General features: G+C 30.9%; 4 protein-coding genes across 5 annotated transcripts; 3 read left to right on the plus strand and 1 right to left on the minus strand.

Moving 5' to 3' along the window:
• The first annotated feature begins 10626 nt into the window (after positions 1-10626).
• LOC130806721 (MADS-box protein JOINTLESS-like) lies at positions 10627-20108 on the plus strand. Its single transcript, XM_057671915.1, has 7 exons — positions 10627-11135; positions 11985-12069; positions 13572-13627; positions 13724-13823; positions 15083-15124; positions 17975-18016; positions 19358-20108. Exons 1-7 carry the CDS (start codon positions 10954-10956, stop codon positions 19481-19483), a joined length of 633 nt encoding a protein of 210 aa, XP_057527898.1. The 5' UTR covers positions 10627-10953; the 3' UTR covers positions 19484-20108.
• Positions 20109-26581: 6473 nt separating this feature from the next.
• On the plus strand, positions 26582-32680 carry LOC130806238 (guanosine nucleotide diphosphate dissociation inhibitor At5g09550-like). Its single transcript, XM_057671245.1, has 13 exons — positions 26582-26706; positions 27028-27090; positions 27363-27446; positions 28045-28152; positions 28816-28988; positions 29605-29716; positions 30241-30321; positions 30409-30471; positions 30906-31007; positions 31129-31253; positions 31759-31969; positions 32054-32128; positions 32520-32680. The coding sequence occupies exons 1-13, from the start codon at positions 26620-26622 to the stop codon at positions 32571-32573; spliced, it is 1338 nt and encodes a 445-aa protein (XP_057527228.1). The 5' UTR covers positions 26582-26619; the 3' UTR covers positions 32574-32680.
• Positions 32681-32918: 238 nt separating this feature from the next.
• Positions 32919-38132, minus strand: LOC130806847 (uncharacterized protein At4g38062-like). 2 transcript variants are annotated; one of them, XM_057672066.1, is made up of 2 exons: positions 38042-38132; positions 32919-35941 (listed from the first exon to the last, which is right to left on the minus strand). In XM_057672066.1, exon 2 carries the CDS (start codon positions 35872-35874, stop codon positions 33136-33138), a length of 2739 nt encoding a protein of 912 aa, XP_057528049.1. In that variant the 5' UTR covers positions 35875-35941; positions 38042-38132; the 3' UTR covers positions 32919-33135. The 2 variants fall into 2 exon arrangements, with proteins under 2 accessions (XP_057528049.1, XP_057528048.1); XM_057672065.1 differs by having other exon boundaries at positions 32925-35941; positions 37124-38113.
• Positions 38133-55102: 16970 nt separating this feature from the next.
• On the plus strand, positions 55103-60273 carry LOC130806533 (ADP-glucose phosphorylase). The gene is made up of 3 exons (XM_057671659.1): positions 55103-55762; positions 57559-57849; positions 59416-60273. Exons 1-3 carry the CDS (start codon positions 55265-55267, stop codon positions 59713-59715), a joined length of 1089 nt encoding a protein of 362 aa, XP_057527642.1. The 5' UTR covers positions 55103-55264; the 3' UTR covers positions 59716-60273.
• The last annotated feature ends 675 nt before the right edge of the window (positions 60274-60948 follow it).

Here is a 60948-nt window from a genome sequence, read left to right on the forward strand (position 1 = left end):
TAGTATTTAGGATTGGGTTTGAAAATACCATGTTTACTACGCGTAACCATGTCGGGCGGTGAGCATGGAGTGGTAGTGGAGGAGGAAGAGGAGGAAGGAAGGGGGGATGGACTGGGCTGCGTGAGGCAGGCCCAGTAGAGGAGGGGGAGAGATGAGGGGTTTGGTTGGTGACTGGGCCAGAAACAAGGAGGGGCCCAGTAGAAGTAGTCAGTGGGCAGAGGGAGGCAAGAGCTGGGCTCAACGCAGGCCCAGTTGACAGAAAAGGTTGAGGAGCAGAAGTATGTGGGCTGGACTGTGGGAGCTAGGTAGGGGTTAAGAGGAACTGTTGGGCTAAGAGTAGGATCAAGCCCAGTAGGAGGGGGATTAGTATGGGCTATTTTGAGCAAATGAAGGGGGATATTATCATCTAAGAATTGGTAGTTTTGGGGAGATGGGGAAGGAGATTGAGAAAAAGGAAAGGTGGTCTCGTCAAATAAAACATGTCGAGATATAATGATTTTACGGGATGTGAGATCATAACACTTGTAACCCCTATGAGAAGAGGGATATCCTAAAAAGACACATGGAGCGGAGCGTGGTTGGAGTTTGTGGATAGTACTAGAGGGAAAAAGAGGAAAACATAAACACCCAAAAACCCGTAGATGAGTATATGTAGGAGACTTACGATATAGAAAATGAGTGGGAGTGAGATTACCAAGAAGTTTAGAAGGAAGAATATTGAGGAGATAAGTAGCCGTGTTTAAGGCATGAGGCCAAAAAGACGGGGGAAGTGAAGCATGACACAAAAGAGTGCGAATGATGTTATTGATGGAGCGAATTTTGCGTTCGGATTTACCATTTTGAGAGGATGTGTAAGGACAAGAAAAAAGAAGTGAAACGCCTCGACTAGTACAAAATTGATGAAACATATTATTGTCAAATTCACCCCCGTTATCACATTGGAAAGATTTTATATTAAGCTCAAATTGGGTTTTAACAAAAATATTGAAATTCACAAACACATCATAAACTTGAGATTTGCGAAATAAAGGAAAAGTTCACAAAAAATTAGTATAATTATAAGAAAAAGAACATAATATTTGTAACCTGATGGACTAGAAATAGGAGATGTCCATAAATCACTATGAATAATATCAAAGGGTTTAGAACTCATAGACATAGAATTAACAAAAGGGAATTGAATGTGTTTCCCAAAAGGACAAGAATGACAAACAAAATGAGGATCTTTATTACAATGAATTAAACGAGAAGAATACAAGGAATTTAAAACCGTATTGCCCGGATGTCCTAAACGGGAATGCCAAATACTAGAAGAAAAAACGGAAAAAGCCAATGATGTGGAAGACGAAGGAGTAGCTCCATGTGCGGATGGAAAAGGATAAAGATCACCCGTGCTATTAGATCTCAGAACAATGTTCCCCGTGGCCAAATCCTTCACAAAAAACCCAAAAGGATCAAATTCAACGAAAACCATATTATCCTGAGTGAATTTACGAGCGAAAATAAGGTTTTTAATAAGTTTAGGTGCATGCAAGACATTTTTGAGGGTAAGGGATTTTTGGGAAGAAGGGAAAGAAATATACCCGTGACCAAGAACTGGAATTAAATTACCATTACCAAAAACAATAGCATTATTAAATTGATGCTTTAAAGGAAAATAAGGATCTAAAGTACCTTGAGAGCGAGTCATGTGAGATGTGGCACCGGTATCCATATAAAATTGCTCATCCGGAGTAGATAAAGAGAGAGTGTTCATAGCATGATCGATGTCCGTAGAAATATAATTCATAGAAGCATTAGTTCCGGTGTGAAAACTTTGTGCCGGACGTGGACCAAGAAGACCATCAGAATATCCATTGTGTGAAGAAGGAGGAGCCCAAGATGTAGTGGGAAAGGAGGCAGCAGGCTGGACCCAAGTGTTGCTGGCCCAAGAAGACCATCCAGACGAATAAGGAGAAGGAGAAGAAGGTGGGCCAGACCAGATTCCGTTGGGCTGAAATTGAGGAAAGGAATTCGGCATGGAAGAATGCAGCTGCCAGGGGCCATGAATACTGGTGGAGCCATGGTGGCTGCCACGGTGGGTCCGGCCATCACGACGAGAGTGGCGGTGACCACCACGGTGGTGGGAAGAGCCATGATTGTTAAAATGAGCGGAAATTTTCAGAAAACGAACCTTTGGTTGTGATAGGAGAGGCCATGGAAGAGAAAGAATAAAGAAAAGGAGGAGGAAGAATGATGGTGGCAGCCGTGAGAGGAGCTGGCCGGCGGCAAGGGAAAGTAAAGAAAGAGTCGGGATCAAAAACCAAAGCTTCTGATACCATGTAAGAATGACTCGGGTTGTGTTCTCATTAGGAATAATATTAATATATACAAGATTACAACTATACTTTAGGAAACTAAATATTTTCCTAATATTCTATACAATCATAAAGATTTTACAAAATGGGCAAGTAATCAAAAATATATTATTCTATTATATTCCAAGAATTAAAAGCAAAATTTTGACAAATTATGCTTGTTCAAGCATAATTATTACTCGTCCGAGTACCAGATTGAATTAAGCGTGGAGACGTGAATTTGAGAATAAAAAAATTGGAGAATAATAAAGATGCCTAAAATATTGATATACTAAATTTGTTTTTCAAACAATTTTATAAAACAAGTTCCACGCTTTCAAATCTTAAGACTTTCCAACTAACTACCAAACTTAAAGGACAGTGGAAGTTCATCATTTATTGATCCAAGGAAGAAAATAATTAAGCCAAAAAAAAAAAAAAAAAAAAAAAAAAACACTTATCCTACTCTCTTATAAGTTAATGGTTACTCTTAATTCACAATCCTTTTGTGCTTTAAGATGCCGTTTGTCTGCATATATGTTCCATGAAAATTTTATTAGGAGTAGAAGTTTATTATTAGTCATATTATAGCGTAATATCAGTGATTAGATTATTAATTGTATTACTCTAATATTGATAAATTATAAGTATATTTATTAGTTGTATAAGTATTATATTAGTATTTTATTTTCTTTATTAGTATCCTTTTAGCATATTAATAGCTCTATTTGTGTCGTATTAGTCCAATATATTTGTCTATTAGTGTAGAAGTAGATTATTAAGAAAAATTGTCGAAAATAATTCATCTTTCACTCATATGTTGTGAGTAATCTCACATTTAGTTTATCATCTAATAATCCAATGATTATTATGTATTTTCACCCATCATACCCAGTGATTTTAACCACCATAACTCTACACTTCAACCACCACAAACCCACCCCTCCCATCCCACGTCGGATATGATGGGAGTAAATACATATAAAAGATAAGATTATTAGAAAATAATCAATAAATGAGATTATTCATAGAGGATGAGTAAAAAGTTGGATTATTTTTGACAATTTTTCCTATTATTAGCTCTATTAGTTTAGTATTAGTTGTATTAGTGTAAATATTAGTAAACTATTAGTCGTATTAGTGTAGTATTGGTATATTATTAGTACATTATTAATCACATTAATGTAGTTTTAGTATTATTATTTGTCGTTTTAGTATTGGTATATTACATTAGTTGTTTTAGTATCGTATTAGTCTTGTATCAGTCGTATTAGTGTATTATTAGTATATTATTAGTCTTATTAATTTAGTGTTAGTAACTTAATATATTATATATTTGTCGTAATAGTATAGTATGTTAATATTTATCATATTAGTATATCATTAGTCTTTAGTTTAATTTTAGTCCTATGACTACATTGTTAGTCACATTAGATTTATCAAGGTCATTAAAGTAAAAAAAAAAATTAATTCATCATGAAGTTATTATTGAAGTCACAATAATATTGAAGTCACAAAAAAATTTCTTTTTTCGACCAAGTATGGTTGGTAATCAGTCGGAAAAGTAGTAGGAAGTTTTTATTTCTGAAAAAATTTTGGTTGGAAATTAGTAAGAATATAGTCGAAAATGAAGGGCGGGTAATCTTTCTCCCTTTTCCATTTTAAAATTGTCAAAACTTCGATTATCATTGTGTTAGTCTAAATTTATTTGAAAATTTTCAACTATTGGATTGTGCACTAGGAAAAATAGTTGGAATTTTTAACTAACATAATTTTTGTTGGAAATTTTAGAGTAACACAAAGTAGTAGGAAATTCAGTCGAAAATTTCCAACTGCTTAATGATAGTCGAAAATTCTGTACATGTACCACTTTTTTGTAGTGATCAATTCTCATACGTAAAGGGAATAACTTCCTGTGAATTATGAATTGCAACAAAATTTAATTTCAATTGTATTGAAATGACACTTAATTTTATGATTTTCCTTAACTAATGATGCAAGTTAGTTGGTTTATTGTATGATTCTCAACTCAAATGACCGTAACTCTTTTAAATTAATCCGGCAAGAAGAAGACAAATGGGATATATGAAGAGTTTGAGAAATTGGTTAACATGCCTTGTGAATTAATGGGATATTGGGATTCTTTATTTTTGTGGTTTCTTTTGGATTAGTCCATGATCATTAGTATTTTAGATATATTTCATTTTAGTTATTGTGAGCGCAATTTTATAGATAATTTCATTAAGTTGAAAAAATTGTTGATACTTTTTGTAATTTGATTATTAGTATTTACATATATAAATTATACAAATGTTAAAAAATTAAAATAATTTATAATATTTACATGAATTACTATTTTAATCTCGCCTCTATGCCACCTTAAAGTCAAAAACTGGTGCTCATTGATCGCCTGAGTAGTCACTAGGCATTCATGCATTGTAAATTCCAATAGATCACACAAGCTATAAGCTTGCTTGGCTTGTCCAAGTAAATGGTCGCCTCAATATTCTGCTCAATTTTTAACTTAAATTTGTTCAGGCTCAAAAGTTTGACTAGAGTCAAATTACAAAAATTTTTAATTAATCACCGTGATTTGTAAATCACCACAAAAATACAAATTAAATATCAATAAATTAAACAAAACAAAAAAAAGATAAATTAAAATCCTAAAAGCCACACCCTGTTAAATTCTTCTACATAAAAATAATTACCAATATTATAAATCTTCGTTATTTACTTAAAATACCTCCTTTATAAATTATACACCAATCATATATATATATATATATATATATATATATATATATATATATATATATATATATATATATATATATATATATATGTATATATAATGTTGTATCTTGTTTAGACATCCTTAAAGTCATCACATGACTTGTGTGGATGTTATACATAATATAATACTAGGAAGCACAATTTGACCATTTGCATTTGACTCCATTAGCTTGTTTAAGGGCCAATCCCATCATATATTACTTCTAATACAAATTCTCATCATAAAAGATTGATTTGCCTTAATTTGTAGACATTTTACCCAATCATATCATGCTCTTGCTTTGTCACCTTATAAATTTACTTGGCCCCACTAACACTTCATTCTTAAGAAGAAAATCATGCTAATTAAATATCTTTTCATCTAGGTTACCTAACTAATTAGATCAATCGTCCCTTTGCATTTTAATATGGCAATACTCGGGTTTTACAAGTAATATTCTAGTTGATACATCTAACAATCTATATGCACCTAATAATAAGAATTTATCTTTGTTAAAATAAGTATAATTTTTATCTAATGGGGCTAAATTTTCACTTAATATGCTTCTTCTCTCGAGGGCCAATTCTAAGGGTATCCGGTAGGAAAATAAGAAGTAAAATAAAATAAAGAGATTATTCTAAAATATTATGTTTTAGAAAATTAAGATCTTTTTAATTTAAAATATTAAGGTTATTTTATTTTCTTATTATATAGGTTCAGGTTAATATCTTGTTTCCTTATTTTAGTCTTTATTACTTGTATAAATAGAGGTAGTACCTCTCATTATTGTTCAATACAAATTAAGTATCTAAACTTCAAATCAGACTTGTTTTTGTATTATGATTTTCTACATGGTATCAGAGTCATAAAGTTTTCCTGGATGAAAAAACTCTATCGATATTTTATCATTAATCATAATCGACCAAAATCGATCCAAACAAAAAACAAATTAAAACAAAACCAATCAAACCAAACCAATCAAAAAAATCAGATGGAAAACATGATGTTTTCATTAGCAGAGGCTGAGCATATTATCCTCCTTTTCCAACAAATAAACCAAAATATTGATATAAACCAAAAAATCAATAAAAAAAAAAAACCAAAGGTATCCGAAAATTTTAATGGAAAAAAAATTAATCCAAATGGTGTAAAGAAATAGAAATTGAACTTGGCGATCGGGGGATGCTCAATCATACACCGTCATTCTCCCGACGACCATAACTCCACAATGGAAACAATATGATAGCAGGGTTATGTCATGGATTCTCGCATGTATTAACTCTGACATCATCGACCTCGGTATTTCATTCACTACTACTGCAAATGAATTATGGACTGGGATTCATACTCTATATGGGCCAATTTTGCTACCACCCGTGAATGGCACCATCAAGCGTGAGGTCGCGAGGGGGAGTAATATAGAAGAGGTGAGTACGCAAGTCAATGGTGAAAGGGGGAGTAAAGAGATAGACAAAAATCAAATTCCAAAAGAAGAAGGGACAAACAAACTAGAAGAAAAAACACCCGAACCCCAACCCGAAAAAATGCCCCGAGAAAGGTTCTCCAAAGGTAGAAGTAAGCAAGGATAACCAAATCCCTGAACCCACAAACTCAGGATCTCAAAAATCAGTAGAGAAAGAAAGACGAAATATGGAAATTAAGAGTATATTTCCAAAAACTGAGTTTTATGTGGAGGTTACTCATTTGTTACCCTTGTTTAATCTAAAACAACCCAGGTTGCGAACCCCCGACCCACTAACCCGCGAATTAACCCACCAACCAATATCTTCTACCTATCTACCCTTTAAAAAAAATCAATCCAATTTTATCTTTGAATCCCAATTAATCCAAAAAACAAAATCCAAATTGTTGACCCAAAACAAAAATTAAATCAACCCTACTTATTTTATGACCTTTTATTCAAACTCAAAAAATTAAAAAACAACTATGATAAATTTACCGAACAGATCATCAAAATGTCCTTTGTTAAATCAAAATATCAACTAGCGGACTTTCGGTTAAAGGCGATTGGATTCGAAGAGTTAAACATTATTGTGCAAGTTTGATTTCGTTGATCCCGAGACCTAACTTGAGGGGGAGTGTAGGAAAATAGGAAGTAAAATAAAATAAAGAGACTATTCTAAAATATTATATTTTAGGAAATTAAGATCTTTTTAATATTTAGAATATTAAGGTTATTTTATTTGCTTATTATATAGGTTTAGGTTAATATCTTGTTTTCTTATTTTAGTCTTTATTACTTGTATAAATAGAGGTAATACCTCTCATTATTGTTCAATACAAATCCAGTATTCAAACTTCAAACCAGTCTTATTTCCGCATTATGATTTTCTACATATCGGGGTAGCCGACCGCCTAGGGCCCCTCGAAATAAAGGGTCTCGAATATTAAATGGTGTTATTAAGGCCCGACTCCGAGCAACACTTTTTAAATGATTTGTTTGTAAACGTTTTTTTTTCCTATATTTGAAGTAATATAATGTTGCAATACATTTTGTGTTGAAATTTTTTTAAGTGAATTTTTTTTTTATCCTTAAGGGCCTCATTTAAAAGGCATTACAAAAATAGATAGGCCGTCCAAAATTCTTGCCCCTTTTATGTTTCTCTCAGTCGAATATATTTTATATATGAACTTCGTAAAAAAAAATAATGTGGACCAAATTAAATTTATTGGTGTGTAAAATTTATTTCGACCTAATAATTTTGTATTTATTTAATATATAATTTATACTTTATGTATTTTTACCACAAACCCCTAAAATATCAGGGCCGTCGCTGTGAACACTCAAATATTGACCTTTATTTTTATTCATTATCATATCTGATCTGATATCTCTATAACAACCAAAGCCACTCATTGTCACCTTTACAAAAAATAAACCTGTTTTTTGGACGTATATATGTTGGGATGTTTCTTTTCGTCACCCTTCATTCTCTGGGTTATAAGGCTATTGTGCATCACGTTAACACAATTTTATTTCATTGGGGGAAATTATTAATGGTACTCTTTAGTTTTGACACTTTATTAATGGTATTCATAAGTTTTTTTTTATATCACACTACAGTAACTTTAACTTTTTGCGACATTAGGTTTAGTGGTATTAAATAAATACCACTGATTTATATTTTTAGTGTAATAATTATTGGTTTTATTTTAAGTTCCATAATAAAGTAATTTAGTGACACTTAGTTTGGTCTTTAGTGGCATATGTAATTGTTACTATAGTCTATTGTGGCATTTGTGAGAAATGTCACTAGATCTTATATCCTATACGCAAACACTTTATTGTTGGCATGCTCAAATTATATACTTCTATAATTTTCTTTATCGTAATTATCATTGTAAAATTATTCTAGATAAGATTTTGTAAATATTAAATTTAGCTAAATAATTAAGTTTTTAATTATAAGGTTATTCATAGTCAACAATTATTTCATATTCTAATTATTTTTGTATCGTAAATAAGATATAATTAATAGTTTAGATATCTAATTTACTAAAATCAAAGTTACGCAAAATATTCTTTTCTTAAAAGGTGTATTTAAAAAATTAAAGGTTCTAGAATTGACTTTTTTCTTACTATTATTTTTCATTAAGAAATAAAGTTTAATTAAAACTCAAAATTTTCATATTTAATTACATAAAATTTAGGAGGGAAAACGTTATATATAAAAGTAACATGTGTCACATTCTTTTATTGTTTTAATAGAATGTATGATAGGATGAGCAAAGGAGAGAGTTAGGTAAGAATCGGACTCAGAACTTTTCTTAAGGAAAGTAATACTTTATTTCAATTGAGATAAAACTCGATACTCAGCAAACTAATGAAAATATATGAATACTTACTACTATAATATTCTCTCATATTCTAACCAAATATCTTTTTTTGACATTATCCACTAATTACTCTGTTTGTATTTTATTCTCAATCTATTTATAATATAAAATATAGTGAAATGTGATTTTTTTAATACATCTCAATGTGAATTTTATCAATATCATTTATTTATAATTTTTGACCAAGTACAATTAGAGATACTATATTCAAATTGGTATATTGACAAGTATGCAAAACCAAATACTTCCTCTGTTCTAAAATACTTGTAATCAGAAGTATTGCACTATTCATTCATTATCTTTTATTTTGTAATTAATTTTTAATTCATAAGCTAAAACACAGTTAAATAGGATCTTGTTTAATTCGTCTTAGTTTAAAGATTATCAGTATCTAATTTTTATAATTTTTATTGTACATAATTAGGAATAATACTCGTGAAAGATTGAATTAGTGTATTGAATTACATGAAAAGTCAACTATTGCAAATATTTTAATACTGAGGAAGTAAAGCATATGATTAGATTCAAAGGGAGTATTCCCTCCGTCTCACTCATTTTGCATCAATTGTCACTTTGGTCCGTCTCGCTTATTTATAGAGTTGTTCAAAAGTGACCTGACCCGAAAACTTGAACCGAAATCGAAAGTAAATCGACTCGAAAATGTGTTTCTTTTTTAGGTTTATCGAACCGACATTACCCGATCCGAGGTTATACCCGAACTGATTGACAACCGAAAATGGGAAAACTGAACCCGAGCAGTAACCGATTTTTATAACCGACACAACCGTTAACCAAGATTACCCGAACCTAATAATGATCGACCCAAGTCATATCCGACCCGAATCATGTTCGAAACCGTACTCAATCGGCTCAAACCGACTCAACCCGAACGAATTTTAGATTGAACTGCAGTAAACCAGTTAATTAGGATCATTTTTATTTTTGGACAATTACACACCAATTTCTTTTAATCTCATCCATATATTTTAATTCTCTTTTAATTTTGTTCACACAATTCATTTGCTCTCATTATTTATTATTAATATCCACTATTTTCTTAAAAACACTCCCCTTTCTCTTTTATTTATTATTAATATCCACTATTTTCTTAAAAACACTCCACTTTCTCTTTATTTCAATAGTAACTGGACAGAAAGAGTATATATCACTTCTTTCATTCAAAAATATCTACAACGTTTGCTTTTTTACGCGGTCCAATGCACTAATTAAATTCTTAATATATAATAATATTTGCAAAATTTGATATTAATAATGTTTACATCGAGACGAGTCAAACAAGATCCTACTTAATTATGTTTTAACTTATAGATTAAAAATTAATCATAAAATAAAAAATGTAAGTAAATAATACAAATATTTATAATATTACAAGTAGATTAAAACCCATCAAGTATATTATCATGATAAAATTGTTAGATTTGTTTAATAATGGAGAAAAATATAGAGAACATTTTTTGAAAAGAAAGAATATTGTCTCTTTGTTGAATCCTGAAGGTCCCAAGAACCAATCTCATCATTTCTCTACCAATTTTCTCTAACTTTACCCAATAATATTATGCCCTTGTCACCTTCATTGGCCCCATCTATCTTTTCATGCTTTTTAAATAGTACTAATTCAACAATGTCCTTTCTATCTAGCTAGGGTTACCTCCTCCTTAATTTTTTATTTAAATACTAGTATGGCAATTCCTATGTTTTTGCACAAAGCTTCCTACCTCACATACCTAAATATTTAAATTGTACCTACATTTATCAAACTACCCAATTTGGTTCCTTTCCAACAAAATATATTTTACTTAATTTATATTGTCGGTGATGCTAATTAACTTATCTTTAGACTCAATTAATTCAAAATATAGATATATTTATTAATTTCTTTGGCTAGCTATTAATTTTCCCAATTAACCTTTTTTTATAAGCTATCTGTATGAATTAAAATAATATTTGTAGCAGAAAATATATATGGTGAGGTCAAGAATTCAGATTAAGAAAATAGAAAATATTTCAGCAAGACAGGTAACATTTGCTAAGAGAAGAAAAGGGCTTATTAAGAAAGCTCAAGAACTTTCAACTCTTTGTGATGCTCAAATTGGTCTTATTGTCTTCTCTTCTTCTGGAAGGCTCTATGAATACTCTACCTCAAGGTTTATCTCTCTATCTTTCTCTCTCTTAAATTTATTTTTTATTTATTTATCACTTTGCAACTTATAACCCATATTTATTTTCATGTCAAGGTTTATTTTCTCTAATTTAATTCCTTGGTAAAGTTCTAAAATACTTGCAATTTATTGTGATATATTAAATAAATGGAAAATAATATTATAAGTTGTAAGTACAGTGGAACAAGGAATTCATAGAGTAAATTCTGGAAAAATAAAAGTAGGGTTATGGTTGATGACTTGACCTAATACTGCTACAGGAATGAAGGTATAGAAATTCAATTAATTTTTTATACTGTATTTTACTGTATAAGTTGAAATTTCTTGAATATGAGGTCAAAGTGTTGGATATGATGATGAATCTTCATTGTATGGACAAGAATGGAGAGGTGATTTTTTCTTTTTTTTATTTTATTTATTTCGGGGAAATAATAAATAACCCGTGCAAACGAGATCTAGGAGGCTGTATTGATCTTCTTGTAGGTGGTGAAATTTGAAACTCGATCACCAGTGATGAAAAGTAAAGTTTTCAACAGTGAAAAAAAATTATAGCCCTATATATAATAATTTTTTTCCACTCTTCTTAAATGGTTAATTAATATAATAAGTTTACTCATTACTAAATTGGAAATTACTAAATTTTATTAATTTAGGGTATAGATCTCATTATATGTTGTGAAATTAGGTTAGAATCGAACCCATTATCTGTCGTGAGAAAGTGATACTTCTAGCTGAGAGAAGACGTGATTCTCGTGTAAATGCATACTAGTTACTCCTTGTGTACCTCCTGGATCTATGGAATGTAAATGTGCTGTGTTATGATCTGTTTTGTAGTAAAAGGGTGACTCAAGTAATTCAGAAGTATATGAGACACACCGAAAACTCTGAGGTTGATTCATCTATTGTACAACCTTATCTGGTAATTGCAATTTTTTTGGTTAATTACTATAATTATGTTACTTATTTTGGTGTGTTTTCTTGAATTAGTAAGGGTTATATGTTGTTCTATTTGACTTATGTAAATCGTTATTAAAAGAAAACGGAATAAAATATAATATATTAATTTATTTATTCATCAAAGATCACGTATGTGAATTTGTTTTGATTAGTGTAATCGATTCTATATTGTTGTGATTGAGGTTTTTGCGAAGAAGTTTATGAAGTATAGATAATGCCTTCACAATATTGTGTTTACATTGCTATATTTGTCTTTTTTAATATAAATGTTTTTTGTACTTATAATGTAGAAAAATACTTCATTTAGTTCTCTTTTGTTTTTAAATAAAAATTTTCAGTTAGTATAAAATTTTGACTATGAATTATCATTAATTTATAAAAAAATAAATTTATTTGGGATCTTGATAGATTCGTCTTCATATAGATTTTTAAAGTATCAACATTTCTTATTTGTAAAAACATGAAGTGCTTTGATTTTGTGCATTTGAATTTATGAAAATATTAAAAGTAAAGAACAAAAGGAAACATAGCAAGTAAAAACTATGAGTTTGGAAGGAGGTGTTGGAAATCAAACCTGAGACCAAAAAATGCAAATATTTGTATTTTCACTGAATCAGTTGTGTATTTGATAATTAATATTCTCTATTAAAAGTTGATCATATATATATACAAGCATATTTAAGAAATAATTATTTAGAAACAACTTAAGATTTAGCTCTGGCGGTTAATTAATTAATATCCTAGCCTCTCTTTTATCTCTTTTTTTCTCAAAAAAAACCTAGTCTCCATTGTTAATTTAGAGCTACTATCAATCTTAGAGTTATTCTATCCATTTTTGGATTCAATCTGTCCATATATTGGGTTTTAAAGTCTCTCACGGTGTAAGTTTGGAGTCTTGTTATCAATTCGATGGTAAAAAAGGTATATGACATCATCATGGGTGTCAATTCTGCTAGTACAATCAATGATATCAAACTTATCACTGTTTCAAAGTCACACCCGATCTAAAGACCTTCTTGGAGGAGGCTATATCAAACAGTAATGTAATAGAGGGAAGGCTTGAGTATTAGATCTCTTTTATAATGATTGTGACTTTTTCTATATAGAAATTTGTTTCATTTAAATTGTTGTATATTTGATCAATTGTTACTTTGTTTTAGATGTCGGATGGCATTTTTATCAATGAATTATTAGGTTTCTTTCAAAAAAAATTAGTTCTCGCACTTGACTGGTTAGTAAAGTTGGGTATGTTTTAATTCACATGATTTCTCAGATAGCACTCTTATAGAAATTAAATAGCTTAAAATTTACATTGCTGGTATGCAAAATGATGATCATTTTGGTAATTAGAAAGGATAATATGATAGTTCTAAATGTTCATGAAGACAAAAAAAATGTAGTATATTCCTTAGTTTATTTGCTTTTGAAACTGTGTTTGAGTCCTGGATTTGCTACTGATCGTAGGACGAAGATTGTGTTGTTTTGCGCAAGGAGGTTGATGAGAAGAACCTAGAATTAAGGTGATTTTCATAAGCATCTCAAATTCTATAACATCTTGTTTACAAATTGGCCTTATTTTAGAACATTGAGATTTAATGATCTATTCTATGTGACAGCCAATTGGAAGGAGATAATCTAGAAAGGCTAGAACTTGATGAATTAACTAAACTTGAAAGGCAAATTGAGAAAAGTTATGCTCGTGTTCGTAGAACAAAGGTTAGTAAGCTACTGTATTATTATGATCATTTAGGGTTCCTAACATTTTTATTTAACATTTAATTACATGTTAATTAATAACAATAACGAGTTGCAATGATCGTAGATTAATCTAATGTTTGGGGGCTTAGCCTTTCACTTATCCTTTCACCCTCATGGCAAAAATTTAATTCTCATCGCTAAAAGATTGAATTAATTCTCTTTTCCTTTTCACCTGTAATATGTAGGAATTTCCTATATAGCTTACACCATTTTTTTAAGAACAATTTAAGTTGCAGTGATGAATTAATGGTAAGCTATGTATATGTTTTTCAAAGCTGAAAGAGATGCTCAATCTACTTATTAATTTGCTACAAATTTGTTTTGTACCATCATTACCACTCGATCTAAAGAAAGAGTGAATAGACAATAAAAACTAGTGAAAGAAATTTATACTCGATAAGATATAGAGAGCATGTTAAGTAGTTTGAGGAAAAGAGAAATAAAATAGTTTCATAACTAGTTACAAAATGTAGCAAAATAAATGTGATATTAATTATTTCAAAAAAAAGTGTGGCAAATTTACTATCATTGGGGGAATGAACTTATATGGTATCAGAAGCCAACGCGACAAGAGCTCATGAGTTCGAATTTCAACCAACTCTCATTTAAAATGGAATATTCAATGCCTATACGCATCCACACTTCTAGCTCAATAGGCTCTCGTGTGAGGGGCGTGTTAGAGTGTATAACATATATTAGGTCTCAACCATAAGCTTAAGCTTTTAGTTGAGTTGATTCCTTGACAACGATGTCATCTTGAAATCAATTGATAAACATAAAATAACTTAAATATAGTGAACAAAGCCTAATTAAGAACTAACTACACATACTTTTGTTCCTAGGGCTTGTTTATATCTGGTCATTTTTGTTTAAATGATCTTAATAATAGTTATTTTTTTAGCTCAATTGAATTTTCTTTTACTAAATAACAATTATTTTTATCAAATACTTTATTTCAATGATGAAGTTTCTTACATCTAACCTTTCAAATCTTAACATAAGTAGGACCCATTTAAAAACATTGCGGGTAACGAAATATTATTTACCAACTTTATTGTGTATGTCTATATTTATGATCTTTTGTATACTTATGGTAAGTTGTTATGGTGTGTAACTAGTCCTAACACTATGAGTCATAAGGAAAAAAACTTTTTTGTTGAGTAATGCATACTAATAATTAAGCTTGACTTTCTATATTGTTGCCTTGTGGGTTATAGGATGACATGCTCCAGAAAGTACTCACAGACTTGAAAAAGAAGGTGAGCTCCTAATTAAATTACACATTATTTCAATATTCATTTCTGATCTAGCTATCTAGCTATTTTACAATAAGATGTACTACAAAAACAACAAAAAAAAAATGTCAATGTTAAATTATCTTATGTCATGTTTGGAAACGATAATTTCATTTAGAATTTTGGAATTGGCTTAAATTTATTATTTGACAAATCAGAAATTTTCAAATTTGGATTTGGATCAAATTTTACAATTGTTTTTAAAGTAGTTAAAATTGAGAATGCTATCCAAACTTTGTCATTCTCAAATTTTTCATTTGTGATTTCATAATTGAAATCCAAAATTTAAAATGAAATACTTGTTTCCAAACATTACATTAAAATTTTTGTGTAATCGATAAAATAGCTCATACGAACGAGTATTTAAGCAGAATATGCTCTAGCCTTAGTAGATCACCCTTGAACAATTCATCATTTGGATTCCTCATAGTTGTTGGAGTACTGCATTAGTTGAAGTAGTTGAAGTTGTGGCTCAAAAATACAATTATTTGAAAATTGAGTTTTGTTTTTGTTGGAATAAGTAACATCTTTTCTAGGTAAGGTTTAGAGATTGAATCTCATGTAGTCCTTATCAAGAAACCAACTCAACCAAAAGCTTAAGCTGATGGTTGAGGCACATAAAATGTTTTATACTCTAACATGTCCTCTCACACGAGAGCCCATTGGGCTAGAAGTGTGGATGTGCATAGGCGCTGAATATTCCACATTAAATGAGGGATGGTTGAAATTCGAATCGGTGACCTCTTGTCACATTGGCTTCTGATACCATGTCAAGAAACCAACTCAACAAAAAGCTTAAGCTGATGATTGAGGCCCCCTGATATGTTATATACTCTAACAATCCTCTGATTCCCTTATTGTCTAAATGTAAATTAAAAATAAAAGTAGATTTAATTTTAGAAGGGAATAATAAGTATTAAAATTAGTTTCTTAATACACTTTCATGCATGGAACTTAAAATTTTCCTTAAAGGAGTACATTAAGCTTCCGAAAAATCCGGAAGATTTTTTTAAAGGGATTGAAGTAGGTAAGTTACCTATACTTCTAGACTCTACACATTTTAGTGTTGTAAGTTATTGTTTCTTTGTTCTAATTTGTGGATAATATTTAATTAGTTTACCTTGATAATCTCATAATGTTCCAAGAGAACATGATTCCATCTATTTACTTTGCTATATTTTTACAATATTTTTGTATGAAATCTTAGAAATTAAAGATTAGATTTCTAGAAGATAGAATGGAAACTTATAGTTAAATGGTATAAATTTAATATAAGCATAACAATTAAGTTTATATAAAACCTACTCTAAATTTTAAGAAACAGAATGAATATTTTTATAAAGTGCCCTTAGCTAAGTAGACGACCCTTAAATAAATCTTAATATCCACATCATATGAATTCCTCATAGCTAATAAAATAGAGTATTATCGTTGTTCTGAAATATTTATAACTGATTGTGAAAAATGTCGGAAACAAGGAAGTGCATTACTTCTATATAGTAGAAGTAATAAGTAACTTCCCAAAAAATCCGGAAGATTTTTCAAGGGATGTTGGAGTAGAGGTAGTTTCCCATACTTCTAGTACAATATTTTATTCTAGACTTTTTAAGGGATATTGGAGTAGGTAGTTACCCATAAAAATTCGAGGGATATTTTTTCTTTATTCCCTATATGATCATATATCCCATCTATTTATTTTGCTATTTTTTTTTTTACAATATGTCACCTTTATTAATAGTTATTAATTATTCCTTCATTTGATTCATTTATTTTGTTACATTTGTAACAAAATAAGTGGAATAAAATAATTTTAAAAACTCTAACTAACCAATGATTAGAAAACATATAAGATAAAAGTAGAAGATAGTAGGGATTTTTGAGATTCTTTTATTAGGAGTCTCATTTTCCAATTCAAATAAGTTAAATATAAATAATTTAATTCACTATAAATCTGATTAGTAATTTCAATTTAATTATAGTACAATAGGTTAATTCATGTTTAATCTATTATAATAAGTGTTGATTTGTCTTATCTCTTTTTTCTTATTAAGTTAAGTGCATAGAGAATTATAGGTTAGACTTAGTGATTAAAGATTTTTCTATAAGAATTTATTTCTTATCATCGATATTATATGAAGATTAATTTTGCCGTATCCTGGTCATATAGAGGATTATCCTAACACTAAAATAACATTTGGAGTAAAGAAAATAGAAGTATTAGATATACTTTATGAGTTATTTTGGTATATAAGAGATTGAAAAATATTTTTTGTGGCTTTACCTAAAACTTAACAAAGAGTTTTAGATTGTTTAAGGAAGAATAATTAAGATTAAAGATTGCCATTATTAGGGCCAATTTTTTTGGGATCAAACTAAATCAAAATTTTAAATATTTATATGAGATCAAATTGAAGTGAAATTATTAATACTGAATTGACGAATGAATACTAAAAATAAATTGATACGAATAAATTTCAATAAAGTCTTGTATGAATTAATATATATTATTTTAGTGTGGACTAACTTTAAAGGATATTGTACGTATAATAAGTATTTTAACTTGACAAGTACAATCAATATATCAATTACAATCATTAAAAAAAATACTATCTTATCATTATTAAATTAAATGTGTGGATCAAGTTTATACAAGATTTTTATACGAATAGTAGTAAACTTACTCCACTTACCTAGCTCATGTGTTAATTGTAAAATATATTTGTTTCCTTTGGTTTTTACAGCACTATAATATAATTTGATTCTATTGACCTTAATTCTACAACTGATTCCATGTATTTTCATACAAAACCCCAGGAAAACACAATCTTGCAGAACAACAGGAAATTGAACCAAAAGGTACTTTATCATATATATCAGTTACAAATTTACTGATTTTTATTCTATAAATTAATTAATTGGCCATGCTCTTTTGTTGATTATCAAATACTTTCTTTGTTCCTATGAAATTAAATCATATGATCAATATGGCTGTCGATTAGTAAGAATAAAGTGGGCTACCCGCCAGGGGCCCGAATTATTTGGGGCCTAAAAAACTTATTTTTATGTATATGAGTGATATTAATTTTAATGAAAGTTAAATATAACTTACACTTTTTTGCTAAATAATATGAGTAGTAGTGCTTTTTGTATAAAATAGTTTAAATATCAATAATAAAAAACAAAAGGTGTATTATATTGTATGTTACGCCTTAAGTTTATAGGGGACCTATTTATCTTTTGTTCTGAAGCCCAAAAATTAACAGATGACTCTAATTGACTAAAAAATATGAGAACTTTTTGAATTATATGGTATAAACTCTGACAGACTAAGGAGTCATTTGAATAGGCAGTAGGGCGAGCTTTTTTTAAATTAAATTATTTGTATATTGTGTTGTTTTAGATATATCTATAAATTTAGAACTCAAACAAAAGACATTGATATTGATATCATTTTCTTTCAAAGAGGCTGATATTATTATCATATTTTATATCCCTGTTAAGTAAATCTTCCATTTCTATTTGATGTTTTTATGATGAATGGTTATTAAAAATAAAAAAGTCAAAATTTTTAGATGGTAGAGATATTATTTTATTAAATAATAAAGTTAATTTAGACATACATTAAAAAAATGTTAACATAAAGTTGGTAGAAAACATGTGAGAGTCATAATCATTATAAAAATGTTAAAATAAAATTAATGAAGGATATATATATATATATATATATATATATATATATATATATATATATATATATATGATGTCGGAAAATATTTTTTAGTAGAAAGATGATGTTAGTAGAAAGATTTTTTAGTAGAATAATAAATGAGACTGCTTGAAATGTAAAATGGGATAACATCAAATAGAAATGAATGAAGTATATTATAATTATTGATTTAAGTGAGTTCACTATTATTCGACCATTTTAGTTCACTATTATGCGCTTTAGAAAAAAATTATCATTATCATATATCACACGCTTACAAGTTAGTTTTTTTTTTATAAAGTCGCGTACAAATTAGAGTTGTTTTAGACTTTGAGTGGTACAATCACTGTTTTATTATTATAATTATGAGGTTAAGAGTTTAAACTTTTGTGCCTTTATTTTTAAAATTAAATTTAGATTCAATTTTTTTATATTTTCCAATTTTTCATCCAAATTTCGGCACTAATTAAGGTTACATTTAACTCATACAGATTGTTCAAGCTACAAATGGTGAAGTACATTCAAGGCAGCAAGTAGCTGTAACGGAAGCTATTAATCATAGTCACTTACAGAATATTGTTTCATTAGACACTTCTCTAAAACTGGGAAGAGTTTAATAAGCAATTTTCAGAAAACGTACATCTCAAGTTCCACATTCGGAAAAATAAAAAAAAATTATTTAACATATAAAGAAGTGTTGGGTGGGAAATACCCCGAATTTCTAGGGTAAATAGTGGGAGATAAGATAAATTTGGAGCAATAAGGGAAAAGGGAAGTGATCCCATGCATATGTAGTTTTGGAATAAAAATTTGTAGCGTATATAATTATAAATATACTCTCTCCTATTCCTCTTAAAAGTCCCAGTTGACTTTTTACGTATTTTAAGGAGAATCAAAATAAGACCCTAAAGATAGAAAAAAAAGTGGTATTATGGATTTTTAATGTAAGGATTAAAGAGTTAATGATTCCCACCAATTTCAAGCATTTTGTAGCTAAATTTAAAAGTTGATTTTTTGGCATCAAAACTCTAAACTTTTTTTTTCAGTTTAAGACCAAAATTACATCGATCGTTTACTTAACTCTGAAAGTACATAAATAAGTCCTACAAGTATAATAATTTTTGGAAGTTACATAAATTTCTCCGAGTACTAAAGAAAATTAAATACATCAGTTACGGTATCTCAAATAGCCTTCTCAATTCTTCGACAGTAGTTGCAGTCGTTACTGATCATGTGAGTGCAGATTTTTTTTGCGATCATTGACTTTAGATTTTCCAAATTACCAAAACTGATGCATTAATAATTTCTTAAATAGCTATCGAATTGTAAACGACCAAATTTTCAATTTAAAAAAATTCATCACATTACCCAAATTCATTTTAAAACCCAAATTACAATGTCCAAAAATAAGGAAATCTGAAAATGCGGCCAATGAAAGAAAACCAAAATCATGTCTGGCGCCAATTAAAACCAAAATTATTAAAACACACAGCAACATGTAAATGGGAGTGCCTAAAACTTCCATCAATTACAATTAGGCGCCAAAAAATAAAATGTAAACCACCAAATATTATCAATCATTACATGTAAAACAGAAGTAATAAATACTCCAAACACAATTTATTAATTACACACCCTGACACCCATCTAAAAAAATGGCTCCTTCAAAAAATCTAAGTACTCAACAAAGAACCCAAATAATGCAGAAGTTGCTATCTGCATTAAATAAGAAAGGCAAACCAGTGCTAGGCACAATCAATGCACTTGTCACTGAGTTTCAAGTGTGTAGGAAAACAATCACACGTTTGTGGAATGAAGTGAAGAAGCAGATCAGGATTAACAACACAGTGATTAACCTCAAAAGCAAGAGAGTGGGCAGACAAGCACCAAACAAAATCCAATTCGATGAAGAAAAGTTTAAGGCCATCAAATATGAACTCAAGTGTACTCAACATTAAGTAGAAAAGCAGATGGAGGTGTCACAAACAACGGTGTGTAGGTGGAAGAAGAACAAAGTCATAAGAAAGCACACAAACGCAATCAAACCCACTTTGAATGAAAACAACAAGCTACACAGGTTAAGTTTTGCATTATCTAAATATGAATATGATGAACAAAATGATTTATTCAAGTTTAAGCCATATACTAACATTCACATAGATGAAAAACATTTCTATCTAACCCGGAAGACACAAACTTATTATCTAGCTCCGGGTGAAGTAGAACCACATTGAGAGTGTCAATCTAAGAGGTTCATTCCCAAAATCATGTTCATGTGTACTATTGCAAAGCCAGTATTTACAACTAATGGTGATGTCTTTTTTGATGGTAAGATAAGAATATGGCTATTTATTACACAGGAGCCAGCAAAAAAAAGCTCCAAGAACAGGAAGAGGGGGGAGTTGGAAACAAAGCCAATACAGTCAATTGCGAAAGAGCACATTAGAGCAATGCTTATAACTAATATGTTACCAACCATAAGAGCAAAATGGCCTCAAGGTTTGTCAAAGCACATTTATATTCAATAAGATAATGCTAAGCCACATATAGCACATAATGACAAAAAGTTTTTGGAGGAGGCAATGAAAGATGGGTTTTACATACAATTAGTGCAACAACCTCTAAATTTCCCTGACATGAATGTACTAGATCTAGTTTTTTTTAGATCAATTCAAGCTTTGCAATATCAAAAAGTTGCTTACAATATAACACAATTAGTTAGGGCTGTAAATAATGCATTTCAGAATCTAAGTCCACAATGATTAAGGTTTGTATTCATCTCTTTACAAGCATGCATGATAGAGGTCATGAAAAGACAAGGGGGATTTGACTATCACAAACCTCACATGAACAAAACAAAGGCACCAAGGGAAGACACTTTTACCAAATTATCTAAGTATTGAAAAACAATTGGTTGTTGATTCACTTCAACATTTATTCACAAAGCTAAGTGTAGAAAAAAAGAATCAGTCAGTGGAACTGACTGGCTATGCAGGGGGGATTGAACAAGGGACTATGCAAGTCAATGGCAATGTTGACATGGGAATGTACAATTAACAGAACACAGCAACAACCAATTTGAACATACAACATCATTATTTTAAGGAGAATCAAAGCAAAATCAACAACACAGAAATCAGCATATGAACAACAAAACAGCAACCAACACAACAGTTCATGAAGAAGTTAAGCAACAACAGAACAGAAACCAGCAGTCCATGAAGAAAACCAACACATCAACATGTTTCAAGTGTAAATCCTTTTGATTTTGGACATATTTTTAGGATTTTAAACATGGGATGTTTCAGATGTAAACAACAAATTAAAAAATTTATGTTGTTTTCAATGAAACATTTGTAATCATATATTCATAAATGAAAAAATTGGTTGTTTCAGTACTCTCAGGTACACTTGTTTATTTTTTTGAAATCATTGAGTGGAAAATCGAACATCTTTGCGCTCAAAACGTTGGAAAACAATCCAAACCCCGTTTGTTTGATTTATGGTGGCTAAAAATTGCTCTCACTTAAAGATCACAAAGCAATGGAAAAAAAATGCATCAAAAAACGTTTAAATTAAAAATCATCAACAGTCAATATCAACATGCACCAACACGAACAGAAACTCACTTGAGAAAGGACCAAGCTTATCAAGCCAATCTTCTTCTTCACAATTAGTATTCAAAAAAACAGCATCAATAGAAGAATATTCACGATCAAGATACATATGAGGCTCAAGTGTGTAAATGGGTTCACCTTCAGAGTCAAGTTCTCTTCCCCACTTAGGATCAGTCTCAACAGAAGTTGAGTCATCATAGTAATCAAAAGACTCTTCCTCAAACGACTTCAGACCAGATCTAGAGTTTTCATCATCGAACCCCTTCAACTCAATCTTAGTAGGCGATTTGTAAGGGGATTTGGGGATTCTCAAATAAACAGAAGTACGCGAGTTAGGGTTTTTCATGGGTGAGTTGAATGGCGAGTTAGGGTTTTTCAGGGGTGAGGTCAAAGGCAATTGAGGGTTCTTTGCTGGAGATTTCAAAGGCAAATTGGGATTTTCCATGAGAAGAGATAGAAGAACATGAAAGCACAAAAGAAGATGAAGAAGGCACAACCAAGATCTAGGGTTATTAGAATTACCGAGAGGGAGGCAGAGGAAGATGATGAAGAAAGAACCCAGATTTAGGGTTCAAGACAGAACACGAAAACATGGAAGGGGGATAAGGATGGGTAGGGTTTAGGGTTAAAAAGGGAGGGAGTGGTTAATGGATGGGTAAATTAATTAGGTTTAAGATGTTTTGATTGATGAAAAGGGTGATCAATTAGTATGGGTAATGGAGGGTATAATTGAAAATAACAAACCGACTAAGGGCATAAAGGTCAAAAAATCATACTAAAAATGAAAATGGGATAATTAACGTGGCTTGACCATAAAAGGAAATGGGACATATAAGAGGAATATGAGGGAGTATTTGATTATGACAATTTAGATTATTGTAATTTTGTTTCTATGGACTAAGGAGGTTGTTTTCCTATTTCGTGCAATCATGCATGTTATTGAGGCTATGATGAATAAAAAAATGTGTGTTTGTGGTCAGCTAGTTTAATCAGCAAAGTCAAGTAAAAGAATTTACAAAATAACTAGGTCGTGATATTTTTTTACACTTATATTAGTATTTAGCTTATTGTACGACATATTCCTATGGATAATCAAGCTTATGAGCTTGAGGATATGGTGTAGTATAAGTAAAAAAATAGATATAGAAAGCTCCACGAGCCATCGAGGTCAAGCTCGGCGAGCTGCCGAGCACACTATTGCTCGTGCTTTGTGATTGTTGGTTATTCTATTGCCAATAATCCCTGTCTTTGTTAGGTGGTTGACCATGAATTGAAGATCAAAAAGTTAGTTTTGTACCCTACACTATACAAGAGGGTAGTCGCAAGAACAAAACCTAAGAACTATCAACATAAAAACACACATATTCTATCGCCAAAATTTATAGTAGCAATGTAGCATTAATTGTATCTTAAAGCAGAGTTTAAAGATTTTCCAAATTACATAAAAAGAAAAGGAGTTATCCTACCTTAAATGTTGTTGCAATAATTTTTAGTTGAGATTTACATCAGTTTTACATAATATTGTTAACTTTTTTAGTTAATTCAAGTTATTTTAATCCAAAATATGTGTAATATTTCTTATATTAATATATATCATGAGATAAAAAGGATAATGAATTAATAACTACTCCAATTTGGTCTGCACTGCCCAATCTCCACCCAAATCATTCTATCAACTTCATTTCATGTTGAATATTCATTGTGGTTAAGAGGAAAAATGTGCAACCTTATTATGTTTTTGTCATTGATATTTTGATCTAAGACCGAACTTAAGATTTGAAAGGTTCAAGGTAAATCATTAATTATGAGTCTTTATACTTATAAAATGTTCTATTTTATACCTCTAATTATTAAAAATAAAAACATTAATTTTATAATTTTTTGAATAGAAGCGAGTCACAAACCATCGTACCTTTTATACGGTTGGCCTTGACGTGACCAAACCTAGCTTGTTTGATGGCAATTTTTTGCCAATCATTGTCACTCCTTTTTTCCTATTTGTTCTTTTATTTTTTTTACTTCTATATATTTCATACTAGGACTAGTTACCATTTGTGCAACTCATAGCTTAAATATAGTAGAAGTATTTGTTTTCTTGCATATTGTAAAAAATTAAAAAAATAATAACATTTTAAAAAATAAAGAAAATTTAATTTTAAAAATCCCACCTTTTGCTCATTGTCTTTTAAAAATCCCACCTTTTGATTATTTTTGAAAAATCCGATCTATATACTGCGTTTTCTTTTAAAGTACTGACCTCATTAAGTTACTTGCAAAATTCAGCAGTAAACAAATTAAGAATCAAAAGGTCGGATTTTTAAAAAAAAAACGCAGTATAAAGATCGAATTTTTAAAAAATAATCGAAAGATAGGATTTTTAAAAGTCAACGAACAAAAGGTGAAATTTTTAAAATTAAATTTTCCAAACATATATATTGTTAGTCTTAAAATTACAAGTAACGTACATATGAATTATTGTAAGTCGTTCAAAGTATTATTAACTTTTCAAATTTGTTGACGTAATAAATTTTTTGTTTTAAAAATTTTATAAATGTAATAAATATTTGGGAAATGGTAGCATTCAGTTTTCATGAAACGCCAGTGGTACACTTTTTTAAGAATTTTCTACATGGTAGCATTCAATTTATGCACCATCTAACTGTTGTAGCATTTTTCGTTAAGTTCTTGTTAAATTCCGTTTAATTCATCATTTTGTAAGTTTTTTTTCACATGGTAGCATCCAGTTTTTGTTATCAAATGTTTAATTCACCACTTTAACATTTAATTCACCATTTATTAGTGCTTGAAATGCACCTTTTGAACTTTATAATGTCAACAATTTGAATGAGAACAAAATTGTTACAATATTTATGGGCATTAATGAATTAAACGGTGAATTAAACTTTAAAATGATGAATTAAATATTTGAGAACAAAAACTGGATGCTACCATGTGGAAAAAACTTACAAAATAATGAATAAATGGAATTTAACAACTTAACAGAAAATGCTAAGACAAATAAATAATGTATAAACTTAATGCTACCATATAGAAAATTCTTACCATTAGCGTTTCATGAAAACTAAATGCTACCATGTAGAATTTTCCTAAATATTTTTACATTTTTATGATTTCCGATAAAAAGACTATATTAGGTTTTGTACTACAAAAGATCAATGACGACATCATTATATCAATTTAGGAAGAAATATTTTCATGATAAAGTGCCACATATGTAGTATTGAAGTAAATGATGCAAGTAGCTAGAATTTTCTTTTATTGTTAATTATAGTTTTAGGACTTTCTTTTGACCCTAGGTATCTTTATCTTTATAATTGTTTATATGAATATTTGAGTCCATAAACTTATTATTTTATGATATTAAATTATGTTTGATTCACTTTGTTTTTACTAATTTGAAATTATTCACTTTATTTTTATTTTCTTTATTTACTCCTCAATCTTTGCAAAACGTTGTACATAATTTAAAAGATATTATATATTTTTGTAATGTTCAGATTTAAAAAAAAAAATCATTTTGCTTTGAAATTTTACCTCTTAATATAAATACCATATAAGAGTGTTTGGCAAATAATAACATATGCTTAGTAGCATTGACTTTTTTGGATGTTTTAATTATTTTTAAAATTATAAGTAAGATAAAATAATTGTAATTGTTAATTGTTTTTCAGATAAAAACTGAAGCACAGAAACTAAAACAAAAAAAATGTCGTTTATAGCCTCATTACAACTATTTAACTTAAGCGTATAAAATTATTTTTTTAACTAAATTAAAATTTATATATCAAACATATAAAAATATTGTAGTTGTAGCTAAACATCCTACTATTTACATATTTTTGGTAATTGACAAATGTGATGTGGTGAAAATTGAAAAAAAAAAGGGTGTTAAAAAAAATAAAATTAATATTTTTAAAAATAAACTTTCTTCAAAGTTTAGGGGCAATGTTTATCTTTATTTTTATCTAATTTCAATGATTTAAACGCTAATTTCGTTACACCTTTCAAATCTTCTTCATCTATTCCTACATTCTCATCCATTTTTCTTCCATTTTTTAGCTAAACATTAATCAAAAAAACTAATCCCAACAGAATTATTCTCTCAAAATATTGCTATGGATGTTGACTATGATGTGATTGTTCTTGGCACTGGCCTTAAGGAATGCATTCTTAGTGGCCTTTTTTCAGTTGATGGCCTTAAAGTATATTTCTCCCTTGTCTTTCATTTTCAAATTTTAATTCTTAAAATTTATCGGAAATAATGTCTTTGCTAAAAAAGAATACATGTATATGTTTTTATATTTTTTAAATATCATTTCTATGTCCGCAAGTCCGCCACACATAGATTGGGTGATATTGAAATTGATGCATCTTTTTACGTATATATTTTTTTCGTAAATTCGTAGAGATGTTTTCTATGTTTTAGGACTTTTATTCCGTAAATTCGTACCGTTACACATTTAATCAATTCACTAATGTGATCGTACATTTGAAATTGTTCCTTGCGTTTCCGAAAATCATAGGTTCTACATATGGACAGAAATGACTACTATGGGGGAGCTTCAACTTCTCTTAATCTTAATCAGGTTGGTTAAAATAATAATATTTACATTAAACTCAAAATATTACAGACACTCTTTAGATTGCAACAAAGTAAATTTGTATAAAGAAATTGTGTGGATATAAAAATAAAAGAAACTAGTGGGAAATTTTGTATAAAAGGAAATTTCATCAAAATAAGATAAACCGATTAAAAAGAAAAATGTGTCGAGTTCATAGGAACAAAGGGAGTATAATAAAATTTTGTTTTATTTTTTTTTAAAATAAAGTCTAAGGTGGTTTGCTACAATGAATTTAGCTTTGGAAGAGATTTAGAGGTGACGATGCCCCTCCGGAAACCTTAGGTTCAAGCAAGGAATACAATGTTGACATGATTCCTAAGGTATCATTTCTCATTCAAAGTCTACCACCTCTTTGGTTGCTTCTTAAATCCTTTAAATTTTTGACATTATTTATTTGTATAGTTGTAATTTGATTGGTTTGTATATTTTTTAACGTCCATAAAAAGTGAAAATTCTCTCAAAATTAACATTTAATTACCAAACTAACATGCTAATTGTAAAATTCGATGTTATTGCAAATTTTTATGTTCAACTAAATAAGAAAAAAATATATTTTAAATTTGACAAATAAAATAATATCTAAAGCATTACAAATTAAGTTTCTATACATCCAAAATTTTCTATATTCATTATTTATTAGCTCTTATGAAAACTAAGTAACTTCAAATCCTAATTTTGTCACATGTATATATAAACTAGATTATTGTTCGTCTCATGCACGGAATATGACAATCCTCTTAAAATAGTGACATAATTACATCAATATTATATACATACTTAGGCCATGCGCAATTTTTATTTATAAATTTTATTTTTAATTTATTTATAATGATAATTAAGCTATTTGATTAACTTATAAATTGCTAAGTTGTTCGTAATCTTCGTTAATAAATGGAGCATTAATAACTTAATGTGCAGTTTATGATGGCAAATGAAGTATTAGTTCAAATACTCATCCACACTGATGTCACTAAGTATCTTAATTTCAAAGCAGTGGATGGTAGTTTTGTCTACAATAAGAGCAAGGTACGTATATTATTTAGAGTATATAATAATATATTATCAAATTTTAACCGTCAGTTTAAAATTTTAATTGAGCTTATTATTTGACATAATATTAAAAATCAAAATAACGGTTATAAATTTGAATTTTATATGCCTATCAATTCTAGTGAAATATTTAAACCCCTAAAAAGACTGCACTTCTAGTTACCCTCAAACAACGTTATTTGGCTATCTTTTAATTTAGTTGAAATAAATAATATTCAGAGTTACTTATTTTCACAGTATTTGCTAAACAAATTTTAATCAAACATAGAAAATGAAAATTCCTATACAATTTACAGTTATTAAATTTCTAGGACTAGGAGGTCTCGTATCTCGAAATTTTGGTGTTGTTAGAATGTATAACATATCCTATGCTTTAACCATCAACTTAAGCTTTTGGTTAGTATTAGAAGCCAGTATAACAAGAGCTTATGGGTTTGAATATCAACCACCCTCATTCAAAGTAGAATATTTAGCATTATGTATAAGCATGTATTGCATCCACACTTCTAGCCCTATAGGTTCTCGTGTGAGAAGGCGTTTTAAAGCGTATAATATATCCTGAAATATCAACCATCAACTTAAATTTTTAGTTGAGTTGGTTACTTGTATGCGTGCTTACTTTTAAAGTATTTGTTTCAGATTTACAAAGTGCCTGCTACAGATGTTGAAGCTCTAAAATCTCCATTAATGGGACTTTTCGAAAAAAGACGAGCAAATAAATTCTTTATTTACGTACAAAAATATGAAGATGATGATCCCAAGTCTCATGAAGGATTGGATTTGAACACGATTACTGCTAGAGATCTTATTTCGTACGTACTATCTCACCCCTCTACTGTTATGTTTGGAAATAATAATTTCATTTGAAAATCTAAAATCGGCTCAAATTTTATGTTTGGCTAATCGATGAAATTCAAATTTGGATTTGAGCACGTTCCACCAATGTTTTATAAGTAGTTAAAGTTGAGAATTTGATAATGATTTTTCAAACCTTGTCATCCTTAAATTCCTCATTTATGTTTTCAATTTTATTGAAATCTACAATTTAAAATGCATTACTTGTGTGATACATCGGGTTGAGCTTTAAAAAGGATTAATAGACTACTCATATTAATAAGGTGTATCTTTTTTTCATGAGAGTCCATTTGTTAAGAACTCCACAGTTATGCGTGCTTGATGGGAAGCAATCTTAAGATAGATAACCTCCTGAGAATTTTTTCGGGTGTGCACAAGTGAGGCTAAAGTGCGCCGAAAAGACTTGTGTTAATTTGTGAGGCTAATCTACAACCTCCAAGAGTAATCACCGGCAGTCCACCGAATACAGCCTTACGCCCTTACATAATTCTAATAAGTTGAATGTTACATATAAATTCATCATTGATTATCTTTTATATGCTTTAATCTTTTTCCTTGTTTAATTTTATGTAGAAAATATGGTCTAGAGGATGATACAATTGACTTTATTGGCCATGCTTTGGCACTTTATCTGGATGACTCTTACTTGGATCAACCTGCCTTAGATTTTGTGAAAAGGATGAAGGTGATTCTTATTCTCATCTTTAACCACTAAGACATACTTTTGTAGATGTACATTAGTATCAAACATAGGAGCGAATAAAGTATAATCTTTATTAGTCGCAATCTCTTTAAATAATGATACTTATTTATGTAGCCAACCCCATTTGATGAGTTTAAGGCTTTATCATTGTCTTTGTTTGCTAATAACTTTTTGGCCAGCTTGTTGGTTGACTTATTATTAGTTAGTCAAACAGTAAAAAAATCGTTTTGATGAATGATTTTTAGGTTAAAATGAAAAGGTTCCTTTTCTCTAACCTACTGACTCACTTAGTCTCTAATAAACAACAAAAGATTAATATTAATACTACAGATACAGGTAGAGTTGACTTATACAGCTAACTTAAAAGCTAACAAATAAATCAATGCTATTAGATGGCTAGTGGCTAAACAAGCGAAACGAACCAGCTAACAAACAATAAACAATAAATGCACAACTTTTAATAATCACAATAATTCATAGCTAATCATATTGGTTTTGTTACAAAGCTCTATGCAGAGTCTTTGGCACGTTATAAAGGAAATTCTCCTTACATCTATCCAATGTATGGACTTGGAGAATTGCCTCAGGTAAACTTATGTTGACTCATCCCTCCTTATGATTATTTAATCACTCATGTGGGACATGCTTATAATGTTTTCTACTTTCCTTGATAGGGATTTGCTCGTTTGAGTGCGGTTTATGGTGGAACTTACATGCTTAACAAGCCTGATTGTTCGGTAATGTGCGACGAACTGTTATTTATCTACTAGTTAAGAAAATATATATATGTTGTCCTTGTTAGAGTATATAACATATATCAGGGCCTCAACCATTAGCTTAAGATTTTGGTTGACTTGGTTCGTTGACATGGTATCAGAGCCATTGTGACAAGAGGTCGTTCGAATCTCAATCAGCCCTCATTTAAAGTGGAATATTTAGTATTAGATATGAGAAAGGCTTATGCCGCATTTACATTTCTAGCCCAAAAGGTACTCGTGTAAGATGGTGTGATAGAGTATATAGCATATTATGGGGCCTTAACCATTAACCTTAAGCTTTTGGTTAAGTTGGTTTCTTGACAGTACTTATAGCTAAATATTTATTGTTTGAGATCACAAAGACTTAAAAATCCATGTGAATGAACTCATTTCAATGTACTTTTGGATTATAGGTAGTCTTTGATGATAGTGGGAAGGCTATTGGTGTTTCCTCTGAAGGAGAAACTGCCAAATGCAAGAAAGTTGTATGTGATCCATCATATCTACCCGATAAGGCAAGTTCTCGATTTAATTTGATATCCTCGTCAAGAATTTCTCTACCAAATACAGAACGATTTTCTGATCATCCTCGAAACATAATAAATTCGATATAATGTTTGATTATGGATGCAACAGGTGCAAAAGGTTGGTAGAGTTACCCGTGCTATATGTATAATGAGTCACCCGATTCCTGATACGAAAGACTCGCACTCAGTTCAAGTGATCCTGCCTCAGAAGCAACTTGGTCGTAAATCAGACATGTAAGTCAATTCTCGTACTTATGTTACTCGGCTTCTTCGTACTTATGTTACTCGGCTTCTTCATTTATCCTTAGTATTCATTCCATATTCCAAGCCTCAAGATTTGAATATGACACTTTAACCCTTCAATTTAGATCAAATATTTGCGAATTTTAGAGTCCAAGTTACACGTTAGCTTCTGATATCAAGTCAACAGACCAACTCAACCAAAAGCTTAAGCTGATGGTTGATGTCCCAACATATGTTATATACTTATATCAACTTATCCGTCAACCTTTCTACTTGACATTTTTGTGTTGCAAGAACTATTTGTTGTATTTCTGCCTATCAAAAATACGACTTCTCTTGGTTTTGGCCAATTATTTTTATACAATGCATTATGCGGCATACTGGGTTGATGACTTTGACTCTAACTCTGACTATGGCTCTATTTTTATGCAACGCATGTTAATCAGAATATATACAATTAGACTGTTGAGCTAAACATTTCTCTGATTATTTACAGGTACTTATTCTGCTGCTCTTACACTCATAATGTTGCTGCTAAAGGGAAATACATAGCATTTGTCACAACTGAAGCAGAGACTGACAACCCAGAGACCGAGCTAAAGCCTGGAATCGATCTTCTTGGACCGGTAGATGAGATATTCTATGATTCTTATGATAGATATGAACCTACTAACTCTTCTGAATCTGATTGCTGCTTCATTTCCACTGTAAGTTCTAAATCCAATATATAACTTTATAGATGATCTCTTTTTATGTTGTAAACATTAATCTGTGGATTGAATTTCTTGTAGAGTTATGATGCAACAACACATTTTGAGTCCACTGTGAAGGATGTGATTGCTTTGTACCGAAAAATTACTGGAAAGGTGATTCTTGTTACTTCAATGCTATTATCGGTTGAGTATAAGTCGAGTTTAGGTAGATTTTAGGGCGGTCTAGGATGGTTTTTGGGCAGATCCGAGGGTGAAACATTAGAAACGAACCTAAACTCAATGCCGAACCTATGTAGGGTTTGAGGGTGCCCAGAACCCACCATATAATGTGAATCATACTAAGTTTCTTAAGTAAAAAAATATCACACCCCTCTAATTTTCTTTGTTTTTATTTAATTATCATAGTCAATTTTAAGGTCCGGTTAAAATCATGGGTTCGCCATTGCCCAAGCTCGGACTTAATTATTTATGAACAGACCCATGACCATCCTTCAACATAAGGTTTCGGGTTTTCAATATCTTATGTATGTTAAACATGTCTCAGGAACTTGACCTTACTGTGGATCTCAATGCTGCAAGTGCTGCTCCTGAAGAATAAGCATTTTCCCAAGTGAGCATGACTATTGTTTGGCGTAACACTTTGCCGAAATACATGAAGATAGTTTTGATATCTATAATTTTTTCCTTTTGCCCCCATTTTTGCTAGAGAAGACAGAAGTTTTTTCTGTTGAAATAATATGATAAACCTTAGAAATTGTTTAATTTTGCAAATAAAATGTATTACAAACAGATTATATTGGGTATAGTTTTAGAAAATGAGTATACTGCTCATTAAACTAGTTGCACTTCTTATTTATGTAAATTTGTATTTCTTACATGAAGCTGCATTTGATGCTTGTTAAAAGTAATCAAAAACAATTTTTTATTTTCGGATAAATTAGCTTAATAACATAGAGGTACTAAGGCATGTCCATAACCTATATAACCAATTAAGTGTGAAATTCATCAAGTAGATTGAAAGGATACATCCATTTACCTGTTACATTCTCATCAGCTTCGTTATACAAGTTTTAAAAAAATTACTCATACATCTGGTTTCTAACAACATCCTAAACTAAGGCATTGAAAAAATGATGCGAAAGAAAAGTATTACACGACTATCAATGGTTGATCTCTCGTAATGGTGATCTATCACATGTTTTAAGAATTTCCTTCTTCGTATCCTTGTGATAACTTTCATTTGATGCGAACAAGTTATCATTGTCAGAGTTCTGTAACATTTGCAACAGCATTTTCTCGAGCTTAAAATCTTCAGCACATAATCCACCAAATTGCTCACTCATCGCTTCTAGATAAACAACCAGATTGTCTCTTTCAAAGGACAACCTTTTGATGCTCTCTGTCGCAACCTCGTTTTCTTGCTCAAGACTTTTAACCAGTTCGTTGAATTTATGTCGGTCTTCCTTTAATTGATTTAACAATTTTTCGGTGTCCATCTTGTTAGACTCGGCCAGAACTTCGAGTTCTTTAACTGATCGTTGTGAATGAAGTAGAGACTCTCCTTGAAGCTGCATTCTTCGATGTAGATTACTAACCTCTTCGGTTAGTACATCAGTTGCATTGTTCTTACTTTCCACCTCTACTTTCACACACAATTGGTAGTTCTCTAAAGTATCTTTGAGTGCAACAATCTGAATCATATTTTCTAGACCTTGTGAAAGGGACGAGAGACCCAAATCCAAGAGCTCCTGTTCTAATGATGAAGCCAACTCCCGAGAAAACCTTATCTGCTCATCCTTTTGTGCCGTGATGGTCTTACACAGTTCTTCCTGTTCAAGTTGAAACTTGATCTGTGCTTCTCGCCTAGCAGATTCAGCTGCTGATGATTCTCGTTTCATGGATTGTTCTATTGCCTCTATCTCTTTCTCGAGGTTTTCAACTATAGAATCCTTTTCTTTTAGGGTGTTGAGATAGTACTCTTCTTTCTTGTTTGCCGCTTCCAACTCTATTCTCATTGCCTTTGTTACGGCTGCTTTTTCTAAAAGGTTTTTTTCGAGCGAAATTGTCTTGTGTTGAAGATCCTCAATTTTCTGCTCTTGTTCTTTAATTTTGCATTGATAAGATCCGTTCTCTATTCTAAGAGCTTGTTCTGTCTCAACCTGTTCAAGAACAGTTTTCTCCAAGTTTTGACAGGCCTCCTGGCTTTGTTCAAGGCACGTTCCAAAACTTTCTGCTTTAGATTTCCATATCTGCAGTTCCATCTGAGTCTTTGTAGCCTCTCTCAACTTTGCTGCGAATTCAGCATTCGATTTTTCTAGCGCAGTTGACAAATTGTTGATCGAAACTTCCATCTGGCTAATTTGTTCTTTCAAGCGAATATGGCAATCGGATGACCCTTTAAGCATCTGCTTATGCTGCAAAAGTTCACTCTCCAATAACGTCATTGAATCCAGCTTTTGTGCCATCGCCGCAATCTCCTCATGCAACTGCTCGATACAAAGAGTTCGAGCTTCTGCTGTAGTGCAGTCTCCCATATCCAACTGGTGAACAATATCTTTCTCCTCTCTTCCGTACATTTTTAGTGTGTCAGAAAGTATAGACTTCATGATTAAGAGCAGTATGGAGGTCTCTACACCCGAAACTTCCATTACAGAGTGACAACAATCCAACTGCGCTTTCAGTTGTTCCAGTTGTTCACTCTGTCTCTTCAAATCAGATTCATTACATTTCATCTCTCCCCGCAGCTTCTCCATTTTCAAGTTCCATTCAACTTCTCTTTCCTTCAAAGCCAATGAGCACTTGCTATGAACCTGTTCGAAGTCTTTAAGCTTGTTGCGAAGCTTGTTCACAGAAGGATCCACTTTTCTTTTGTTGATTTGAGATTCTCGTAGCTCTTTCAACGATTCAAGAAGCTCCTTGTTATCTTCCTCAAGGCGGGTAGCCTTGTACTCCATCTCCTTCAACAGTATCTCTTTTATCCCAAGTGAATTCCTCAAATCCGCAATATCTTCATCACGTTTATTGCTGAGGCTTTCAATCTTTGCTTTAGCTTCCTCATACTCGGCTAAAACATTATCGAAGCATTGTTTTGATTCTGACAGTTGAACCTCCAAAGCTTTCCTTCGGCTTTCTTCATGTGTGAGAGCTTGATTGCACATCTTAAGCCGGGATTCAAGACTTTCAGTGATTCTAATTTGAGAATCCAATTTAGACTGCAACGTCGTAATCTCTTCCAACATATCTGATTTTTCGGATGCCCATTCCTTCTTGCTTGACTGAAACATGTTCTGAAGCCGAGTGTGCGCTTCTTCAAGATGTAAAAACTGTTCTTTCTTCCATTTCAGCTGATCCTGCATGCTCATGCTTTCCTCCTCCAATTTCAATATCACGTCCTCTCTATGTTTCGATTCCCTTCCTGCTCGGACCTTTTCTTCCGCTTCTAAGCACTTCCTTTGTGATTCAGAAAGAAGCTTTTTAATACCCTCAATCTCTATATTGCAAGCATAAAGCTTCCTCTCCAAATTATTATTTCTTCCTGTTACTTCCTCTAAATCCGACACCAATTTTCTGTTTTCCTGGTCCAATTTCTGCACCTTTTCACTTGCATCAAATCGAATTTTCTCGTTCACAGAACTGACTTGCTTAAGAGATGATTCTGCATCCTGCAATTTGGATTTTACCTCTTCATAAAGATGCCCCAATTCGGCTAACTCTTCTGATTTATCATTCAGTTCCTCTGTGAGCTTTTCAATCTGTAACTTTGCTGCTTCACTTTTTGCCAATTGTTCTGTGTGAGCACTTCTCAAACTTTCAGAAAGTTCTGTTTTGATCCGATATTCTTCCTTCAGCTTCTCCAACTCCGTCTTTGATTCATCCAACTCCTTGTACACTCCTTCCATTTTTCTTGCTCCTTGAATTGAACTGATCAAGTACCCACTTCAGTAGTGTTGATTATATTTCATTAACCTAGATAGATGAAATAAATAATCACATTATATAAGATGATCTCCAAAGTCCATAAACATGTAAATGTGGATATTAATTAAACAAAACAAATCATCATGTTCTTATTCATATATTCCCAGCATAATTTCCCCCAAGTCCACCAAAAAACCATATTTTCCCTTTTCGAAAACTTTAGCTTACCTAAAACGAAAAGAAAAACAAATTTGTAATTTCTTCATAAACATATATCTATATCCAATGCAATTTCACCTCAATTGCATCAAAATCATATCTTTTTCCCATTTTCAAACCCTTAAACCTTAAAAAGTCTAGCTTGCCCACAACAATATCAATTACTTAATCCCAAACGATACGGCTATATGAACCATTAGATCAGTTCCAATGGTCGTCCACATAAATTCTTTCTTCTCCATTCATTTCTATTTTCTACCATCTCAATCTTTAAAACTTAACCCTTTATGTTTTTCCACTCCTGCCCTCCAATCATCTTTGGACTTCACCACCCTCTTCTAAGTGTCCTGAGTTCTAACTTTCTATCTTACTTACCAATTCAATGATACCTTGTCTTTGCATATAGTTAAACCACCTTAAACGATATCTTTAATCTTCTTAATATTTGCGACTTCTAACCCCTTTTTTATTCTTTGTTTTGGATTCTATCTCTCAATGTATGTCCACTCATCTATGATCTTCTTTAATGTCCAACACTCTAATACATATCATGACGTCGGTTTCATGGCCGTCCGATTAAACTTACCCTTTATAAGCACACCTAGATCACAACATCTCCTAGTAGCCATACTTCTTTTTTTCCTCCCACACTTTATTCTATGGTCACATATTGAGTTATACCCAAAACTCTAGCTTACCCAAAAAGAGAAATAAAACAGTTTTACCCACCATCATTCTCCCGAATCGAGAAAAGTTCATGTTTCTATTCCAAAAAGATAAAATATTGAAATGAAAGATGTTAGGATGTATTTGGTGAAGAACAATAGGTAAAACAACAATGGAAAATCAAAGCAAGACCAATGGAGGAAATAAAACACACACAACAAGATTAATGAGTTATCTTATATATTTCTCCCTCAAACAATGATTAATATCATTAATAATTCAACAATACATCAATGAACTAAATTCTCACTCTTGAGAACAAGCTCTCAAGTATAAAGATCTCACCTTTAATAGAGATCACTCTTAATTTAATACAAATGGACTCTTAGGTTTCCCAAACCTTTTTCCCTTGTATTAGCCTTCTCTCTATCTTTCCCAATGTTGATTTGGTCCCTTAATATAGACCTCCAATGGATTAAACCCTAGAAATTTAGGACAAGTGGACTCCTTGCTCCCCAAGAAAAGCGCAAAACAAAACCCATGTTTGGCCCTTGTATAGGCCGCTCGAACGAGCACAGCTATTCAGTGACTATCTCGTGCACCCCCTTCTATGCCTCGTTCAAGGCACAAACCAAGGTCTTCTTTGTGCACCTTCTTGCCTTGTTCAAGGCCTTATCTTGTTCAAGGCACTCCATTTTCTCTTCCTCGATTACTTCATTGATCCAAACCTCAACCCCCATGCCCTACCATACACCCAACATCTTTCTCTAGTGTGCAAGTCAGAAAGTAGGTAATGAGATGATCAAAGGCATCTCCTATACTAGGAGATTTGAGACTTAACACAACAAATAATCCAAATCTTGAAAACTCCGGCTTCTCCAAAATAAGAAAAGAAGATTTACATTTTTACCCAGTACAACTTCCCCCATTTTCAAGGAAAAAACTCATTAAGGATTCATATTGAACAGCCTATTTGCATACATTTGACTTCTTCAAATCCCCTTTAGATGAAGGCTACTTAACTACAAGAAAACCCTAAATCTGATCCTTTTCCAAATCTTGAAATACCTAACTTATCCAGAAAGAATAAGACAATAAAAACTCAAATTAACTCAATACAGCATGTTATAACCTTGAAAAATCACTAAAGCACAACATATTCCACACTTCACTAAGACAAGTGAACAATTTCTACAAACAAATTACAGTGAAATTAGGGCTTTAATGAAGGCATTTAGGAGTGTATATAACAAGAAAGAATACCTGTAGACCAACAAGGCATAGTGATGAAAGCGAATCCAGATTACAGTGTGAAGAAAGAGAAAGAACGAATGGAAGTGAGAGGGAGAGCGGGAATGTTTGGTTTAAATTTTGAGTAGGGAATTTAACCTTTTAGTTTAAAATTGGTGCGCAACATGAGCCCATGGGCCATGACTAGGGATGTTGGGCCTCCAAGCCCGACTCTTTATTAGACGGACTGTTGAGCCTTAAGTAGATTGGACTGTTTAAGGGTCCTAAACGGTCCTTCATATTATTGGTTTATTTGGTTTTGAATAACACCATTTTATTAGACTTCGACCTGAAATTGTGAAAAACAGAGCCATATTTACGATAAAAATTGATCAGTTTAACGTTAAATTTGATCACTTATAGATCCAAATTAAAATCTTTTATTTTAATTGATCCGTTTAAGTTTTACTTTACGTTGAAATTGATATCTATAAGATTAAAATTGATAAATGCCCATAAAATAGAAAAAATGAGGCAAAGCGTGTGATGTTGTTTTTGTATAATAAAGTAAGTATTTTGAATACGAGAGGTATGCATTTTGAACTTACTATAGCATATATTTTTGTATAATGAAGTAGGCATTATTGAAAGTTAATTAGATGTTTTTGTAAATCAAAATAGGTATTTTTGCATATCAAAGTAGGCATTTTTGCATCTTGAAGTAGTTTTTTTTTCATATGAAAGTCGACATTTTAAATTATTGAGGTACACAGTCTAAACGATTATAGTAGTATTTCTGCTTAATGCAGTACGTGTTTTTGCATACCATAGTCGATGTTTTACAATATTATAAGTAGGCACTTTTTATGATATATATATGTGTGTGTGTGTGTGTGTATAGAGAAGTTCAAGTGCAAACTGTGTTTACAAACCTAAACTTTATGGTAAAAAAATTTTTCCTTCATTTTTATAGTTGAAACGTAATACGTGTTTGCCAAAAAGTAACAAGTTTATGGATTTTTAAAAAATTATTTATTTTATAGATTAATATGTTAGGAATAAGGAAATAAAAATTTTTAAATTAAAATTAAAATTTCCTTAATGCATGAATTAAATAACAAATTCAACTACTTTCTACTATATTTTGTTACACTTAGTTTTTTATTACTACTAATTGACTATTTAATAAAATATTTCCTTAACTGTATTTATCACGTTCGTATTTAGTGTCCTATTTAATAGTTTTCTTTTTTTATCTTGATAGAAAATTATAATGATGCAATTAACCTGCCATGTGAGCATACTACCACCAATGAAATCATTCCATTTGTTTCACCTACTTAAAAATTGCCATGTGGAATTAAACTTCATCTTTAATAGATTGTATGATTTATCACATTTAGCAGAAACTTATTCACATCTATAATGTTGTTGAAAATATTGAAGAATTGAAGTATTAATAAGGTTGTTTTATAATAATCTAATTAAAGCTGAAAATTAGCATTAAAGACTCTAGAGTAAATGATAATTGAGTAAGTAAAGTTGCTGAAATAAAAGCCGTTTCACATAGAAGTAGAAGCAAAAAAGAAAACAATATTTACACTCTAGAGTAAATGATAATTAAGCAAATGAGAAAACAACATTTAATTAAGGAATTTAATTTAAAGTGACAAGTGGCAAATAATTAGGATTTCTCGACTCTCATTCTACATTCATCGCGTGTCAAAGTGATTTCTCAATTAGTATACTATGATATGATACCACAAACACACGGTGCACGTGTCACTAATGGTTGTTCTCAGGGAAGCTAGGCTAAATAATTTGTTATTTCTAGAAATTATAATGTGAAAAAAAACACTAATGTAGATTGATGATTCTATAAATAGTGATTAAGAAAATGCAGACAAAAATATGGTATGAAGACAATAATTAAGAAAATCTAGAGTAATAGAAATCTCCTAATTCTCTTATGAACAATATATTAATTGAAATCTATAAAAGTATGGATCATAGGCATATTTAAAAGTGCTCTAATCAATTTCATACTCTCGTGATAGTCAAGTAACTATCAAATTTAGACTCTATTTATTTTTATTTCAAACTCTCGTTATATTGATTAAATTAATAGAAATATAACTAAAGTATACCGTAAAACTAAGTTACCCTAATCTCAAACTCGCACTATGTCGATTAGGTTAAGCAAGTCCATGTAATTATGGGTTAAATTTGCCAATTTTATTATTGATCTAATTTTTATTTGCTTTCACTATAATTTTAGTTCATACTTTGAACCGGAAACAGTCCCTTACCCTAGAAAAATAAATCTACTTGCTACTCATGAAAATTGCAATTAAAATCCTAAACATGTTTTTAGGCATGAATTAAGATGACAATTATAGAGTGAACTTGCTAAAATTGAGCAATTAGAAATAATTACAAAACTAAGGACAATAAATGATGAATGAAATTGATTTTGAAAAATGATGAATAAAATTGATTTCAAAAAAATTGAATAAAATTAACTTTATTTAAATTTAAACTAAGATACATACACTTAAATACATAAAGTTGAGAAGAAAAACTAACAAAAATGCAGTAGATTTAATCTACACACATTTTTAAATGAGATAGTTTTATAATGAGACTATTTTTATTGGATTAACTCGTGTAAATTTAGTTTATTAAATTAATTACTTATAATTTTAAAGTGATAAATACTAAAATGAGCAAATTATATAAATACGTCTCATAATGAGACGATTACATAACTATTATAGGCCTCTATAAAAGTAATGAATTATGTAACTATTTAGTAATGAAGTATGTAACTATTTTAGTATTCACTATTCAGCATCAGCAAGTCTTGTATTACCCTATATAAATTTACTAGTTTGAAACTCATGCCAAGCACGAATAAATTGTTAAAAAATTATTATATAAAAATTTAAATAAATTTTAATAATTATGAAAATCGTTATTTGTTAATGGGTCAAAATGACAATGACAAATTGTAATTCACAAAATATACTACATTTATTATCTTCAAAATAAAATTTAATAATGTAGAGTCTAATTTTCTTAATCCTATAAACATAAATTATGGAAATAACTTTAAGAAACAAAGAGAGTATTTTATCTAAATTAAAAACGACTGATTTGTACATTATTTATCTCTCCATTTGATTTGCAACAAAGAAAATATAGACTAATTTTTTGAGAAAGTTGTAATAAATGATTAGAGAAAATAAAATGTTCGGATGAAATTAAAAATGTAAAAAAAATATAGATGAAACTAAAAAATATGGTGAATCATCGTCAATAAATAAAAATAATACAAATTAAATGAGATGTATTAAAGTGAAAAATAATACAAATTCAATGAAACTAAAAAAAATTAATCAAGACATTGGAGGATGTCATCTACGTATAAACACTATGTATATGTAATAATATCTTCAACTAATGAAAGGGAAAAAGGCTAGAAAAAACAATCTATTAACTGCAAAGTGCAAACCTTACAACACCATACTTTCTCACTCCAAACAACCAAAATAAATGAATTCTCCATCTTCTTTCTTGTTCTCAAAACCCATTTTCTTCCTGTAAATAAATTGTAAATAAATTGAAATAGAAAACTTATGAATAAAAATAGCCATCCATATCTGAAAAAGGAACCACACAAAGAAATACAGGATCAATTGCACAAAGAATGTGTTTCAACAAAGAACGAAGCAATGAAGAGCTGCGTGTTGTTTTTTTTTTTTTTTTTTTTTCCGATCTAATAAATGTGTGTGAAATTGGGGATATGCAAAAAATCTGATTAATTATTCTACTTTCTTTTTTTCAAATTGTATATGAAGCTTTTATTATCTCAATCTTTTTTATTTTTAGTTGTAATTTATACCATTTCTAATTTGATGTTTATGTATTAGTATAGATAGATAGATTAATATCCACCTTTTAGAAATTATTATAACGCAAAACTTCCGATTATGTGTTCTTGAATATACAATTATTATTGTAAAGAGCCAAACTGCCAAAGTAAAAAAAATGGGATGAGATAGATTCGAACTCCCGACCTCGGGATTACTCAGAAAAGCTATGAGACCAACACGCTAACCAACTGCGCTACCGCCACTTATTGATTCAGATTTCAATATAGTATTTATTTTATTTACTTTTCGTCTGTACTTCCTCTAGAATCATGAATTTTCCTTGCATTTTTATTTTAGTCCCCCATTACGTTACATAACGTATGTTATATAACCTCTTTGAAATTTTCCGCGAAGTTAAATTCCGTTATATAACAATGCATGAAATTTCACGGTCTAAATGTCGCGTTGACTGTTATATAACTTGTAAGTGTGTAACGCTCATTATTTTATCGTTATAACGATATTTCACCCTTACAACTTTATTTGTCTTCCCATTAAAATATTAATATCCATTAACTTTAATTATTATGATTACTTATGGTTACTCATAGTTTTAGTTGATAAACAAAATAATTAACTTATAACTAATAAGTTGATTAATTATACACTAAAAGAATCTCATATATTGAAATTATAATAAATAGTTGCATATTATTGCATAATAATCGTAGTTCAACAACAGAAATGCAATGATATGTTTAAAATCCCTTATGTGATTCTTTTTTCAAAAATCACACCGCATTTGCATTATTTCTCCGTTACAGTCGTTTTTCGTAACTGTTTTCGCAAACACATCTGTGACCGCAATTTTTTTTCTATGATTGGTACTCATTACATAACAATTAAGTTGGGTTCAAGTTATATACTTCAATTCTTTTGTATATTTCTTCAATTCTTATTCACAAATCTTTATTTATTTTTTCTTCATTTGAAACATATCTACACAACTTTAATATTCTTACCAATTTCTTTATTTTCAACTCATGCAACAAAGAGAATCAATTATTGAAGTTATTATTCCATAGTTGACATGGTTGGATCAAATTAAACAAATCAAGTACAACTTTGTAAGAGTGCATTGATCTTATTATAATTTCTCATCTTTTTGACTTTTCTATTTCACAAAAACTTGAATGGGACGGTTTCATATATATTAAGATCATCAACATGGGTCGACACAAAATCTAAAAATTGATAAATAAAAATAGCCGATCTCCCAGAAATTTAAAAAAAACAAATCAATTTTGACATAAAAGATATCACTTTTGATATTAAAGGAATCAATTTCAACATAATATACACCTTAAACAGATTAATTAAAATAAAATTTTCAAATTTGACTTATAAATGATCAATTTTGAAGTTAAACTTATCGATTTCTACCTAAATATGGTTCTGTTCTCACAATTTCATAACAGAGGTAATAAAATGGTACTATTTTCTCATTCTATGGATAATTTTCAAACAACAAATGAATGGTCAATAACACTATCAATAATAGTGTTAAAACATTGCACAATACATGTACTCTTATTCAATGCAACATGATGGTTCTAATGGAACATAAGAGTATATGTACTCATTAATCATTGATCAATAATAGTGATCCTACTCTTCCCTCAACAGTTTCTATTCATAATGGACTTGAAAATAAAGTTGTAGGTGTAGTGTTTGCTTACCCTTGATGTGAAGGTGGAGGAAGTGACGATATCGAGTTATGTTTGCCAAATGATTCGATGAATGCTCTTGGAAATCATCAAGTTAGACCTTAAAATGATCATTTAAAAAAATTAATTTTGACTTTAAAGATATCAATTATGACCTTAAATAGATCAAGTACTGAGTTTATATTGAGAAAAACTAAATCTAGGCCGATTGGGCTATCCGTCTCATAATAAGACCGTTACTTCCCAGAGCTGTTGTTTCTATTTTAGTACAAAATATATATAGGTTATGTTGAGCCTATCATACATATACAAAATCCATGAAAAGTTTTACGGCCCGTTTGGTAGGTGGTAATAAACGGTGGTAATGAGAATGAAAAACTAGTGTAATTTTGGTTTTAAAATTACTTGGTTACCTTGATAGACATGCTTGTCCAAGTTTAATCATCTCATTTCCTTCATAAATATTATTCCAATGCATTATTATTGAGAGAGGTGGTAATGGAAATTTGTAAATAAAAAAACTTTTTTGTGATCAAAGTCTCATTACTATAGGAATGATATAAACTTTTGATAAAATTTTACACTATAAATCATTCCCATTACTACCATTTAGTACCACTAATCAAATAGGCCATTTGTAACACCCCGAGATTTTCTGACGTCATTGATTAATATTTTAATAACTTTTGGGTATTTTATAATTATATTAAATTAATTTTGAAGTAGTTTTAATAAATTCCTTTCATATACGAATTTAAATATTAACATATATTTATATTAAAAATACAATTACGATTCTATACAAAGGGATTCGAATCAAAATAATTATTTTATTTAAAATGTGTGAGCATACGGAGGTGAGTTCTTAATTGGACCTCGCAAGAAGATGAATCTAGATATAAAAAATAAATAAATAAATAGATAAATAATATAAAAGGATGTGTTAGGGTTGTGAGTACTCCTTCCCTCACTCACAAAAACGTCACGCCTCTTCCTCCTCCTCTCTTCTCTCTTCTCTCCCCTCTCCCTCACTGTTGAGCCACGAAACCACCAACCAGCAGCCCAGCCGCGGTGGCAACCGGTCTCCAACAACACCACCGATCTTCCCTCTCTCTTCCCTGTGACGCAGCTGCTTCTTCCCCTTTAAACAGCCATTACAGCAGCAGCCTAGGGTGCTGCATTTGCTGTGCGTGCCGCCAGCCACGGTGGCCAGTTTGGGGTCCTATCTCCTACCGGTTTGGTCACGTGCCACCACTAGCACAACCTTAACTTACCTCTTTCCCCTTTTTTCTAGTTTTAACATTGTGAGCCATCTCCTCTTTTCTCTAATTTATTTTTCTAGCTTTTAATTGGAGTTTTATTAAGTGTATTGAGTTTGAGGTTGGTTGTGTTAATTTCATTGAATATTTTTGTGGGTAAGAATTTGATTGATGAATTAAACATGTTTATAGCTTAGGGTTTGAAGTGTGATTTGAAATTATGGGTGATGTGTTGGTTTTGTATTAGTTTCTATGAATCTTAGTATGAGTACATGTTATCTATGAACACGAAACGATTAGGACTTGGATTTAGAGATGAAATTACTAATAATGTGTGTTTTATACTATATTTTGGTGATGATTGATTAAATAACTTTAAAAGTTGTTTTAAGATTTGGTCGATTGGTTATTATTGTGAATAATTAGTAATGGTGATGATGTTAGTTGACTATGAAAGTGATTGTGATTGATTAAATTGAGAATAATAGCTACTAATTGTTGTGGTTTGATTGTTGTGAATTACAAATACCCTTATTAGGTTGTTATTGAAGTTATAGATACATGATATTAGTAAGCCAAGAGCATAGTGTCAACTTATCGTCGATGGTTGCTAAAGTTAATTGTCGAGTTGTTTTGACTATAGTTCTTAATAGCTTTGGAGAATGTAACAAATGATATCGCGATACGATAACTCTAAGATTTGCCTTATCGTTATATTAATGTTATATTAAAATTGTAAGATTTAGTTGTGATTAGTTATTTTTGGGTAATGTGAGCCGATATGCTCAAAATTAGTTAATGTAAAGAAACGATTCACACATACTTCTACTTTAAATTGATGGAAAGACTTATGTTGTGTTGAGTTAATGATTTTGACTTGTATTGAATGAGCTGTGTGCATGCTAGAGTAATCGGAAACTCATGTTGAATGGGTGATAGCGGTTACTTTGGTATTTAGTTTGGTATGGCAAAGTAGTTAAGGGAACTTATTAGTTCTACTCATAGCTTATATAGGTGCCCATTTTGTAACAGGAAAGTAGAGCCTTAGTCGGGTGATTTTGTGACTTTTAATCGTGCAGTGATGTTTACAGGTACGTACATGCAGTAACTAACCCTTATATGCAATTTGCTTTAAGACATCATTGTTTATTGTGATAGTATGCATTGTATTGAAACTATGAGGTACTAGTAAGTACACTTTATATGAAGAACTATCAACTATGAAATCATTGCGGTTAGAATAGTTTAGAGAATTAGAGTGTTAATAGAAGGCAAGAACTACCCCCTTATCTATTTAAGAATTGGATTATGCCTTAATTGGAGTTAAAATGACTCCTTTAGAGGTGAATTTCATATTTTAATGAGTGGCTCAGTGGGTTTTGGCGTGCTGCTATCCCAGGGCGCTTATTATTAGTCGAAAGTGGAAGTCATTCCTATCTGATAAAGTATTAGATTATAATTAGCTGGTGTGATTCAACTGGATTATGTTCGGTTGATTTAGTAGTCCCCTAGGTGAGGTTTGACGGGACCACCGTAGGGGTATGAGCATGCTTGGGTCACTAGGCGCCGGATGGCTGATACCGCCCCTTGACCGAGGTGTTACCATGCGGGCCTTGCAAACCCCAATATGGTGGCCTCTTCACTGGTTTAGAACCCCAGTGTGTTAGTTTTTGTAGGACCCGAGAGGGTCAGCTGGAGGGGGCATGAGCTCGTACTTTGCCGTGGGCGCCGGATGACCAATAACGCCCTTGGCCGTGTCACTATACCAGGAAGTAGAGAAAGATCTACTGATAGAAAGTTATTCAGTGATAGAAAATTTATTCATGGATCGAAAGTTATTTAATGATAGAAAGCTTACACATTGATAGAAAGCTTACACATTGATAAAAAGTTTACTTCGTGATAGAACGTTTACTCATTAATAGAACATCTACTTATTGATAGAATAGTTTATGCTACTGAGAAGTGTGCCTAAGTTAAGTTACCTCAAGGGTATTACAGACTATGATCACACTTACGTTAAGATAGACGAGCTCTATAAGGTCATGTGTTAGGTATTCTGTTAATGCCTTGGTCGAGTTGATACTATACGTGTTTTGCAAGAGTTTATGTTTGAAAAGATGAGCGTGAAGACCTTCATTCTACCCAAGAACACATGGTTCGAGTTGGAAAGCACGTAATGAAATTAAGAAGTGTAAGTGGCCGATAAACGGTTACTATCTGTGCTTGCATTTTATGAAATCATCTTATGTTGTTTTATGATATAATGCTATCTAGTAGTTGGCCTTATTATATTTGATGCTAGTTACTGACGTGTACGTGTTTGTGTTTATTTTTGATTGTTGATGACTTTCTATGATTGTCCTGCTATGACACATTGGCCTTTAGTCTAATGTCGAGCAGCAGAAGGATCATAGACAGGCGTAGCAGGTACTGGAGCTTCTTTTGCATTGCATTGCATTTGGGGAGAGTGATGAGGGCGAAGCATAACCGGTGTCATACCGCTATCTTTCGATTTTGTAGCTCTTGTTATCTTTTGTAAACTTTGGTTGTATATGTTTTGTTATGAGGCCTTGTGTCTTCCCTCGTATATTTGTAATTCCGCTGCGTAGTTTATAACTCTGTATGGTTTTAAGGAGTTAAGTCTTTTTAAAACGCAAACGTCGACACTGGAACTACGATCTATGCTTGGCATGCTGATTTGAGAAGCCGGCAACGAATCATTCCGCCGTGACATAGTTTTGATAGGCCGTTGGTGCCTTTACTTTATTAGCTTCTAAATAACTTTTGTTTTTCTACAAAGGCACACAGTTTTAAGGCAGATGCTGCCGAAATTTCCACTCACCTTTTTAAAGTTAATATTTAACGTTTATCTAAATTCTCTTTCTTTTTCTTTTATGTAACACTCGAATTTCCTTCTGTTCTTTACAGTTTTGGTTTCGTTAAAGGGTCGAAAATTTTGAGGTGTTACACCATTAGATTACATATTGATTAGATTTAGCTCAATTGTGAGCATCTCACAAGTATTCTTGAGATAAGCCACTTATATAACTAAGTACTTGTATAGAATATCTAGTCTAGTAAAATAAATATTGCTAGTAAATAAATATTACTCTAATTGAATAAAAAACACTCTTCAAATTAACCTTTTAGAATATACATGGTTATTATTGGATCAAAAAAAGTATGGTTATTGAATTCATTCTTTTGTTTTCGGAAGTAGGTTAGAAGATCTCTATCATTAAAAGGAAGAAAGAATTAAGTATTTCTGTAAGTAGCAAAAATCAAATCCCTCTTATAAAAATGAAAGAAAAAACCCTCAAGCTAACTCGTGATTAATTTTTGAATTTGTGATTTTTGAGTTTTCAACTTTGTAATTTAGTATTAGTTTTTCGGATTTTTAATTTGAGGGAACGTAGGGATTAGAATTCTAAATTTAGGGAATTTATGGTATACTAGTATATAAATTCGTACAATGCACGAAATTTTTTTAATATAAATAAATATAAAGAATCTAAATTTTAATTAATGATGAATTTTCATATTATCGTTATCTTATTCAAATATTTTCATTCAATTATAGTTATCACTATAATAATATTAAACCAATTACGTAACACATATTTAGATGTGAATAATTATGCAAATCATACATATATAATTTATGTAGAAAGTATAAGATAAATGATTATTAGTCTATAAGTTATGCAACGCAACTGAAAAGTGGGTGCACTATTGTTTAGTCTCCTATTCATTCTTTCAAGTCTTCACATTCTTGAAATACATACAATAAATGATTAACAATTTTAATTTAAATTTAATACATTTTTATTTATAATAATTTTATTTATTTTAAATTAATATTGACCTACAATATAATTAAGATGATTGGCATCTCTAAGAAAAAAAGTTGAATTAGTATCTTTAATATCCTTCTTTTTTCGCAAATATATTAACATATTTTTAAAATAAAATTATTTTATCCTTACTTATTCTATTTTTATTTTGCATCACTTTTCATTTTAATTTGTCCCATTAATTTTGCATTCTTTCTTTTTTCAATGGTTTCATTCTTCTTCTTTTAATCTCATCTATAAATATATACTATTTTTTCATTCTACAACTCATTTTTATCCTCCATTTAATTTTTTTCGCATTTTTCAACACAATTTTCTTTCTATTAAAATTTGTTTCATAATTATTGCAAAATTAAAAGAACAAAAAGAGTAATTCATTTAACCTTTACACAATGATCGCACAACTCAACGGCTAAAAAAAAAAATAGCACCTTTCCCAAATACCCTCTAATTACTCTAAGTACCCCTAAATTAACTCTCTACATACTCCCTCATTTTCATATGAGAAAAAAAAGTTTATCCAATCCATCTCTACTTTTCTTCCATCATTTAAGATCAACATGTATCTTCATACTACTATTTCGATTATTATTTTTAAATAGAAATACATGTCTTGTATTTTCCAAATCAAACAACCAACCAAAATACAATGACTCAATGAGATTTTGAAAATGTAGACAAAATGTGGTAGAAATACATAGGTAATTTAATTTTATTCTACTAATATAAGGTCAAAAATTATTTAAGTATATTAAGGAAACTTTAATATTTGACTAAAGAATAATTAGGGAAACTTTCATTAATTGATTTAAATATTTATTTAAGGCAACTTTTGTATAATTAGGGAATTGGTAACGCAAATTAAGCAGCAATAAATTCAACGAGTTTTTTTTATTACTAATTAACAACTAAGCATGTATGTTATCCAATCAAGGTAAATTTCGAATACTATGTTTGCAAAAAAACTCAAAGTGCTAATTTTTTTTTATCATTTATTGCAAATTAATATTACATTATAAAACTATTGCTGGATTTTAATGCATCAATTATAAAATTATTGCAAATCAATCATACAATTTTCTTTTTTGATGTTTCAATTATTCTTGAATTTTTATGTATCAATCACAAAATTATTGCATTTCAATTACAAAATTTCCTTCTTTATTCTAAAATTACATGTTGTATTTAAATTGCTTAGTCAATAACCATCTACTACAATTAAATTAATAAATGTCAGAATCACTCTTATTGCGACATATGTCATTTTGCTTCATATTTATTAGAATGAATCAATCAATCATACAATTTCCTTTTTTGATGTTTCAATTATTCCTGAATTTTAATGTATTTATCACAAAATTATTGCAATTTAATTACAAAATTTCCTTATTTAATCTAAAATTACATGCTGTATTTAAATTGCTTAGTCAACAACCACTAACTCCAATTAAATTAATCCAAATGACAGAATCACTCTTATTGCGACATTTGTCATTTTATTTCATCTTTATTAGAATATATCATGCATGATATGATATGATATGATGAGTTTTACATTTTGGCATTTCGATGGATTAGAATTTGCAATAGGAAAATTAGAAAGTTAGGATCTCAAATTTGAGGGTTTCTCATGATTTAGGATTTCAATTTATGTGAAATTGGTAAATTAGGTTTAAAGAACAATTGAAGTGCGAAAAGAAATTCAAAGGCGGTTGAATTTTGAGAAGAGGAAGAGACCGCCGAAGGGATTTTGAATACGGAAATGAAGAAGGTGAAGATAAGATGATAAAAGTTTTAGGGGTGTTTGAGAAGGTTTAAAGAACAATTACAAAATTTAAAGGCGATTGTTGGTTGTTGGTTGTTGGTTGTTGACTTTTTAGTTGGCGTATTTGACTAACTGAAAATGTTAGCTGTTTTTGTTGGCTTTTAAGCTAGTCGAAAAAGATAGCTGTTTATGGAGATGTTTGGTAAATTTAGGTATTAGTTGTTGGTTGTTTGTTCAAAAAAATGAGTCAATAAGCCAAAAGCCAAAAAAAAAAACTAACTGGGGTAGCTTTTCCAGTTAGCTTTTTTTTTTTTATATTTAAAAGTCAGCTTTTCAGCTAGCTTAAAAGTTATTTATCAAATACTTTTTTTAACTGTTTGACCAACCAACAAGTCAAAAACCAACCAAAAAGCTAAGCAAAAAGCTATAAACCAAAGACCTCCTTAGGCGCACACAGAATTTGTATTGGACCAAAAATAACATTCATATAATTACAAATGTTTAAGTACATGATACATGTATATTTATATCTTTATGTGTTAGTACAAATGCCAAAACTCTTAATAATGATAATGAATTTGATAATTCAACCAAACATCTCTTAGGTTGTACTTGGGAGAAGAACCTTGAGATGTGTTGAGAGGTAGTGTATTGAGGTTTGAAACGATCAATGAGGTGATCGGTGTGAGGCGTTTGAGGCTTCACTAAGTATGTGGAACAACGGCTTGAATGGGGCAACATGGAAACTGAGTTGCTCAAACAAGGCAACATGTGAAAGCTATCCAGAAGGCAGGCTGAATGATCCGCTTGTTCGAGCAAGCAACCACCTCGTTCGAACAAACTTGCAGCAGCAAAACAGAAGGTCAGATGGTGAGATGCTCGTTCGAGCATTGTGTAAGCTCGTTCGAGCACATACTATGGATTCCATTTCTGACAGTTTCTACGTTTATGGCATTGAAAGGGTGTGTTACTTCTTGTTTAATTCATGTATTATTGTAGAGTGTTAATGTGTAGTGAGTGGTGAGTAAAGAGAGGATCTAGGATGATGTATGAGGTTCTATATAAAGCATATATCATCCATAGAAGCAATCACCATACAACACATAACCATATAGTTGAGAAGGCTATTTCATTTGTAAAGAAGCTAGGGTGAGTAAACCAAAAGAGTGTTTTTTCTTTGAATTAATATTTGTGATCTTAAGAGGTTATTGTTCTCAAATTAGGGAGGGTGATGTATATTATATTGTTGAATTCATTATAAATAGACTTTTGTTGAGGGGAGGTATCTCTGATACCTCATAAAGTCATTATGTCATTCTATTATTTTTGTTTGCATTTTTCATCTTGTTTTTCAATAGTATAACCTCATAAAGTTTTTATTTAGTGCAGTTTTAGATTATGAGGATTCAGGAAGCAAAAGAGATTTTTGGGATGATTAGGATTGCTAAGCTTTGGTAAGCTGATCAACCTGCACGCCTGCCTTCGCTTGCAGACCCAAAGTTAGAACTTTTTGGCCTGTTTAGGACTAGGCTTTTGTGCTGCATTTTGAGATTTTGGTTACTTTTTTGGTGTGTGGGTTTGTTCGGGCCATGCTTTTATCTAGAATGGCCTTGTAGGCCGAGTCAGATCTAATCACTTTTATATCTTTGTTTATACACTCGTACTGTAAAAAATAGTTCGCTTATTGTGCGGTGTTAAATCATGTGTATTGTTCTGAGCAACTTTAGTAGGGAATGTGGCACAATTCTGCTCTAACTTGTCAACCCAAAACCACTATGTTATACTTATGTTTTTTCGAATGCGATAATTTTCCCTCCCGTTGAGTTTGCTTATGTTATGGTCAAAAAGCTCTTATATAGAAAATCACAACGTAGCAAACTCAAGACTCAAAAGAGAGATGAATGTATATATCTTGAAGGAAGTGCTAAACGGAATTCAAAGCGGAAGGCGGAGGAGCAAATAATGTAGATTAAGCTATAGTTGTGTTGACCTAACTTGAAAATGGTTTAAATTTTTTGGTTTTTCAATTATTTTGTAAAGTTTTGACAAGATTGTAGATATAAATATAAAAATAAAAATAAAAATGTGAAACCACTTTAGAGATTTAGAAAAAGCTTGTATTCAAACATGAAACAAAAAAAAGCTAATATTATAATTAATCTCATAATAAACTATTAGGTAGCGATTCTATATGATTTTATGGACTACATTGATAATTTATTTTAAAATTTAGGGAAATTCTACGTGGTAATTTTGAGGTTTTGAGTTTTTCACGTGGTAACCAAAATTTTTGAAAAATCCACGCGATAACCCTGAGGTTTACGTAATTGTTTCACCGTGACCATTTTGCACATAAAAACGTTAGTAAACGTTAATTTCAAATCTTTAAGGCTGTTGTACGCCTATTTATGTGACTCACCATTTCAAATGCCTTTAATTTTAACTTTTTCCCCCAAAACATAAACCCCAACTCTACCATCTTTCATCCAAATCATATTTTTTTCCAAAAATACAAAGATGGTAGAGTTAGGGGTTTATGTTTTGGGGAAAAAGGTTGAAACTGATGGCATTTGAAATAGTGAGTCGCATAAATAAGCGTACAACAACCTTAAAGCTTCGATAAATGTTTGCTGACGTTTTATGTGCAAAAACGTTACGGTAGAACAATTTAGTAAACCTCAGGGTTACAGCGTTTTTTAAAAGCTTTGGAATTTTTTAAAAACCCAAAACCTCAGGATTACCACTTGGAATTTTCCTAAAATCCATTTAGTAATAATACTACATAACTTTATCAGCTATTTAAGATTCATATTTAAATATTTTTTATGTTAAAAATTTATTTTACTTTTATAGAAGATTAGTTGTGGGCCCGCTTTACACCTTTGAAATTCATAATATTATTTTATACACTTCTATTAACAGTAATACGAATGAAATTATTAAAATGTCAGTCCATTGTAAAGGTGAGCTAGAAAGATGTAAGGGCTAAAGATGTATACGATAGTTGGTAGCAACAAAAAACCAAGGGATAAAAAGTGTTGAAGGCTTTATATGTTTAGCCATGAAGCGTAAATAGGTTGTTCAAGAAACCAAACAATTTGAATGCGTAAATGTTACTACCTACGTTTGTTTATGTTTTTCCCAATAACTTTTTACACAATTTTCAATGCAACTTTTAAACCTCAATATCTCTAAATCCACATAAATTATAAAAAATACATATTAAAAAGTATACATTAAAAAAAATCTAATGAAATCTTATATGGATATATTTTATCTTCAAAATATGTGTCAAAAACATTAATTAAATTTCTCTCTCCTTAAGGTGGAATATTATATGAGAAGAACATTAGAGAACGGAGGGAGTATAAAACTATTGTCTATTATCAATCAACTTCTTATTTAGTGAAAAAAATTATGAAATGTACCTCTAAATAGTAATAATGGTTTTTTTTTGTTTTTTTTAACAATGGTCATCTTTTAAAATAAAGAGAAAAGGAGACGAATGCTCTCAAATCTTTTACCAAATTTAAGAACAATATCAGTTGGAGATATAACGTTATTAAACACATTTATTAAAGTCATATTCAAAGCTTTTATCGATTATATGAAACAAAATTTGTTTTTAGATACATTATACAAGTCATCAACAACATCATCACTGGCTACATTTATTACAAGTTACCAACAATCTAGAAAAGGCCTCAACATGGATTAAATCAAGTTGAATGACATTTAAAATCAATCCAAACATTTGTCGAATCATTTTGAGTTGTTCTAATGCGCTCATCAGCCACAAAATAAATATTAAATGTATCATCATTGAGCCAATACTATAAGTCACCCACCGAAAACAAATTAGCTTGTAAATCAAATCTATCCATTCCAATATCGTGAATACAATGCAAGCTCCTATAAATTATCCCAAGACGAAAGACTTCTTCTCCAACACATCAAAAATTGACAAAAAAAATAGACACATAAAAACAGAAAACAAATGAAGCAATATGATGATGCAACCACCCAACAAATTCAACAATTATAATTCTTTGTTTCATATAAATACAACCAATATTATCTTACCTTCATCCTTTTGACTTTACTTTTTAGTCGAATTTCTTAGATAATTAGGAGATAGTAGGCCATTGAACAAAAGGTAGGATTGCAACAAAGTTATGTTACTTCCTGAGTATTCAGTCAAATAAACTTTAGTATTCTCATGATGTCCGTAATTCGATAGACATTAATTTTGATGGCTGTAATTCGAAAAAAATTAAAATTGTTTGCAAAATGCTTAATTCATAAATAATTCTTTATATATTTTTATAAATGTTATTTTTGGTTGGAATTAATGTCAAAATATTTGTTTTCATTTGTTCTTCCTATTTAATTTTTTCACAGTTTTCAATGTAAATTTTAGGCCTTAATATCTCTAAATACGCATTATAAAAATTATAAAAAAATATATAATAAAAAAATATATATTAAAACGAATTTAAGGAGATTTCACATTGACATAATTTATCATTTATATATATCATTAAAATTTTAATCAAATCTCTCTTTTTAAAATAAAATATTCTAAAATATTCAAAATGGAAAAACACCGCAAACAATACGAGTAATAGTTTGGAGAAAAAGCAATGTATTATGTATCATAAAGAGAAGGAAACATATTCCAATTTCCACCATAGCTTCAATCATCCACTCTTTTACTCCTCCCCTACATTTTGGAGCCAAAATCTCCATTAAAGAAACCTCAAGAAATCACTGATGGCGCCTCCTCCTTCTTCTTTTTCATCTTCACATCAAAAACCAGAAATTAGAAAAGACAAAATCAACAACAAATTAATCATTTTTTCTCCAGCAAGATCCAAACGTCCATCTGACTTTAAATCCAAATCCCCTGTCTCAAATTCAAGCACAAATCAGTTAAAGGAATGCCCTTTTTGTATTGGGCATGAACATGAATGTGCTCCTGAAATTTTCCGGGTTGTGGATGACCCAAATTGTCCCTCTAATTGGAAAATAAGGGTGATTCAGAATTTATATCCTGCTTTGAGTAAGGATATTGGCACACATAACCGGGGTTCGGAGGATTCGGGTTGTTGTATTATTCCCGGGTTTGGGTTTCATGAAGTTGTGATTGAAACTCCTACCCACCCGGTTCATTTGGGTGATCTTTCTGGAGCTGGTGTTGGGGAGGTTTTGATGGCTTATCAGAAGAGGGTGCTTCAACTTGCTTCTGTTGATAGCATCAAATATATTCAGGTTTTTTCTTTTCTTCTTCTCTTATGTGCATTGCAAGAGTTTTTGGTGTATGTTAAATAAGCTATAACATGAATCTAGTTAGTCATTTGAGTGAAAACCCATTGATATTGATTGATCGGTAGCCGAGTCGTTTCAGCACACATGCAATGTTGGGTATAGACCCACCTTATATCCTATTATGCAACCATAAAGTGTAATTACTAATGAATATTTGAGTATGGAACCAAATTAAACTTAATTTTTGTTAAACATGAATGAAATTAAATACTTATGAGCAATAATTTTAATTGATCTAAGCTTATTATTGTTGAATACAACTAAATTTGCATGCCAAGAGCATGAGAAAACATTGTGGAGGAGATCTAATCTCTAAGTCATGGTGCCATCTTGCTATGACCTTATCAATTATTCTTGGGGCCTTGCAAAAATTGACAAATTCTATGAAGGTCCTGTGGAGTTTTAAAAGTTATAGTAGTAATATTTTTCTAATAATTTTGTATCTTTAAATACCTAATACTAAGTAATTGAATATTGAGGTCCCTAATTTTTTGTGGCCTTGTGCGATCGAGCATGTTGAATATGCTTAGAATCTTCTATGAATTATTCTAGTTGACATCCAATTTTGAAGGATTATTTATGAATTTTGATTAGGGACAATGATTGTTTGATGTGATTTGTTGAGAAGTTGTACATGTTGTGTTGTTAAGTTAGATGATTATCATTGTAGGATGTCCATTATGGCATTACTGGTGTGATTGGGATCTTTATGCTAAATTTGGATATTTTGGGTTGTTTGATTGTTGCTACTACTGGTGATTAGTCTTGCTTTTGTGATGGAATTTGAGGTTTATGTAAATGTAAATTTGGAAAGTTTGAATGTTGAAAAGAAGGAAGCAGTTCATGTTATGCATAGGATAGATGTTGAAAAGGGCCCTTTTTAGGAAATTGTGGGGTTTGAAGATTGGTTTTGTTTTTCGTTTTCGAGTGAATAAACATGTAAGCATCTAATCTTGATGTAAAGATGTAATTTTGATTAGTATTGTCAATGGAGGTTGTCGCTTGAGTATAAAAGGTGAATTCAAGACACTAGTATAAGTTGGGTCAACACTCATTTCTATATGTGAACTATACCAACTTTGCTGCCATTTTTCTGTGAAAAAAGCTATACGATTGAACATTAATAGGATTTCTGTCAAATGATGTGGGCCATGGCCTAGGTAGGTCCTGGCCTAGATTCTCCGTATATCTTTTTTGAACAACTTAAGGGTTTATCTTTTAATTCTTTAAATAGTCTTTGGTCATGAAGCTTAGTATAATGACTTCATATTGATTAGAATCTGAATTGTTTGCCACCAATGGTAATATAACTCTTATAGGGGTTGAATGGTTCACTAACTTTAGCCTAAGACGAGAAACAATTACTCTGAAAACTATACTAAGTGAAGTACTGTACCTTATGTCTTCCGGGCATGTTGGGTTCGGGATCAAGTATCAAATGAAGCGTCCGTTCTAATAGGTATGAAGAATGAATTTAGGCATTAATATCACTTGAACCTATGTGTAATGATTGGTTTTACAAACTTACAATCTTTAAACTTGAGTCTCTTGTACCCTTTTATATTGTGCTAACAGTCAATCTCCTGAGAGACGTCTCTCATGCCTAGCCCAACGAAGCTTAATGCATGCTCTTACTCTACTTTTTCCTTTATGGGCCGATCTAATTAAAGATTGTCTCTCAAAAAGACCGTCTCTCACAAGAATTTATGTTGTGCTAAAACTTGCCATTTCTGGTCAAGGTGTTTAAAAACCATGGAGCTTCAGCTGGAGCATCGATGAGTCATTCTCATAGTCAGCTAATAGCTCTACCCATTGTTCCTCCTTCAGTATCTAGTCGCTTTACGGCTATGAAAGAGTATTTTGAGCAGACAGGACAGTGTGTTTTGTGTGAGAAGCCACCGAAAGAGCTTGTAATTCATGAATCAAAGTACTTCATTGCAGTTGTTCCATTTGCTGCAAGTTATGCCTTTGAGATTTGGGTTATTCCGCAGTATCACTCTGCTCATTTTCAGGATATAGACAAGGATAAGGTAAACATCTGAGCTCCTATGCCCCTATAAGCGTATTTTGGTAAGAGTTTTATGTTTTTAATTATTTGCTTCAAGATTTAACTGAAATGGTATTTCTAGATTAGAGTTGAATAGATAAATAAATTACGTGCAATATTCGAAAGATGCAATTCACTTTTTGATTGTAGCTAGGAGGTTCAAATTTCAAAAAGGTTACCAAAATGCAACTAAGGAAACGTTTAACCTTGGCCATACTTTTAGCTGTGTGAAACATCTTGTTTGATCATGACCATGGTAGTAAAGTACTTTGAACGTGGACCTATTGTATTTGACCATGACCTATTGTATGATGCTTTGTTTTACAAACTTGAGAGTACCAAAGTTTAATAATTCTCTGGCCAATTCCATTTTGAATTTGCGATTCACTCAGAATGGTCCATAAAATCCCGAAACTGACTATTGTTTGCTTTTTTTGAATTGCGATTCGCGAGGAGATTAGCAAATCATTTGAGACTAATTGACAGTATCATCATAAACAAGATGAAGTTGTGGTATCATGTGCTATCACTTGATGACTCATTCTGTCATAGATTAATGGTTTCCAGAATTTCCATACTCTAGCTGTGATTCTTTTTTTTACTGGTATGAGCCTTTATATTGAGGCTTCAACCTCTATTACTTATCCGGCTCGTTTGGTAGGTGGTATTAAATGATGGTAATGGGAATGAAAATTGATGTAAGTTTGGTTGAAAAATGTCTTGCTACTTTGATGGTCATGCTTGTCCAATTTTAGTAATCTTATTTTCTTCATAAATTTCATCTAATGCATTACCATTGGAAGATGTGGTATTAGGTGGTAATGAAAATTTGAAATAAAAAATTTTTTTTTGTGATCAAAGTTTCATTACCATGGGGATGACATGTAACTTTTGATGAAATTTTACACTATAAATCATTCCTATTACCTCCATTTAGTACCACTAACCAAACGGGCCGATGGAGTTTTATTAAGGTATTTGGTTTGATGAGTGACCAAGTTCAAGACAGTCCGACATTTTTAATCAATCAAAAAGAAACTATATAGACACATTTTAGCCTTCCGACTCCTTGTTTGTGCCTAATACTTGTGCTTGGTGGTAAGTGAGCTACATTGCTATGCATCCGGAGTTGAGATCTCGTATTGCAAGATTCCGAAATTCATGCAGATCATGAAGTTCATATATTCGACAGTTTTGTGCTCACCCCTCGTTTTTTTAATTTGAAATAATTTTGTTAAGCTTTGTGTTATTGTCCTTTACGTTATTTCATATGAATCGACACATATATCATATCTGTGGTTGAAATTTCGGAGATCCGCTGAAATGCATGTTTTTTCTGTTTATGTGCCTTGTATAGATGCTGCTTCAGCTGTGTAGTTTCACCTTAACAGGACTCATTAAACTCGGATACCCCTTTTGTGAATGTATTGGCCATTTTCCGAACTTATTTTTTCTGAATATTTATTACCGACTATCAAATGGGCTGTAAAAGCCATGTAATTGTTCAATCTTTGTCAAATTCCTGACGTGATCTAATCACTTTCTTCAGGCGGACGACCTTGGTGGATTACTTAAACTCATGCTGAAAAAAATGGGTGTGCAATTGAACAACCCACCATTTAACTACATGATTCATACATCTCCTCTGCACATCAATGATTCTGATTTGCAATTCAGTCATTGGTATCTACAGATAGTCCCGCAGCTGACTGTTTTAGCTGGTTTTGAAATCGGAACTGGATGTAATATCAATCCTGTATTCCCTGAAGACGCCGCGAACATATTGAGGGAAGTTGTTGTTGAAGACATGGAAGAAAATTTCAGAGAAATCCATATTCAAGGTTCCTAGATAGAAATTAGGATTTATTTATTGAAATACAAACTTTCAACCTAGAAAAAAAAAATGAAGCATATGAACATTCTTTTTGTCCTGTGACTAATACAAGTTGAATGATAAATATAGATTTAGTTTACTTTCTATAGGAATAGTTTAGTTTTGGATGAAATAATGCATGATGTCTCTTGATGAGGAAGTATGTACTAATCACATCATTGCATTTCGTTCGGAGGATTCGGTGGATGTGTGATGTTCTGGATAGATAAGGTCGTTATGTCGATCGATTTTCATTTTGTAAGGTTATCAAATAAGAGGACGACGCCTGAAAGCCGGATAAATGTGTATTTGAGATCATGTTGTGGTTGACGGTTCAGAAAAAATCTAATCGTCCAAAGGTTCTCTTGAGGATACATATGAGGGTATACAAACTACAATGGTGTGATTGATGAGGGTCACTAACATGACATTTATTCTTGTATGAGATTGATCAACATGTGTTTCAATTATTGGATTTGAGTTGGAGACCTTATTTATATTGGCTCACTTCTATCAATGTCTACATTTTCTTTCTAGTTCGTCTCATAAATTTTGCTATATTTTTATTTTTATCATGATTTATGTTCTTTTTTGTTTGTGCACTTTAAGTTTGTCCTTTTTTAAGAGAGAGAAATTTAATTTAGATTTTTGAATTACATATATTAAAGATAAAATATATTTATGTGAAATCTTGTTAGATTTGCTTTGATGTAAAGTTTTTTAATATATAATTTTTATAATTTTTTATAATGCGTACTTAGAGATATTTAGGCTTAAAATTTGCTAAAAAATACGTGCAAAAAGTAAAGTGGATAAACAAAAAGGAACGGAAGAAGTATCTTTTTTTATCCCATCCACATATTTATCTACTTCCTTGTTAATCACACTTTTATCAACTTTTATTCATTTTTTTAATTTGTTTAAATTTTATCCTTATAATAAATACTAATATAGAGGTAGTATCATTGAGACCACAACCCTTAATAAAAGAGTTCAAAACAATATCAACGTAAAAAGATAAGGTATATGAATGACTGAAAATAATGGATAGTATTCAACTCATGTATTCAAGGTCAGTTAACACAAATTCTTATGGAAGAGACTGCCCTTCATGGGTTGGCCCAATTTAAAAAAAGAATAAAATACAATGAAAACGTGTAATTATGACAGTTAAGATGTAATTATGTCAGGTTAAGGTGTAATTGGAAA

Source organism: Amaranthus tricolor, chromosome 2, assembly GCF_026212465.1.
Source record: "Amaranthus tricolor cultivar Red isolate AtriRed21 chromosome 2, ASM2621246v1, whole genome shotgun sequence".
NCBI lineage: Eukaryota > Viridiplantae > Streptophyta > Magnoliopsida > Caryophyllales > Amaranthaceae > Amaranthus > Amaranthus tricolor.

Coding starts and splice junctions, on each gene's coding strand:
- LOC130806721 (XM_057671915.1), top strand. CDS start 10,954: ATGGTGAGGTCAAGAATTCAGATTAAGAAAATAGAAAATATTTCAGCA. Junction 13,628..13,723: donor GAGAAGAACCTAGAATTAAG/GTGATTTTCATA, acceptor TCTATGTGACAG/CCAATTGGAAGGAGATAATC. Junction 15,125..17,974: donor TCACAGACTTGAAAAAGAAG/GTGAGCTCCTAA, acceptor ACAAAACCCCAG/GAAAACACAATCTTGCAGAA.
- LOC130806238 (XM_057671245.1), top strand. CDS start 26,620: ATGGATGTTGACTATGATGTGATTGTTCTTGGCACTGGCCTTAAGGAA. Junction 27,447..28,044: donor ATGTTGACATGATTCCTAAG/GTATCATTTCTC, acceptor CTTAATGTGCAG/TTTATGATGGCAAATGAAGT. Junction 28,153..28,815: donor TTGTCTACAATAAGAGCAAG/GTACGTATATTA, acceptor TATTTGTTTCAG/ATTTACAAAGTGCCTGCTAC.
- LOC130806847 (XM_057672066.1), bottom strand. CDS start 35,874: ATGGAAGGAGTGTACAAGGAGTTGGATGAATCAAAGACGGAGTTGGAG.
- LOC130806533 (XM_057671659.1), top strand. CDS start 55,265: ATGGCGCCTCCTCCTTCTTCTTTTTCATCTTCACATCAAAAACCAGAA. Junction 55,763..57,558: donor ATAGCATCAAATATATTCAG/GTTTTTTCTTTT, acceptor TTTCTGGTCAAG/GTGTTTAAAAACCATGGAGC. Junction 57,850..59,415: donor AGGATATAGACAAGGATAAG/GTAAACATCTGA, acceptor CACTTTCTTCAG/GCGGACGACCTTGGTGGATT.